This window comes from Ornithodoros turicata, chromosome 5 (genome assembly GCF_037126465.1).
Source record: "Ornithodoros turicata isolate Travis chromosome 5, ASM3712646v1, whole genome shotgun sequence".
Lineage (NCBI taxonomy): Eukaryota > Metazoa > Arthropoda > Arachnida > Ixodida > Argasidae > Ornithodoros > Ornithodoros turicata.
The window spans coordinates 57,679,803-57,751,891 of record NC_088205.1 but is presented as its reverse complement, the minus strand read 5'-3'; the positions used below and the strand labels follow the sequence as shown (position 1 = coordinate 57,751,891).

The 72,089-nt window shown below is 45.6% G+C and overlaps 1 protein-coding gene and 1 long non-coding RNA gene across 2 annotated transcripts; one reads left to right on the top strand and one right to left on the bottom strand.

The window, feature by feature from the left end:
• Nucleotides 1–30,992: 30,992 nt before the first annotated feature.
• Nucleotides 30,993–33,137, bottom strand: LOC135394500 (uncharacterized). The gene is made up of 5 exons (XR_010422920.1): nt 32,892–33,137; nt 32,470–32,742; nt 32,162–32,341; nt 31,921–32,092; nt 30,993–31,827 (listed from the first exon to the last, which is right to left on the bottom strand). It is a non-coding gene; the product is annotated as an uncharacterized LOC135394500 (long non-coding RNA).
• Nucleotides 33,138–39,200: 6,063 nt separating this feature from the next.
• LOC135394498 (domesticated amidase effector 2-like) lies at nt 39,201–44,558 on the top strand. Its single transcript, XM_064625269.1, has 4 exons — nt 39,201–39,419; nt 43,941–44,089; nt 44,151–44,270; nt 44,359–44,558. Exons 1-4 carry the CDS (start codon nt 39,368–39,370, stop codon nt 44,464–44,466), a joined length of 429 nt encoding a protein of 142 aa, XP_064481339.1. The 5' UTR covers nt 39,201–39,367; the 3' UTR covers nt 44,467–44,558.
• Nucleotides 44,559–72,089: the final 27,531 nt, after the last annotated feature.

Below are 72,089 nucleotides of genomic sequence, written 5' to 3'. Positions count from 1 at the left end.
GAAAATGTGTCGATCTGAAATGTCTGTTTATCATTACGAGTGCTTGAAACATAATTTCAAGATTCAGTCATGTGCATTCTTCCGCGTTCAACACTGATCATGACAATCTCGACGTACCGCCATGCACTATGTTCATTTATCACTTGGACGCTGGCACGTTAGATTCATAGTCAACGACCGCGTGGAGGCTTCCGTCTCTTCCTATAACGCCACGTTGCATTGTAGTCTCCGCTCTGCTCCCGCACATCGACGTTTTTCGTCATCTTTCGCATTCAACGAAGAATTCGTCATGCAACGATTCACGTTCTACAGCCTCTCTGCCTTTCACGGCCAGTCACGGCTTTTTGCAGATTGTTTATTGTTTACTGGACTGCGCATGTGCCATCTAGCCATCGTCATGCCACAGTTCACACGCTCTTAACGCGCGCGCCATCCACGCCGGTTATTTTTATGCCACCCTGGAATACTTTTTGCATGTACCTATATAATTAACCCGTCTGTTGAGCGTCGTGGGCTTTCGACACTGTAGATGCCGCAGCCCAGGTTTTATCACAGCAAATACCCTATGAACCGGAATTCGTGGAATAGAAACATGGCAGTCGTCGAAAAAGACAGACAGTGGTGGGAATCCAACCGCGCATCTCTCGATTGCCGGTCGAGTGCGTTATGCAATTACGCTTCGCTGACATCTCTTTTCTGACGGCTTAGCAAGGGCCTCATTTAACTAACGGAATACGCACTCACACTCTTCATATTCCCTCCGACATTTCTTCTCATACGCACACATATACGTACAACACAAGCTTCATAACAGTTACTTTCCACCTGGAATATGTGTCGACCTTAAAGTCAGAAATTGTAAAAGGAGAAAGGGACCTTATGCAGCCAAAAATGATAAAATTACGTCGATAGCAAATTCGATCGAGAGGGCCGCAAAAAAGGGTACTAAAGCGACACAGCAAGCGCATTGGTCAAGCGCAAGAAAAAAAGAAAGAAAGAAGGCATATATGATGCAAGTCACAGTGGCGTCAAATCAACGACAGCGACAGAGCTCAGTGTTAATGCAGTTCCATAGATGTTCCTCCATATGTACATTTTTTCCTGCTTGATGACAATACACGGACAGAGCTGTATATCTGAGCTAGCCTATCGTTAATGCGGGGTCTCTTGCGGCGTTTCCATCGCTGGAGCTTTGGCGCGTCTCTCCCGTGCTTATGCAACGTGACGTGCCCGAAACTCTTCTGAAAATTTACATTTCCTAGGACGGGCCATAATGCTTCCGCACACACACGCTATACCGTCTCCGCTGCTGCTACAGGCCCTGAGCAACCACATAGGTTGCGCCCAGGTGGCGCCTTGCGTTCTGCGCCCTCTGCAGGACGTTTTGTCATCAGCGGTAGGACGCTACGATTAGTAAGTCAGTGTGTGGTGTACGAATGTGTGAGATGGATTGTCCTATCTGAGCGCTTATTACATCAAAGGCATCCAAACTGTCAGAAGTGGGAGTATAGGGAGCAGTATTCTAACACTGTGTGGCAGGGGACGCTATTTTTGGAGGAGGCACAAAAAAAGGAACGTCTCGGGTAGCTTTGATGTATCCTTGACGAAATCCTTGCATGTTGAATACGTCTTTGGTGCTTGAATTTTCTTTTAAACGAAATTATTCATTTGTTATGTTTTAAATGCAGTCGGGTATGTGCAGAATTGTTCAGATATCTGGCAACAATGCGCTTTGACAGCCATGTTGGTTAGGTTAAGTGGGCATACATTCGAAGTCAGAGCCGCATTTAAGGGGGGCATCTTCCCTCTTTACACCATGACCCACGAAGAAATGATTTGAGCGCGTTATCACTGCTCTTGGATAACACGTTGGGAACGTATTGTGCGTCAACGGTGCCCTCCTCTCGATGTGTGCACTAGCCGTAGCTCGTAATTGTATTGCAACTGAGAAGATAAGGATAAGTTCAGGAAAAGCTAGACTCAGCATGCACGGGGTGCTGTGCTTCAAACGAAGGACCACTGTCCATATGCTTCGCGCGTGTTTTCAGACACGCAATGTTCTTTGTTCTATAGTTCTCGCTTGAATGTGAACGTCACGTTGTTGGGTGCACAACTGTAAGACCACCATGCTGCGTTTTGCATGCGCATTGGGTAACATTTATTTTGTACCACAGTGTGTATGTTTTGAATGCTTCACGGCTTGAGCTTCCTTCACTGTTCTCCTTATAGCCAATATGGACGACGTAGCCGTTGATATGTACGGGAGATGGCGCCTTACATTTTGCATATCGGCTATTGTTTCGGGAGTCCTGGGCGCAATTGGTATAGCATGCATTCTTACTGAAAATCCAACCCCTCGTCCCCAAAACATTGTCAGGGGTATTTCGGAAAGACGACTGTGACGCAATATCTGCATTCACAAGGGAGCTGAGTGTCATAGTGTCCTCAGAAGGCTGTTATGGAATTACAACACCTACCACTGCCAAGTGGAAGCAGCCGACTCTTCGCTCTACGGCTATCTCTTATATATGTTTTTTTTTTAATAAGAAAAAAATCAGAAAAGAAAAAGAACAGGCATCGTATTGGGTCATCCAGTGTTGAGTCACGTTTATAAACACAGTTCAACAACATCATACTCAGACGCTTTCAGACATATGTCGGCACAGTTCCCTTAGAAGTCAGCCCAGGACGCACATTCACCCAGGGCATTAGTCGTGAAGTTGCCCACCTCTGTAAGGCTAAGAACAATATCAAAGGCATGTCAAACGCAAGGTAGACTTGTGGAAGAACACGAATGAAAACGCAAAAATTATGCATAAAGCACGTCTCGAAACAGTTGTTGATATTACGGTCAGTGTGCGCTTGTTGGGGAAGTGCACAGGGTTTCGGCAGGATGCCTGTGCTCGTCACACTTCGCTATACAAATAAAAAGAATAATAGTCAACCGCAGCTACGAAAAAGTCTGGTTGGCTATAGTCAGTATTCACAGAAAAGTGGTGTGAACCATGGTGTAACCCCGTCACGAATAGAGAACGAGTTTGATCGGCGTAGCGGCTCGTTTTGTTGCTCACATTTCCACGTTAAACCATAAAATTTTGCCCCCATGCGAGTTTCGGGAGAGGGGTTGCGGCGATGCGACGTACGGGACAGATGGCAGCGTCCGCCATCCATTGTCGACAGAGTCAGAGATTTTCTGTCTATAACCGACGAGGGTCCACTTTTTGCAATGGACGTGTGACAAATTTCGACAAATACCTATTTGTTCCGTAACGTTACGTATCCAGAACAGTGATGCTTACGGCTCGTTAGTGCAATAGACTCATAGTTAAATTGAGTAAGATGGAGGAAGAAGTTGGTGAGATGCATCCACGTCCCTCTTCCCCATCGTGAACGGAACATGGACGAGGAATATACAGGACAAGCTGTCATTACCAACTATACTTTTATTCAACGAAAACAAGCCTTTCCCAAGCCAAGCTTCCCTTATTGCACTCTTCAAGCATGAGCTGGAAATATCGCACAAATATTTCATTCCAATGCAAGGCAATTATAAACCACATGTCGTTTAAAAGGACAGTTTAACTCAACTCCAATAAATTTCGTCGTCTAAATGCCAATGTATTGTGTGTTGAGATCAAAATCCTGCACGAAAATCTGGCTTGTACGCTTTGCAATTGGCGATGCGGTATGCACAACTTTAATCCAGAGCGTATCTCGAGGCGCATTCTTCTGCCGAAGGATTGCAAAGGCCAGCGGTATAATGGCTTTGAAGACGAGACGAGTTATGGGGTAGCGACCCAGTTGGATGATCTCGGGGGGAAAGTTGCCGATACTTCCGTGGCTCTCAATGACCTCGCCTGCGGTGCTTGGCAGGTGTCGACATCAATCAGCGCTGCTGGTTATCCTACGACGGTCGTGCAAAGCGGAACGGCAGGAATGCGATTTCTTACTTTGGCGATGGGCGGCCATACGAGCGGAAGATTATGATAGGAGGAGATGCAAAGCCATAAGAAATGAGAATAATAGGAGTTCCGATTGTGTTTGCATGAAAACGACGATCCCCGAGAACCGGTAATGTAGGTTTCTGGGGAGACGTGAGATTCGCTGGGAGTTCTTTTTTAATTCGTCACAGATTTTTTATAAAGAGGCTATGAGAGCGGCATAGATACAGTTTTGCAGGTGGGTTACACGGCCATGCTGATGTACTGTCGAATAGCGTATGTAGATGCTGGATGAATAATTACCTAAAATTCATTAATTAAAGGGGCACTAAAATGCAAAAACCACTGGCTCTCAAATGAAGGTCCGTGTTTCAATTAGTATAATACGAGCAAAATTAGTCCACACAGCGCTACCGTTTGCAAGAAAAACGCAATGAAATCACACCCGTGTTTGGCGGCAACGAATGGGATCCCCACACTCTTAAAAATGAACTTCACCACATAGCACGCTGCTAGCCAACCATCATCCCTAATGACAACGTTCTCGCCCCTGATTTGTTGAAAACGGGAGGAGGAGCCTATTTTGTGCCGTGCATAATGGGCACAAAATAGGCTCCTCCTCCCGTTTTCAGCAAATCAGGGGCGAGAACGTTGTCATTCGGGATGATGGTTGGCTAGGAGCGTGCTATGTGGTGAAGTTCATTTCTAAGAGTGCAGGAGGCAAAGATTGGCGGCATCCAATGAGACAGCAGGAGAAGCACGCGCGTACCTATCGTGGCCGTGTGGATTTGGAACGGGTCCGATCGTAGTGTTCCGTATATGCGCGGCATAGTGCGCACTGCTGCATTTTTCAATACCGACGCACACCAACGTATAAAATTGGAGAGAACTAAACTGTTAAAACAGAACTTCGCCACATAGCGCGCTCCTAGCCAACCATCATTCCGAATGATATCATTCTGTGCATTGATTTGTTGAAAATGAGAGGAGGCGCCTATCTGGGACAGATTATCTTGTCCCAGATAGGCGCTTCCCCCCTGTTTTGAACAAATCATGACACAGAATGATATCATTCGGTATGATGGTTTGTTGGAGCTTGCTATGTGGTGAAGTGCTGTTTTAACAGTGTAGTACAACCTCTTGAGGACAAGAGAAGTTTCGAGGATGGCCGAATGTAGGGGATTAAACAAAACAAAAATGAAGATGTAGCCGCCAGAAGGAAAAGTGAGAAGCGCCAGCCAGCTACAACAGTTTTCACGAATGTTCCACTGATAACATTTATCTTCACGTCCATCGGACAGCGACGCCAGTCCGCTTCGCGACGCGCACTTTTCACCTAGACTGGTCCATGGCGTGGCACGCGCGTGCACGCGCAGCATGGACTAAAAATACCGAAGCACGAGCTGAAACCACGTTCACTGCTTAGCGCCGAAGCAAGAAAGAGTCCGATATAATTTCGACTGTAGCTCCGTAATGGAATAAAATTTTTGAATTATGACAGTACGAAATTAACATAGCGTGTAACGTAATTTGAAGTGAACTTCTTGTTTCACTTTAATGACCTTTTAACTCTTTAATTACGTGCATTTCGGGCAAAAGTGAGACAGCAGGATGGGAAACAAGCGTCGTTGAAAAAAACCGTTATATTCTTAAAACTCCCGAAACAAGCTCATACGAAGCAATATAGATTGGAATATCGATCGCCGGATTCTAATATGCAAATGAGCCGAAACCGAAACCGTGAGCATCAGAAGCGCAGGGCGAACAGCGCTCATTCCATGTCAGAGGGCCTTGTACGAAGGGTTGAAAAAAATCCGGATATTTTTAAAAATATCCTCTCCAGTCGGCTTTTTTGGATAAATCCCGGATATTTTTGGAGAATATACAGGGTGTCCCAGAAAACGTGCCATTGAATTATAATAAAAAAACTACGCCACCTAGAATAATACGGTCAACAGCATTTGTTCTTATTAGGTTTTTGCCACCTCCTAATGTGGATGTCATGTACTCCAAGTTTAATTATGTAAATATTTGCGAACTGAACTCGAAAATTTGCCAAGTAAAGGTCACTTTTTTACCCCACCAATATGAAGAGCGTGCCGAATTCACTCAAGTTCATAATAGTTCACAGTGATATTCACGCGCTATCCCATCGGAAAAAATAGCCGAATATCATGCTTTTCGGAGCATCGGACCACAGCGCGCGATGACTTTTTGAGCGCTATCGCTCTCAGTGCGACGAAAGGAGGTTCCGAAGCCAGCCCACAGAGTGATAGTAGAAAAAGTAACAGTTCCTAAAATCGGGAGAGGGAAAGCATTATCCCAGCGAAAGTCGGACGTGATAAGCTGTGTCTGTTTTATCTCTTTCTGCGATGTAGGGGAGGGCTGGGTTTCCAACCTCCTTTCGTCGGACTGACAAAGATTGCTCTGAAAAAAAATTCATCGTGCGCTATTCTGTGCGACCTCCGTGGAGCATGACGTTCGGCTATTTTTGCCGATGGGATAGCTCCTGAATATCCCTGTCAATTATCATTAATTTGACTAAATTAGACACGCTCATCACATTGGTGGGGTAAAAAAGTGACCTTTACTAGGCAAATTTCCGACTTAAGCTCGCAAAAATTTACATAATTAAACTTACGTTACATGACATTCACATGAGGAGGTGGCAAAAACCCAGTAAGAACAAATGTCATTGACCGCATGACTCTAGGTGGTGTAGTTTTTTTATGATAATTCAATGACACGTTTTCTGGGACACCCTGCACTCTTAAAAATGAACTTCGCCACATAGCACGCTCCAAGCCAACCATCATCCCGAATGACATCGTTCTCTCACATGATTTGTGGAAAACGGGAGGTGTACGCCTTTTTTGTGACAATTAACATTTCTGCATAAGTGTCACAAAATGGCGTACGCCTCTCGTTTTCAACAAATCAAGGAAGGGAACGATATCACCCGGGATGATGGTTGGCTAGGAGCGTGCTATGTGGTGAAGTTCATTTTTAAGAGTGTGTATACGAGGCTAGAAATGTGACACAGAGTAAAAACAAATGTGCTTTGCTGTTCTTGATTTCGGGTGACCTCTCATAGTTTCTGTTTACGGAACTGCCTGTTTCAGCAACATTGCATCAGTTTCTATTGTTTTCCGAAAAGTGGAGTTCCATGCACGCGTGGTTGAATGGTGTGAATCCTACGCGCCTGGATTAGCTGTCGTGTTTCGGCGCACTTCAGTTACAGTGCCTCCACGAAGCGGAAGAAAGTCTCTCCCTGAATGGGCAGAAGTAGAACAAAGCGGGAAAAAGTTAAATCTGAAAAGTTATAAGCTAAAAATGTAAGTTAAAAGTTACAAAGTTAAAAAAGTTAAAAGCTAATGTTGCGCGTACCTGGGGTTTTGTAAACAGCTAGCCAACACTACAAGATAATAAACCGGGAGTTTTTCGTGTGACGTTGAATTCAGATTCTCTTTAACATCACATCCGGAGAAAGTCTCTAAAAAATCCGGATAAAATTGTGTGGATAAAATCCAAACAATCCTGCTCGTACGTAGTTTGGACAGATGGGGATGATTGGAGTAAGTTCTTAAAACAGAACTTCACCGCAGGGTGGTGGTGGTGGTGGTGGTGATGGAACTGCTTGTCGCGCTCAGGCGGGCAACTTCACGACTATCACGGAGGGAGGGGGGATTGTGCGTCCTGAGCCGACTTCACAGGGAACCTTCACCGCGTGATGTGGTCCAAGCCAACTGACATCGTTCCCTCGTTTGGTTTGTTAAAAGCGGAAGGGCTACGCCTTTTTGTGTCACTTATTAATTTCTGTTACTTGTCACAAAAAGGCGCACGACCCGCGCTGCCCACGAACCATGTGTGATAATATCGTTCTGCGCAATAGGCCATCAGTGTGCTCTGTTTTTTTTTTTTCTTTTTTTACGGCGAGTCGATCCTGCCATTCCTCCCTCTTTTCTTTTTTGCTAGAGTTGTGACGACGCCCACTCGCGTGAGCCCAACAACGGCAGGCCAGTTTCGACATTACCTCCCCCCCCCCCCCCCCCCCGCGAGCTTTTAACAGCGCTTTCGCTAATATATTTGTGGCCAGATAAGCTGACGACGACGAAGGCTTGTTTGTTTGTTTGTAAAGACAAAAGAGTGGAGAAACTGAACTCGACTGCCGACTTGTTTTGCTACTCCTAACATAAATTCTCACCCCCTACCCCCCACAAATACTTCTCATGTGTTCTACTCGCAAGTTCGCTGTTCACTATTCACATGTTCGCTATTCAGAAGGCCACTATTCACTATTATCCATGCGCTCCTGAGGGGCGCTTTTGTTTCGGGTCTGCGTGGCAATCACTGGTGATGGATATTTCAACGCACGTGCTTGTTTTGGGGATTTTCAAAAAATCAGGATGGTTTCAACGCGGGTTGTTTCGGCTCTGCTTTCTCGCTTTTGCCCCAACGCTATGTAATCATAGTCATCTAGCTTCGTCTTCGTTCATAATCATCTGTCTTCGAGATGATGTCCGCCTTGCCGAATTATCTGTGTTGCATCTACGTATGTTGCTCTCATAGAGCTTATATAATACAGGGTGTCTTTTTATTCGTTACAGAAGCCAGGCCAGCAGCATAGATGTCGTTTTTGCAGTTGAGTTCTACGGCCAGGCTGACATCCTCTCGAAGAAAGTATGCAACCACAAGATGACAAATTACCTAAAATTCATTAATGAATTTGCATATCAAAATTCGGGACTGGATATCTTAACGCAGGTGCGTGTTTCAGGATTTTTTAAACGAGGAATGGCCTTCGACTAGGATAACCTCTCATTCTGCTATCCCGCTTTTGCTCGATATCCCCTAATTAAAGACTTAATGAATTTTGTGTAATTAGTCATCTTGTAGTTGCATACTTTCTTCGAGAGGATGTCAGCCTGGGCGTAGAATACAACTCAAAAACGACATCTATGCTACTCTCATAGCTTTTTTATAAGAATTCTGTAACGGATAAAAACACCCTGTATATAATCTGTAAAGAATAAAAAAATCCTGTGTCTCACTAACGCCGTTTTGTCAGCACTGTCGCACGTCTCTCACTACAACGTTTAAGTCTCTCTACCAAGACAGATTCGAAGCGCATTGGTCGATGGACTTATTGCTGTACAAACACGCATGTCACGGTCATCAACACTGCAGGAGGCCAATTCTGAGAGCTTGCAAAGTGTGGGAATAATGTCTGCTCTACATTAACGTCATCCTGCGAAAGTGAAGAACGTGGGCTAGCAACGTTTTTCGAGGAAGCAGGCTGCGTGGGTCCGGCCCACACCGCCGTACACTTGGCCTACGCGGAGCCGTGATGGCAACCTTGATCTATTTGAGGACGGATCCTGTTTTGGGCGGCTTGTGACATCGGATGAAGTGGGTGCTGAACACGAAGGAGTTTGTCGGGAGCGAGTGATGCAGAAGAAACATAGTTAGTTTGTTCATCTTGCAGCTTGGTCGGAGTAATGTTCTGTTTACGACCTGGGTGCCACGGTACTAAAGGGCTGTGCACCTCACGGTTGGTTGAATGAACGCTAGACGTCGCCTTGCCATTCCATTTTTTCTTCAAGGGTATCAGTGTTCAGCTCAACGTAACCTGCTCTTTTATTGATAGCACTGAGTACCACAAATGAGACTCTACAGATGAATCTCGAGGACGTAGAATACCAGACCTGACAATAATAACAATTCGCCGCTTTACGTCGCGAGGCACCTGTGATAATCAGCGATGTCACAGTGGCTGGTCTGGGGATTAACTTCGCAGGACGTTTGAATGTTAGCGATTTGAATGTTTGTAGCTTCAAGTATTAGAAGCAGAACAGGACTACGACTTTCCTTGGATGAAGTTCGGGGGGAAGTTCGAACGGCCGAAACATTCTACCGTTTGAATATCTATTCGGCGAGAGGACATGTTGGGGCAGTCCCTGTCGGAGGCGCATCCCTGACGAGGAAAGCAGGATGGCATGCTCGACCCTTGCTTTGGCAGCGTATCTCCTATAGTTTTCTTTCGCTGATGTGGACTTCTAGCTTCGTATACGAGCTCTTGGACTGATTGTTTTCTCGTGCGATACATCAGCTCGTTCGATATCGAATTAAGTTTTCTGAGAATACACACGAGCTCCGGATTTTAGACCGAGAGACCACAGAGTCCAACGTACACCGTTTGCAGCGTTTGCAGCATATGTCGCCATAGAGATAGCAGAATTATGTATCTTCCATGAACGCGAACTGTAATTACTGATAAAATCCCTGTCAGAAACGTATGTCTCGAATTTACATAGTGACATGACCAGGATTTACTGTACGCTTTGTGGTTGTCGCCTTCTAAAAATCACAGTGCATGTTGACAATCTCTCCACACACCAGAAAATAAAAAAGCTTTAGTTTAGATAGCAAACTAGTCCGCTTAAAAAGTGATGGACCGTTGCGATTTAATGTGTGTCAGTTAATTGTCAGGTTTATCTACATTGCTACAAAACCATAGCGCTTGCTGTTTGTAGTTAATTACAGGTCGCGGGTTGATGATTGAAAATGCGGTTTTCACTCCTGCATTCAGACATAACCTAATAAGAAATACATGTTGAACATAAGCGGAAGCTCATCGTGTGTTTGTCAGAGAATTTTTTTCCCGAAAATGCAGTACAGGAGTGAGCACTGACCTAGACACTGCGCCCCCATTCAGATTAGAAGCAAGAAGGAAAACCGAAGCAGTCTTCTAAAACCGCAAGTGTTCTGATCGTTACTAAGCGCCTCATGGGCGTGCCTATCATCAGCAAGAAAATTGTTTCTTCGCTTTCTTTCTGTCCTTTTATTTTTCGTTCCTTTCACCATTTAGTGTCTTTGCCGTCTCGCGAACCTATTCACAGCTCAAGTTGCATGGATGAGCCAGTCCAGGAGCAGGGCCGTTGCGTGGCAAAAACTGCTCATAGCGGGGAGAAAAGGTTAAAATACGCGATGTGGGCAACAGGCAACGAGCAGAATAGGAAATAACATCGAAATATCACATCGGTTAAATGAGCGAGCTATGCATCCCGCTAGCATGCGCCGAAGCAGGCGGGAGTCACGAGATCCTACATCTTCCGCAAAAACGACGGCAGCGCCCGTCTCTCCAGTGGTGGCGCTCGCGCCCATTGGGAAGCCAGCAATCTCGTGCCGGGAGCCGATGTACTGTACGACGTACTGTTGGACGATGGTCGTACGGTTCTGGACCCACTCGGAGCCATAAGGAACGGAATTATTTTTATGTTTTCATTCGTTCAACAAGTGTCCAAGGACTGCAAAGCGGAAATGTACAAAGATATTTAACTTCAACCAAACAGGACTGGCACCGCTGTGCTTGAATACTAAGCACGTCATATAGCGAAGGACATTGTGCATGCTCCACTGTCTATGCAGATTACCTGGTTGCCTACTTCTACACTTCGTCGTCCATGTGCAGAGTTACTACTGAGATTCTCTTCGCTCGGATTCCCGCGGGAAGCCGCGTTGCGGTGCAGCGAAGCAATGCCTAATCTGGTGTCCGTCACATCAGGGTCGCAGCAGTTCGCGACACTGTAGTAAATATAATCAGAATTATTCACCGTGGTGTTGTTCTACGTTGGGCGTCATGGTTGGCAGCGCCCTTTGCCGTAATTCCGGCGGCACACAAGGAGTACGATGGACTTCAATAAGTGTATTCGTGGACTAAAGTACAGCACGGAAACAATAGAGATCTAAGATAAGAAACTAGAGCAAATGATTCCGACAGGTTTGCGGAGGAGCAATGGGAATCCCAGGGTACGCGACAGGGAGAGGGCGCAACACCGGAGGTCCGCCAGTGTCGTCACCGGAACAAAACGGCTTGAAGCTCTAACTTTGTATACAGTGTACAGTACACTAGATACAGTTGGGTCATGCGCTGCACTGCCTGACCGGGACATGGGAAAAGTATTCCAAGCGCCGCGAGAGATTGCTACATTCTGATCAAACGAACACAAGTGTTTAGAATCTAGCCAAAAATTCTGTCAGGAAACGACCACGCAAATTCGCCATTACATGACTATGATACTCTAAAACCGCATAGCACCGCTTCCGTCCACCACTGCATCGAATAGAGTTATCTCCCGAGCGAGCGAGTTATCTATAGAGCGGGCCCGCGTGCGTTCACGCCTTTTTGTGGCAATATATTGGATATATCGCCACAAAAAGCCGTTGAGGGACACAAAGAGGTGGATGCCTGCTCTTAGTTTGCAGGGCGATAACAGTACTATTTTTTAGATGTGATGTGGGCGGGCATTGCGCTTGTCCCATCCTACAGTAGGCAATAGGTCACCGGTAATTTCGTGCAGAAATGACGTCAGTGTCCTCGCTTCCGTGTCAATCGCCTCACAGGTACCGATAGGCAAGGCGCTTTGTGATCGCCGCGTGTTTCAAATTGGTTTCCCAGTCGATTCTGAAGCAGTATGGGTGACTGTTGCGCTGCTGTTAAGGGCGACTATTCCCTTCTGGACTACAACGCCAGGTATTGGCACAGCGACAGTAATGTTGCGCACTTCTCCTACATATGAATGTATGGAAGAATATGAAACCGACAACATCAAAAAGGAATATTTTGACATTTTGATTTTAACACTTTTTTTTTTAATTTTCAGCTGCAGCTGAAAATCGCTGCTTACGCACGTGACGCCGGCAAGATAAGATAAATCTTGGCAATCTTGTTGCAGCCGTTATACTCAATGTTACATTACGTGCGTGCTTTCCGTCTATAAATTACTTTATGTACACACACAGAAAAACACAATCTATGGGTCAGGTTCTGATCGTCGCGCTTTACCGCTTTCTAAAGAAGATGTTTCTAGAGCCAGGCACATCCACCTCCAGCACTCATAGCGCGCATCGTCTGCTAGCTTAGACACGGAAGTCGACTCTTTTCCCATGATTCTTAGAAAGTACCAGTCACCTATACAAGAAGCCGTACACTTCCCATTTTGAACAAATCTGGAAAAAGAGCACTGTGAAGACAGAATCTTGACACATAGGACGCTGAAGGCGAAACTTGCAGCAAAATTGCAAGTTCTTTCGCTCATAAATCACGAATCACGCGACGGATGAGCACCGTTCCTTTTATGTTGGTATCAACGTTTCATCCCCGCGAGGTGAAATCTTCGCACTGTATAGTGATCCAATTTCTGTTATCTTGAATTTCGTTGTGGTTTACAAATTGCGAGGTATCGGGTGCACTTGTAAGCGAGGTCGTGAAAATGTATCGGAACCAAACCATGAACGCTGGTTTTCGACCGGAAAGAAACTTGAAATTTACAGCGAATTCGAGTGACGAAACCGTGGCAACACGGCCTGTCCCTACGAAATTGCTAGCCCTGCGCACGCGCCTGGTCACGTGACGTTTGCCACCAGTACGTGAGTGCTTGGAAAATAGTGATTTTAGTCGCGTCGGTCACGCAAAGGTCATTGATCGGCCTTCCGGTCCTGTCGTCTGCTAATCCTATGCGTTGTGTATAGGCCTCTGCGTAAAGGTGCTCTGCGCCTATGTGTTGTGTATTTCTCTCTGTCCTTGGCCCTGCGTAGCGCTTTAAAGTTATGATCCCGTACCAATAGGTCCAGCTCTCCGCGTTGCTCACCCACGTTAACTTCTATGTGCGAGCCAATGCGGACCCTTACGGTTTGAATGTCACGACATCGGATGCAGTTGGGCAACCGGCAGCCCGGCTGCATCGACGTCCTGCGCAAAAAGTGCTATAGGTAGCAAATTTCTGGCGTCACGAAAACACGCACGATTGCCATGCCTTGGGCGGGAGAACGCAAAGAAAATCTGGCAAAGAAACCTGCTAGGATATGACCACGCGTATTCACCATTACACTCATTCTAGTTCCTTTATCGCGTGACAAGACCTCTCCGGATTTTTTACGACGCAAACTATATCAGGAAGCGAGAGTTTATGTCAAGTTTGACTGTCAAAAGTTACGTGAACGTTACGTGAAACGTGCCACGTGTTCGTGCTAACGAGAGCCCCGCCCCTCGTTCGCTCGTTAGCGCTGGAAGCGATTAAGCCATCTACAAACAACTGCAAAGACAACTGTATAGGATTTATCTCTCGACGTCTATCACTAAGTGTATTCTCCACAAACGCATTCCTCGCTACGGTTGGAGAGGCATATCCACGCCAAGATTGCACGGAGCGTGTCTTTGCGGAAGGATCACTGGTGCAGTGGGACGCACAAGTCACGGAGTTCGCCAGCCGTGAGTGACCCAGGTCGCGCTGCGGCTTAGCAGGGAGACACCTTTCCGACGACAAAGGGTGCTTGGTACACGATCTCCTTTGCGGTTCACGCAACTCACGGCAAAATGTCCGAGGCACGTTGTAACATATTTTGTTGAAACATACCTCGTTTAATTGCGTTGTTGTACAGCAGGGCTGTGCCGCTGGCCCTTCCTATAATATACACTTTTCATCGAATAAGCCCATAGCCTTCCCCTTATTTTACGAGCGCAGCGAACACGAAGCTAATAGATAGTACGGATATACTATACATCAGCTGCATGGCAGAGTGCACTCTCAGAAAAAAGGGTGGAGAAGTTATACCTTTCAGGAGGTAATATTTGTCGCATATGTTGTGCCTAAAAGGTTGTAAAGTTCCACCTGCTACCTCACTCTCTGCCACGAATGATAGGGTTACCACTTCCAATTCGGTGAGCGACGGGGGCGTACGCCTTTTTGTAGCAATTTGGATATATGATAATTGATTTTACCACCCTTTTACACCCTTTATCAGACGCTATGTTGATCTAGGTGGTAACTATAGAAGTTACCACCTTTTCACGCCCTTTTTTTCTTAGCGTGTGGAAAAAAGCACGCGCTCGTTGGTGGTAGCCAAGATCGTGTTGAAGACTGGGAGGCGGTTTGCTCGAACATTTCCACCTCCTCTGCTGTCTGAGATTCTCGCTGGGTTTTTCGTCAGACCATTTCCAGATGAATGTCAACACAGTTCCCCTTGAAGTCGGCCCAGGGGGCATGCTAACCAGTCTTGGGTAAGTTACTTCTAAAAAGTAACTGAGTTACAGTTACAGTTTATCTGCCAAAAATAGTAACTAAGGTACAGTTATAGTTACTTTCTTGGTCGAGCAACTAGTTACAGTTACAGTTACTGAGAGAAAGTAACTTAGTTACATTACAGTTACTTTTTATAAAAATGTCCATGAGAGGGTGATACAATTGTTGAAAACATACATTTATTTACATTTACTCAAGTGCAATAAAAGTTGTCTTGCACTTAACCAGAAGCAGTATAAGTTAATACGCGGTTATCCCACACGGAAAAATACGACATGTGCATGTGACCTGGCACATCGCGGTGAAAAGGAGAGCACGGTGATACGCACATGTTTCGTAACGTGTAGAGAGTGAGACATACGCAAGAAGGAACTCGCCTCAAGATGCTTTTTCAGGTTTGAAGTTGACGTCCTGCTTGCCGAGTACGTCTTATTCCATAGCTTGCACTTTACAGTTAAATTATTCTCGTCCTTCCATGATAAAAACTCGAAAGTTGCTTCATAGAGCGGCTTCGGAAGCTTATGGTAGCAGTAACCGGAGCAGAATTAGCCATCCTACTGGTCGGAGCGCAAGTGAGCTGACCGGAAAGTTTCTCTTTGTGCATAATCATTCCCTTGTCCATATCCACAGGAGGCAGGATCCCGTGCTAGGGCAGTGACACTGTTACTCACATATGACTCACTCCGACCGTTGAGGGTCACTGACTTCAACAAATTTCTGTTCGCAAAGCTGGAATTCCCTGCTTGGCCAAGAGCCCAAGGCACGGGGCACATACCGGTTACGGATAACAGGAAGCAAGACACTGTTAGGGGGAAGTACGGGAAGGTAGAGTAAAGAAAAAAAAAGGAACGACATTTATTCGAGTAACTAGTTACATTTTGCAGTTACTTTCACAGAAATAGTAACTAGTTACAGTTAAAAGCTACGTCTCTGGAAATGTAACTAGTTACTGTAACTAGTTACCCCAAAAGTAACTAGTTACAGTTACAAGTTAAAAGTAACTTAGTTACTACCCAAGACTGATGCTAACCAGCCCCCGTCTTCCACACCTACCTTACGTTTTCTCTCCGTCTGCCCACGTCTGTATGCCGCTCATAGTCATTGTTGCTTAGCGGTGCTAATATGTACGCAATAAAAAAATGTGTAGATACAAAAATATTGTGCCTAAAAATATAGGTGCCATCCAAATTGTCGCAAAAAGGCGCTGATCTCGCGTTTGCGACAAAAATTAGGAAAGATAAGGGTGTCACTTTGAGTGGTGGGTTCAGACCCTATTACGCGATGAAGTTCTCTTTCTGTTAGCGCGGTGGTGCTAATGAAAGAGCTCGCCGTTGTCGGCCTCACAGAGGTGGCCAACATCACGACTAACGCTCTAAGGGAACTGTGCCGACATATACCGGACACCCGTCTGAGGGAAACCCAGGAAAAACCCCAGACAGCGCAGCCGGCACCGGGATTTGAACCCGGGTACCTCCCATAGTCTCGACGTGACATGGCCGGCCAGCTAACCACTCAGCCACGCGAGCTGGTTTTCTGTCGGCGCCCTATGCTGTGACCGCACATGATTTGCGTGCGGAGCAACGGCGAATCATAGGTTGCCATGGGCCTCGTGCAGAAACACTGGTTTCGCGTGAAAACGCGTTCATTTCTTGCTGAATTCACTGTACTCTTTGGTGCGCACTTCTGAGCATCTGGCTGACTGTAATGGCGGCACGCTTTGCAGTACGCTGCTTCCTGGCATTATCGGCCGAGCGCCGCCTATGTTCTTCATTTTCGGTCAGCGCGTCTGCATCTCCCGCAGCAGCAACTCCGACGCGTCTGCGAACTCTATACTTTCGCGAATGCTCCGCAGCACACCGCCTACTCTGTAACACTATAGTGAACTAGAAGAATACAGTAGAACGAACGCGCTCTCTGCGTGACTATCACGGCGTCTACAGCCAGTGGCGTCGATGCAATCGACGACCATGGAGACGCCAGAGAGTTAGTAACGAGGAAGCGCAGAATAAGAATGTAATTATTTTGCAACTATAATTACATTTGCATTACCATTACAAGTATAGTTCAAATCATAAGTTACGTCAGGCGCTGCGCGGAAAGGCGTGTAATGTATCATCGGAAAATCAAGTGAAACCTCACGTTGTTTGCAAGGTCCGTATTTTTCTGAAAATAGAAAAATCATGTCGCCTGATCGGCAGCGAAGTGCAGTTTAACGTATCGTAAAATCGGTAATAGAGAGTTCTAGTAGATCGTATTCTATCGCCTTTACATACGGAAGGGATAGCGTTGATTGTTCTGCGCACGCCCAGAACAGAAAAGAGAGCTTCGCGCAGTGCGCAGAACCACAAACGCTATCCCTTCCACGCAAAGGCGATAGCCGACGATCTAGTAAAACTCTCTATTGTCGGGATCCGATGTTATGCACACGGTTGATGAGTCTGCCGCTGCGTCTGTGTTGCTCTGGGGTTGGGGCTACCAAGCATCCAACTGGGGGATATAGGGTTATTGATTGTCTTGTTTGTGAGTGTATGCATTGGTAGCCGAGCAGTACACTACCACATTACACGCGACACATTAGATGTGAGATATAAGAGTGAAGTTAAAGTTATTTACAATCACAACAATTTAGCTGTCCATATTTTTTTAAAATCTACTTATCACCAGCTTCTGAGCTGTCCTCCACTGGCTGCGCTACACTGCTGAAAAGGAAGATGAAAACACACACACACACAGAAAGAAGCACCAATGGCCATTGGCATACAGAGTATGACACAGAACTTGCAATACTTTCGGGAATAGTGTATAGACGACCTGCACCCCTACGTCATCGACTACGTTTCACCGCCGCGCAAAGCATGCTGGTTTGCACCTATCAACCTTATCAGGCGTTTCGGCCTATCAGCCGAAGCGTTTTCCCGGTTCTTGCCCACCACAGCAAAATATAACCTCAAACCAGTCTTCTCGTTACGTCACATGTTTGCACACAGAGTATGGTGAGCTAGAATGACTGGTGCGCTTACCGGCCTATCCAATGCATGGGAGCGCTTGGTCGCGGCCTTGGCACTCGACCACGTGCGATTGTTTACATGGATGCGCTGAAGCTCGCTGCGCGCCTTGCGGAAGGATTTTTGTGGGGATCCGAGGTACTCTTCTGTTTGGTATCACATGACGTTTCCGAGAAATGCAGAGGATCGCACCGCGCCGGCCGAGAAACGGAACAGTGTCGATGCGTGGTTTATCAAGAGCATCACGAGCTCAGTGCAAGGTCGTTGCTTGCTGAGGTTATCTCTCACTCTCTTGCAATTGATAATTTGTTGCGCTTCGGGGAACCCTTCGAGTAGGATTGGCAATGCGTTGGGCGTTCGCTCGCAGCGCGTGCACAATCTATAAGCAACTTGTACCCCGCCGAAAAGCAGATAGCCCCCTGAGCCGGAATTGTATCCATAACCTGACCCCAAGCAACTGAGGGTTTTAGTAAGGGGGCCTCCATAAATCACTGATTGTAAAATACGCGTACAGTTGGTTAGACGATGTGCAATGGCTATTCCTTGCAATCTAACCGTGCTTGTTTTCTCTCACTCGAAATCGGCTATGGCATAAGGATCGCGTCCAGGCGCAAGTATGCAAGGATTGTGTATCGAAGGCAAGGGAGGAGTCGTTACAGGACCTCGCAGTATTACCCGAGACAGCACGGTTTCAATAGAGAAAGCAGCAGCAACAAATCGTATATTTTCTCATTTCACACAGTTTTCAGAAACTGTTTCTCGCAGTGATTCACAGGTTAGAGCGCATGAGTCGGATTCGTGCGTAGTGCAAGAATTAAGGGCTTGTGATGCGTATTCTTTCGCGTTTTATTAGGCCGGTAAGTGGCCGGGATAAGTAGGGAAGCGCACCAAGTGTGCGGATAAACAGTTTTCCGCGGTTTAATCACGGGTCAAATAAACCCTCGTCGCTTCCGACACTGACCGGGTGACAAACGTAGGACCGCGCAGTGCTTTACAGACGATTGCCTCATCAAATCATCAAATACCGCGATCATATGTACTACACCGCAATGTAGTTGATGCGATATAAATTACATCTAAGCATGCGACATTATCTTCACTTGTTATCCCTTAACGATAAGTAACCCGACGTTTCGTCGCTTTTCTATTCATCCTGTTCTGAACCCCTTAGCTGGTGTACGTACAAGTGGAAAGAACTTCGGCGATAATGTGCCTGCTGTTCACAGTCACATCATAACTACTGCTTGTTGCTCGCTATTTTCAAGAAATGAGACTCCATGTAAGAACGGATGGAAGAGTGTTTGGGGAACCCACTCATTGTTTTAGCCCGTACTTATATGTGTACATCTCGCGCTTTTTTTATTGTACACACCAGCATATAAGGCCAATAAAATTTTCTTATATATAACTGCTTTATTGAATGCCAGTATTCAATAGCAAGCAATGGAAGAGCGTCGCTAAAGTTGGAAGTAAGAACGACAAGATAAAATCGGCAATAAAATAAACATTATACCGCCCTTGTTTTCCGAATATTCACCAACTGAATGAGTGAAAGTGCGGGTAGTCAGATAACAATGCCGAATTTCTGAAGAAAAAGACTATAAATTATGCAACAGCTTCGTTTGCAGCGGACACAGAAAACTTTTCTTTAAGAACGAAGATGACGAAAATAGCAGCTCCGCTCGGCATGTATCATGATACCTGATAACAGCGCGACGATGTCTTTCTGGAAATGATAAAGATTAGCGAAATTACGGGGGGGGGGTAACCCTGAATGCTGTATCAAAATAGGACGGTATACACCGTCTGCTTAGCATAAAAGGTGGTGGATACAACAGAGCGACCTGCCTATCTGTCTGGCGGCACATGCTGCTCAGGCCGGGGGGGGGGGGGCGTTCTGGACAGACTTCATAGCCAACTGAGCTGACATTTGTCTTAAAGTGTACGAGGAAAGCCCAGCCTCAGACAGCACAGCTTCCTCCGAGATTCGAACCCAGGTCACCTCCCAGTCTCGGTATGCCATGTCAGCATAAAGGGAATAACACATAGTGAACCCCAGCACCAGGAGGGACGCCGCAGATTTACCAGCGTTCAGGGAGTGGCCCGAACTTGACCCCCTTTGGAGTTGCTGGTTCTGCTGAAGCTATCTTCCCAAATTTGGGCGGATTTGTAAGAAAGACATCTGCTCCTGAGCACTAAAGTTATGAAAGTTCTCTCTCTTTTTATCAGTCATGATGTACTTTGTGAACTTGGCTGCTCTGTGGTGGCGTCCATGAAAGCAAAGTACAGGTCGCTGCTCAGCATGGAGCGAACACTAAGGACTGTTGTGCTGAGAATGCGCCCCCGTTTTGAGAGATGCTCACCTCATCCAGTATAGGACGAGTTTATTCTGCTGGAACTGTTTATGTTTTCCCCTTTGGTACGGGTACCAAATTTACAAAGCCGGGAAAGGGGGAGAGCAGTGACATAGTGTATAAACCCTGTTCTGAAATCGTAAGCAAAAACCATTGCTTCTACGACCAAGTTATAAAAGAGACAGTTTTCAGAGACAGTCGTAAAGAAAGACAGTCGTTCCTACAGGATGTGACTTTCTGTCTAAACAGGATCTCACCTTCTACTACCTCTAGTACGATGTTCGCGACAAATACATAGTACACCCCGACTTTTGCTTGTCAAACGACGCGATTACATGTTATGAGGTAAATAAGGAGATGTTCACAGCTTGCATAATTTGATGTCAAGAATTGGCTGAGGTATGTGACTGATTTTCCAAATACTCTGCATCTATGAGTACATGACGCTGTTTTTGGAAATGGAAAAACTTCAGGGCCATGAGTATGAAATGATTTGTGTGACTTTCAGAGCGTGTGTCACGATGGTCCAGTCTGTCGCGCCCAAAACTTTATACATTGTGCACCAGTGTATCATTGCATTATATCACAAGCGCATCATGTTGGATTGTACAACAATGGCATGTAACACATCCTGCAGCCAAAATTTTAGCCAACATGTCTCAAAACGGAGGTATTTTATTACCAAACAGGGGCTGGGCATATACAGACAAGCAGCAAACCAGTATGTACTTTGCTGTGAATGCAAACAACCTCAAGTATACCTTTATGACTATCGAAGTCACTTCCATGTACATTAATTTATACATAACGTATCTGTGTGAAGTACCCAAGGAGACTGGAATGGAATGCCTTTGTGCTACCTCACAAAACATGTGAGAGCTTCACACAGAATTGTACATAACGAAAATACTCTACTCAAGTTACTTTACCTTAAGTGCTTTTGGGAGTAACTTGGTATCTTACAAATACTTTTAAAAGGCAGTATTTATTATCTTGACTTGAATACTTTTTTAGTATATTAATATACATGCTTGCAGCACTGAAAGTCCACTGCATTCCTCCCTTTTATTTATTTATTTTTTTTCTTTGAGTTATATATGGCTAGGCGAACACCCTCTTGAATAAAGTATGTAACTACAAGGTCACTAATTACCTAAAATTCATTTATTAACCTCTTTAATTAGGGGATTTCGCGCAGAAGCGATGTAGCAGAACTAGAGATATTCCTTATCCCCCGAAGAGAATTATCTCCCGATTATCCCAAGAATAATCGAAGGGCATTGAAACACTGCCTTTACCGCAACATGCGAAAACGCGAACTTCTCCGTCCGTCGTAATCATATCTCCGAAGCGTGACGTGTCTGCACGCCCACATTTTTTCTCCCTCCCCCTGTATCTGCCAGATTGCTTCAATTTCGGCCATCGCGGGAACTCCCTGCCGCTCCCAGGTGCTCTTTGCGCATGAGGTCACGTGGCCTTGAGGGCGAAAGAAGCGGCAGCGGGCCGAGCCCTTGGTAGCCACCTATCGGCAGGCCCGTCGTCACGACCCGGTTTCAGTCGCCGTTCAGCGCACCATTCATTCTAGCTCACCATACACAGAGGGTTTGCAAAGTGCGGGTTAACTGGTGAAACATCACGAAAAGTATCCCCGACAACGCTGTAAACACACAGAGGAAACATATAGTTGTGGTTGTCTTTGTATTTCTTTTTACTCTCTCCTCTTCTTTACTATTACTACTACTTTACTCTCTTTACTCTTCTAGTTACATTTCGTCATACTTTCGGTAACCGGAGAACACCACCACTACGATGCATCTGCGCCATCTTTCGACAAAATATAGAAGGAACCCACTGTGGACGGAGGACGGCGCGCAGTTTCAAATGTCAGCCATGGATCCTTTATAGTCAGGGCTGCCGAAGTGACGGCCCGCGTATCCCCCTAGCAAAAAAAAAAAAAAAAAAAAAATCCGGCTTAAGCTTCATGAACGGTTGTGGCATTATCATTGGGCTGTGTACTTGTGCAGCTTATCTTGCGGGAATTAAACGAATAAACAAAAATACAAATTACTCAAAGAAAAATGTTGCCCCTGATCTACGTAACAGTCGATGACATTCTAACTAACAGACGAGCGGGGCCAGTTGGCGCATGACAACAGAGAAGATGACAAAAGTAACACGGACAGATAGGGAAGTGATAATTACAATCAACCTTTAATCATGATAAAAGATTGAAAGTTCGACGTTCCCTGTCTGTCCCTGCGTTGCTTTCGTGATCTTCGCTGATGACTCTTCAAACCTGTCCTTGTATCTGAATTTTACTCGATTGATATTACAAGTACCACCAAACACACACACACACACACACACACACACACAAGTACACTCCTACCAAAATTTATGAGCAAACCCTACATGGCTGATTTGTCATATATGTTCCTTCAATGACATCAGAAATAGACCGGTTCAGTCGCAGGCTTGGTGATTTCCGAGTGAATTCGAGCAAAGATTCTTCGAGTGCGTGAGACTAGAAACTGAGCTTTATGGCTCGCTGTTTTCGGCAGTTGTTGACAACATTCCTGACAACTAACAAATAGAAGTGATTGACCATTGACCGGAAGTGCAACAAACCGACAAGAACAAGTTCGCTGAAGTTGGTGCGGCTTCGTTTTATCCCCACACTCTAAAGAAAGAACTTCGCCGCATAGCACGCTGAAGGCCAACCATTGTGCAGGATGATACCTTTATCACTTTTGATTTGTGAAAAACACGGGGCGTACGCCTTTTCGGGAAACTTAACGTAACTGCATAATTAAGTGTCCTGGAAAGGCGTACGCCTCCCGTTTTCACCAACGCAACAGCAATGAAGGTATCATTCGGTACAATGGCTGGCCTTCAACGTGCAATGCGGTGAAGTTCTGCTTTTAGAGTGATAGGTTGGACGAAAATATCTGAACATACGTATCTTGTAGCGGACAAACCTGTTCACGTTCGGTACAGCACGCGCCTATAATAATAATAATTTGTGGCTTTTTGTCGTGAGGCCACTGTGGTCAACATACGTCTGCCAGCAGACGTCTCCTGCATGGTTTCCTGTGATGAACCTGAATAAGTCAAAGTTCCGCTCACAACTATAACAAACCAACACCACAACGTTGCAATTCCACAATCACTTTCACACGATGTTGACGCAGTAGTTCGAAACAAGAGCTGCCAAATTTCCTCGTGAGTCATGACACAGCAAATAAAAAGGATTGGCGAGCCTGTGACTGAGCAACGGTCGGTAACCCAAATATACAGGGTGGTCCACCAAGCACAATAGAAATTCATAGTAAAAAACGTCGGCCCCGGAGAGGCCTGCGGTCAAGGAATTTTTTTTGCCAATAACTTTTGCCACATATTGGTAAAATTTTTATTTCATTTCAATTGACGGAAAGTTAATTTCTCGAATTGAACCTCGAAATTTCCCAAGGCAACCTAACGTTTTCTTTGCGGAAATGTGTTCCCCGTGGTCATTTTACTCGGTATAGCACATAATCCCACTCGTAATGCAATGGCAATTGCCGAAATAAATTCGCCGTGGAAGTGATCCCTTGGCTCCGCCTCTTAACCTCCGGCGTTGCCACTTCTGATGCGTCAAGTAAAATAAGTGCACATTATATTGAATTTGAACAGCCAACAATAACGGTTCATAAACGTCCCACATTTGTCCCATTATCCCGAGGTGACATCGCAGGGATATATCTGCGACGTCCAAACAGTGCCCATATCCTGGTCTCCTGTATGCCGCGTGGATATCTATGAGATACTCAGACTGCTCCCAGGGATATCCCATTGTCCGAGATGGGATATCCTACAGACGTCGTCAGGATGTCTGTTGTTTGTTGGGTATCTGATGAACGTTCTTTCTTTTCTATTTTTTCTTTGTTTTCTGAAGCACACTTCTGTGCAACTCACGTCAGGAAGGGAAACAAAAACTTGTCTACAAAACAAGTTCCCCAAGAACACGCTGACATCCCTCACTCATCCTGAGGATGTCATTGCGGGACAGGAGTGACATCCTGGGAATATTCCCACATAATCCTCAATTTGTTAGAAAATTGTTAGAATGAGACTCCAGAGATGGTCCTAGGGACAACATCTGGGGACAAGACTGGGATAGTCTCAGGAGCACTATAGAATCATGTAAAATCCTCCAGTAAATCTGCTTTCATTTCTCACTTCTAAAAGTGTCCAGACGTTTACAGTGGAAACGGACTCTCTGTCTTGCAGTTTTCAACCTCGCCCACCAGCTTGTCATTTTCCGTCTCTCATTTTTGATTGTTTTTCGGTGACGAACAATGGGTACCGTGGTATAAAAAGCAAAAAATATTAAAGACCCAGACAGACGACTTTGAAAGAAATATCCAACAGTGGCATAACCTTTCGCAGATAAAACATATACTATATATTGCTTATCTTGCAAACTCCCGCATGTGCGAGAGTCCTCCTAGCATCGCAGTCAAAACCAAGGGTGAGGTACCTAAGTTTAATTCAATTTCATGTATAAGCAACACACCAGTGACGAATTCCTTGGATGACAAGGATACAACCAAGGTAACGACCGTGTTTCCTACTTAGTTGATTTAAAACATCCACCGAAAGTCAAGCACGCGCTGTAATATGCCATCACTTTTCTGTATCTTCCACAGAAATGCTCCGTGCAGCATCCCATCAGGGACGTTACACGGATGTTCATGGTAACAAGATCACCATGAAAGGTCTAGCGAGCTATATTTTATCGCACATTGAACCCAGTGCATGGAGTTTCCGTTGAAATCATTCGATTTGTATATGTACCACTGTATTTTTTTGTATTTTCTCTTTGTAGTATTTTTGTAGTTTATAAATGATCACTGCTGATTTGGTTAAATTTGGTTGTGACAAAGAAACCGAAACACTAATTAAAGGGCGCAGGCATAGAAATGCACATTGCATTATTAAACTATTTTACTTCTCCTATATATGTCCTCCGGCTGGCGGCCGCAAGATGTACGCAAATGACTATAACTGGAAGATCCCATGATGACACTCTCCGGATCTCCTTCGGACATCCCATCACGGACGAGGACGCGATGACACTTTTAGGACGTCCTGAGGATCGCGAGTGTTTTTGGGGTTTGTCCCAAACTTGAATAGCCATTATGCGTAAGAAAGCGCAAGAGGTCGTGCGAATACGTATACCAAGTCAGTTTTGTAACTCTGCATTTGAATCAGCTCATCAAACCACTCGGGAAAGAATGCAGAAGGAATGCGACGTTTCGTCCAGGTTTCCCAAAAACATGCGCACCAGTGACACACGGATGTCGCAACATTACCGTGTTACTTGTAAACTACATTCGTACACGCGCCCTTGTTACACGGTGATTCCCCCTTAACCGTGTTTCTCAATAACCGCCGTTACCCTACCTAAACGCGGTTATCCTAAACTACCGTTCGCTGCTGTTACACGGCGTGTATCATCACAGTTTGGTGTGGTCACGTAGTTTCAATCCCGCGGATTAATATTTACTAAATTGAGCACTTAGAAATAAAATTACAAATTACAGCTACATATAAAATTATTGAATAATATATTCCTAACTTTTCCTGTATCGACCTTCTTTTTAAACTACATAGCCAAATATCCGACATGCTCGCCGCCAATTTCTCGGTTTGGCAGCCTTTGCCTAGCTCCGTTTGCTCTAACCGCCGTTAGCGGCGTAACTGCAGTTAGGTCGGCCGTGTCACCGTGGCGAACGGCGGTTATCAGTAACCGCAGTTTGTCTAACCACGGTTAAGAATGACCGTGTAACAAGGGTAAGAAGACGTTAGCTGTAAGAGAGCTGCAGCACAGATGTCGTGTGCTTGCATACCTCTCACATTCCAGCAGCGCAGGACACTCGCTGCTTGCTATTTCGGCCTTGCAAGTTGCAACCGGTAAACGCGAAATGCGGTTGATCAAACACGCCGGAACTTCGCAAATAATACGCAACAACAATAGTCTTCTCTTTGGACAACCCGGTTACGCCTGCCAGAAGTATATGAGCAGCGTTTAATACTCGTTCGCCTTCAACGCATCGAGAATTAACATTGCAGTTCAGAAATCTCAAAATCGAAACTAAGCGACAACCTGGATACGTCCGCCATGTTGGAGTGTAGATGCGCCACCAACAGGTCATGAAAAACGCGAACAGTCGAAGTGTCGGCAGGTGACCAGCATGTGCTCCGCGTTCTCCAGGGTTCCGCACGTTGTACTTTTCGGCGAGCCAACGACAAAGGGCCGGGTTGCCTCAAAGGGGTTATGAATCGAATTCCGAATATTACACGAAATCATGGTTGAAATGTATTTGTGAATGTTATTTAAAACCAGCTGCCAGCGTTTTTTTTTTTCTTTTTCATTTTTGTGATTCATTGTGTGTCTTTTTCATTTCAAATTAGTGAAAGTTATGCTTTAGCCCCGCCTGCTTGATTTTCGCGAAGTAGCGCGCGCGACATGTGCGTCTTGAGGAGGAAGTGTTCCCGCCTTCATTTGTTTTTCCTTCCTTGTGATAAAACTGTTATTTTGTTTTCTTTGTGATAAGACGGTAGTCACCAGCATCAAGGTCAAGAGCGGGCGAAAGAAAGGTAAAACAAGAGGCGGGGACACTTCCTCTTCTACCCGCACATGTCGCGAGCGCTTCTTTGCGAATATCAAGCAGGCGAGGGGGGGAGGGGGGTAAAGTTGGGTAGACGAGCAGCAGGCGGGGCTAAAGCGTAATTTTCGCTAATTTTTTTCGACTATTTCCGCTGCGATACTGTGCACAGTTTTTGTTGGGTCTGTGGGTATCCGTTCAGGACTTCATATTTCTGTAAAAAAATGTAAGGTTCGCTTGGCAATTTTCAAAGTTCAATTGAAAAAAAATAAATTTCCCTCAATTAAAAATTGTATGAAGCCTTCCTCAATGGTGGCAAAAGTTTCTAGAAGGAAATTGCCGAAATTCCCATAATCCACCGGCGAGTACGGCGGTTAGAATTTTTTATCACTTTAGATGAAACACCCTGTATAACTAGCCCGCATTCTTCCCTAAAAATAATCTATCGATACAAGTAGCTCGGAATAACAAATGACCTGTCTTGGAGCACGCACATTTAACTGCTTTGTAACTCAAGCTAATAAATTACTAGACTTCATCAGACACAAACCTGCACCTCGCTTCCTGAGAAACAAAGTCATACCTCAACTGGAATATGCACCCATATAATCTAGAATCCGTCTCAGTCTCATCAGGTTGATAAGATCGAGGCGGTGCAAGACAGGGCTGCGCGGTTTATTTCGCGAGATAAAGGCACTTCATCCGGCATCTCAGCCATCAAAGCTGTCAGGTATGAACGGGAAGATGACGTTGACCCGCTGGTCGCTGAATGCGGTGGCCCTGCTGGCGTCAGACGAGTCGAACCGAAACGTTTATCGGTTCGGTTCGGGTTTAGGTTCAACGATAAGGGTTCAGTTCGGGTTCAGCTCCGGAAGGCAACTATAATTGTTCGAATCGTTTTTTTTTTCATTCAAACGGTTCACGAACCGGTTCAGGGGCCACGGGTGGGAATGAAGCACAACAGACACGTTCAAAGGGTTAAAGCACACTTCCGTCTGTGTGGTACAGTGCTGCGGTACAGTGGACAGGAACACGTCAACGGTCGCTCAACATTTTGAAAGATTTTGCGCGATATGGGGGGGGGGAAGACAAGATTAGTAGTGGTTACGACAGCAGCACAACCATGAATTACAGGTTTAGGTTGACTGCCCCAGCACGTAGCTCATGTCGCGGTGGTTAACTTACCCACCGGGTTGTTCGCAGAACCTCGACAGGAATATGACACTCAACTAAGCCTGCTACCTTGGCCTAAGTCATTTAAGTCATTGATATTGACATTAGTATATTGGTTACCAGCCAGGAGACGCGAATACATGTTAATCAGCAAACGACGCCTCATGGTAGTTTTATTGGAATGGTGAGATTCTGAGCTCGCGGTTTTTATGTATCACTGACCGCCGCTGTGCTATACCATGTCGCCGTTAGAGTGAAATATCTGTGAAACAGAGCACGGGCAAGAGCAAGTGCACACAGAGAGTTCGACTCATTTTCGACCAATTCACGATCTTTCAATACTGTCAGTATGGTTCTTTTTACCTTTTCTTATTTCAAATGCACAAAGAAAACCAGGTTGGTATGTTGGCAGTTTATACTGCAGCGTCGTACACACGGACGCATGCTGTATTTGAGCTAAGATATGGTTTGCTTTCGCAATGCACCGCACAAAAAAGAACAGAAGAAGAAAGGACAAAAAACAAACGAAGAAGCGAAAATTTGAAAGACTGAAAGTCGCACAACTGACCCTGCAGCCGACGACGCATCCACAGGTTGGTCCGCCAGATCAGACATGTTATCAGACAACAAAAACAATCTATTGTATATCAAGTTATCTCTGATAAAGCTTTATATGCTTTTGAAAGGGATATAGCAAATACAAAGTGGGATCGTGTATTTTCGTATGACGACCCCGACAAAGCGTATGACTGTTTCTTTCACACCTTTTCGAAAATATATCAATTTCATTTTCCTATGAAGACACGCAAGTTATCATGTAAGAGTCGACGGCCTTGGATGACGAGAGAATTATTGAGACTGGTGCAAAAGAGAAACAAAATGTATAGAAAATTCATAAATTCTAGAAGTATAGAAGATCTAGCGACTTATAAGTGCGATCGAAATCAAGTATCGAACATTCTAAAGCGAGCAAGGAAGGCATATTACAACAACTTGTTCAGTGTTGATATCCAACGAAACTCAAAATTAGTTTGGAAAAACTTAAATGATGTTCTAAACAGGAAAATAAGGGGTCCCACAATTCAATCCATTAACATCGACGATAAAATCATAAGCGGTCATGATCTAGCAGAGCATTTTAATAAATACCTTGTAAATGTCTGTCGCACAAACTTTACGCCAGACATTGGAATGTTGGACAAAAATATGCCAGGAAGTGTACGGGGCACAATATTTTTAGCACCTGTAAGTGAAAATGAAGTATTTTCCGCAATGTTTAACGTTAAGAATACAAGGAGTCTAGATATATACGACATGCAGATTCTTCCTATAAAACGAGTCCTTCGTTTTATATTGCGCCCCTTAACATATATATTGAATCAGTGTTTTTTAGCTGGCTCTTTTCCAAAGAGCCTTCAAGTAGCCAAGGTAACAGTTTTGTATAAAGAGGGAGATATAAACCAAGTCTCAAACTACCGCCCGATATCAATTCTACCAGTATTTTCGAAGGGATTTGAGAAAATAATGCACGATCGCTTATTATCCTTTTTAAATGCGCATTCCATTCTCACCAATTCACAGTTTGGTTTTCGGAAACAGCGTTCAGTAGAAAGCGCTTTACTTAGGCAAAAACATGTAATACTAAATAATTTTGAGAATAGGCAGCTTACATCGGGGCTCTTTATTGATCTCTCAAAGGCCTTCGACTCTATAAATTATGATGTACTTAAATACAAATTACAGTGTTATGGTATAAGAGGTACAGCGCTATCGTTATTCGCTTCTTATCTCGGATATCGATATCAACACGTTGCGCTTAATGGCAAAATATCTAGCGCCATGAAATTGGAAACTGGAGTTCCACAAGGAAGTATATTGGGACCCTTGCTTTTTAATGTCTATATTAACGATATTGTCAACTGTGCCTCGGATGCAGATTTTGTTATCTATGCGGATGACACTACTATCTTACTTACTGGCACTGATGGCGATGCTCTTATAAATGAAGCAAATGCAGTTCTGAGGAAGATAACTATGTGGACGGAACTGAACTGTTTAAAAATCAATGCCAAGAGAACAAAGGTTGTATTGTTTAAGCCTAGAAATAAGAAAGTTGCCCTATCCAGCAGTGTCCAACTAGGAAATGATGTTATTGAGGTATGCAGTGTGGTAAAGAGTCTAGGCGTGTATTTCACTGAATCGATGTCGTGGACATATCATGTTGAACAAACCAGGTTGAAAATATCAAAAACTATTGGAGCACTGTATAGAAGTAAACATATATTTAATCCAGGTATAGTTCGAACAATATACAACTCACTTATACATTCTCAACTAAATTATTGTCACTTGGTTTGGGGAACTGGTAGTAATCTAAATAGTTTATTGCGTGCACAGAAAAAGATACTTCGCATCATGGAAAACCTTCCTTATTGTCATACTACCAGGGGACTGTTTAAGAAGCATAGGATTATCAATATCTCTATGCTATATGACTATAAGCTCTCTACTACATATCGAATAGCCGTTAAAGAAAATAATAAGACGTTCTTGTCACTATTCAAACTTTTACCTTCAGCGCCTCACTATCCGCTCCGGCCTGGTCCTAGCTGGGTTACGCCTCGTGTACGTACAAATTATGGCATACAGACTTTAGATGTTACACTATCCCGACTGTTAAATTGCACCGAAAATAAGATTGATATTGTTTATGGTACGAAAAAAGATGTTCTGGAATATTTCATAAGTGATTGAACATGTGCGCACGGTGTGGTGATTTGTGCTATGAAAAGGGCGTTACCGTCCTTTTGTGTTTGTAAATACTATTCATCGATGAAATTCTTTACATTGTTAATGTGTACGCCTTTGCTGCTGTACTGTTGTAGGAGACGAGCCTCGTCAAGCTTCAAGTGAAGCTTTTTGCTCGCTCCTTTTCACATCTTTGTGAATAAAGGAATATTACAATTACATTTAGAAGATACAACAAAAAAGTATTTAAAATACGTTACTAAATACGTAGTTAGAAATGTATCTAAAATAGAGTAAAGAGTGTTAGAAATGAAAGCATTTAGAGTAGAGTAGTAAATACTATGAAATGCATTTAAGATACTTATAAGATACTTAAAAAATAAACGGCCACAGAAGCGTCAAAATATGCCTGCAAATCAGGCATATGCTTTATTTGCACGCAGGAGCAGCTGCATTTCGAAGTGCTCATCGGACAACCGTCCTCTCATCCTTTGAAAAACATTTCCTGCAACAATGAACAATCGCTTCACAGATGCACTCGACGGCACACCAGCATTGTACTTCAAGAAAAGTTCACAGATATTTGGGTATCTGAGAACGGCAGTGACGTCTGTGAGCTCATCGTCCAGGTATCTGTTCAGCTCCTGTCCTCTGTTTTTTTCGACCATTGAGCCGAAGTCGCTGCCTGTGAAGGAAAAGAAATCCTCGCTATCTCCGGAGACGGAAGCTTCCTTTGACGGCGCGACGTCTGTGCGCGAAGCCTGCGCAAGCTCTCGCTTTAGGCTTCCTGAGCCTCAGCTACCCAGTGCAGCTTGAACCGTGGAACGAGGATAGCGCTCATTACCAAGAACTTATCCTCCATAGCGTTTCCAAACCTGGATAAACAATAATAAAGACTGTCAGGAGACCACACAATTGTTCGGTAATGTTACCGTAACGAAATAAACGCCAAACCCTTCTGTGCTCACCGCTTCTGTATCCCACTTAAATGGCCGTCCTCAAGGCTTCGCAGTAGAAGAGTGTTGGGAGCAACATCAGCTTCCTTCTCAGGGCAGCCAACGTAGGAAGCAAGTACCCAAGGTACATAGTATTGTTTCCTGCCTGTAGTATATCCAGGGCAGTCGCGAGAGGCTTCAAAACCTGGAACACAGCTTATATCTTGACGGGTGGACGCAAGACGCCTTCACAACTCTAATTTAACCTTCTTACCTGACACTGCTCGCTTATAAATTCAGATTCGGTGGGGCGGCGGAATTCCGGTAGTTTCAGCCGCTGGAAAACTTCCCCCAGAGCGTCAGCCTTTTCCGTGAGAAGCTCATTGATGCACTGGGGGGGGGCATCGCCTCCTGGTGCGAGTTCCATCGGGTGGCGACAGGAAGAACTAGATATCTAAAATGAAACATTAAAAATGTGCATACACCGGGTTGGCAAACATCTCTTTCTTTGGTTCTAGACATCAATCCGTCGCACGCTGTCAGGACATGCTAAGTCCGTTTGGATAACGTTGAAGTGCTTACCTGCCACATAGATCGTGAATAACATCTGCCACTAAGGTGGACTGACTCTGTTTAGTCCACAGGCTATGACATTTGGCCGCAACGGATTTGGAGAGAAAATGGTAAGATGGAGCTTCGTCCTCTTCCTTGATGTCAACTGTTGCCACCAAATTAAGGGTGTGAGCGGCGCACCTCTGATGCGATGGGAGGCGGAGCGGCTGCCCCTGATCTAAAATTGACGTCAGGTCGTGATGTTGCCCTTCAGACTCCTCTTCATCGTCTGTCCCAAATACCCTAGGAAAAGTTAACAAAACGGATGATTGATTGTTTGATTTTTTAAGAGAAACATAAGTGAGTATGTTACACTCAGCAAAGAAAGGTAGTCTCGTCTGCCGCATGCGAAACGCTCTCTTGTTAACAGACTGCAGCAATAGCGCGCTTACCGAAAGGCTTTTAGGAAGTTCAACCCGTTGTCAGTGATCACTTTGACGACTTTGTTCTGAACCCTATATTCTGTGAACGTAGTTTCGAGCTCCGACATTCGAGCAATGACATCGTATGTTACCCTCCCTTTGATCCGCTTACAGCATAATGCAGCAGATTTGCGCTCCAGAGTCGCTGGGTCAAGCCACAACACTGTAACGCCGAAAAACGCCCTGAAACAAAACGACCACAGCGCGTTACCGAAGATGCGTACTGTAGCAAAGCATCAAATGGAAGGTGGAACACTATGCAAGACATACCTGTTGAAGCTTTTCCAGCTACATTCGCAATTGGTAGTCGCATTGAACATCGATATAATAACACGAAAGTTTGAGGGCGAAGGTAAACTAACATTCAGTGCGGACACCGCTACAAGATGGTCCTTCGTTTTGCCTATTTGCGTATCCTTTTTTTTTATTGTTGTTTTTACATGTAGGACGTCGTACCTGTTTCAGCCTGAAGCGGCTTGAACTCGTAGAACAACTGAATCTCGCTCTTCTTGCTCTTTGCGTAAGGCGTAGTAATGCTTTCGGTCATGGACTTGCCGCGTCTAGTCATGTGGAAGCTGCTCTTCTCGATTGTTATCACTACTTCGGGAACTCGTCGTCGCAGAGCGAACGTTTGAAGTTCAGTTAGAATTCATTTGGTGTACCTGAAATCGTCTTTCTTCGCTACGTGATTTTGCACTGACTGACACTTGGTCGAGCTGTTGATCCAGCCGTTTCCAGCACTAAAAGCAGTATTAGTGTCTCACATAGGAGGCTTATCTTGTGTGCTATACAATCGTCTGAGACAGCCCTTGAATGACAAGAAGTTCATGGCCAAGGTGCTTTTTCTGTGCAATCGTGCGGACGTGTGGGATTCCCGACTGTGTTCCGGTGGGCTTAGCTTCTGCTGCACATGCATTTCTCCCAAACAGAAACACTCGTAAAAATGATCCTGCGTTCTTGATGTTTTTGTTTCTGTTTTGTTTGTTTGTTTTTGCCTGCAGAAGAGTCCGGTGTGGTACTGAAGTTCGTTGTCATAAACCTGTCAGAAAACCGGGAAAAAAGCATAGTGATCGGTGCCGACAGAGAAGCTGCACTGTCCGACTTGATACCTGAAGAGAAGCAATACTCTGGACTTGTGTTTCAGGGCAAGCGAGATTGGCTTCTAACAGCAGTATATACTTGTAGAGAACGTAGTCCTCTACACGGGTCCCTGTCATGACGTCTACACACCGCTCCAGGATGGCACCAGTAGAACCACCATCGTTGTTGTCCTCTTTGCAGCGAATTAGGGCTCTGTACGGTCTGCTCCACACATGACGACACCTGCTACAAAACCGCATTTTTCCTGCTACAAGAGCTGTTACGAACAATAATTTGTCAGTTCCACCACTGACATGCATATCCCTGTGCAGTGATCTAAATATTTCATGGGAATTGAATTTGGCTTATTGTCTTGTATTTCTTCCGCCTTCATCTAATCTACGTGCATCTTACGTTGCAACTCCTCTTTTTATGTAAAACGCTACTCGAATGTTCTGTAAAGTAAATAGATGAAAATGAGTATGGAATATACTGTGGAAATGTTTTACTTCTCGTCCACCACCACCATCATCATTCACCATCTTCCCCCCTTAAGCAATGGGATAGGGTGTCGCCTCAACGGCGAAACATCCCACTACATCATCACTGCTCAATACTCAATGCAATACAATGCAATACACCGCTCAATACAAGCGGTGCAACGGATGTATCGCTTTATGTTCGTCATTCCTCATGTTACGTTCCACAGCTTCTGTTCTTAATTAACGTCAATGTTGATTAACAAAGCCCATGTCTCCTAATTTCAGCATATCAGGAGGGCACTTGGTGGGCTACGATCCGTTTCATCGTCTCTCCACAACGACGCTCCTGTATTTTTGGGGGTACGGAACACCGCGAGACCATTATTTCCGCCACACCACCAAGGACCATTTCTTCCTAGACCATTTTTTTCCGGAACCCATACAACGTACTTACTCCCCCACTCCCCTGCGCGCATAAACACATGTCTGTATTGACCGCACCATTTCCGAGCTCGAATCTGCTGTAGGGCTCTCGCCTGTGCACACGTCGCCGGGTCCCGACAGAGTCACCTACAAAACAGTGCGGTATCTCCCGCTCTGTGCCCGCCAGCTCCTTCTGGGCCACTTCAACGAAACTTGGCAGGCCAGCTCCATCCCGCCGCAATGGAATGCAATGGAAGTCCGCGATGATCGTGCCTATCCTTAAACCTAGCAAGTCCCCTCACAATATCGACTCTTTTCGGCCAATCGCACTTACAATCTGCGCAGGGAAGGTCATGGAGCGGATGGTCCAATCTCGCCTGAACTGGTTTTTCGAAGCCTCGAACTTCTTCCCTGAAGTCATGGCCGGCTTTCGTCAAAGCAGGTCGGCATAGACAACGTCATCGACATTGACTCTAGTGTACAACAAGCGCGATCGGAAGGGAAGCTCATAGCAGCGGTCTTCCTCGACGTAAAAAATATAATATGACAGCGTGGTGCACAGCACTGTCATTGCGACGCTCCAAGAGGCTGGTATTGGTGGCCGCCCACTCGCATGAATACGGGACTTCCCCGTTGATCGCACCTTGTTTGTGCGCACCTCTGAAGGGGACACCGCACACTACAGAGTTCTGCGAGGTGTCCCGCAAGGGAGTGTGCTGAGCCCACTGCTGTTCAACGTCATCATGGCAGCTTTACCTGCCCAATTAAGTGAACATATCAACATCACAATATACGCCGACGACCCCTGCATCTGGGCCTCCTCCACCCGTCGGGATGTAATCCAGCGTCGCTTGCAAGGTGCTCTGGACACTATCGTATCTTACCTCTCCGACCGTGGTCTTTCTATCTCACCCAGCAAGACTGTTGCCATGGCATTCATCCGCCGATCCTTCCGCAAATTCCCCCTCCGCGTTGACGGCCAACAGCTCGCCTTCGTACGTCATCACAAATACCTGGGTATAACCATTGACAGGGAGCTGACTTGGTCCAAGCACGTCAAGGCCCTGTCTACCGCGGCGACTACCATCGTGAACGTCCTCCGCCGCATCTCTGGTCCGTCCTGGGGCCCATCATACGCTGACCTTCGCCAGGTGCATACCTCACTCGTCCTAGGGCTCCTGCGTTACAGCTTACCGGTATTGCACGGTCTAAGTTCAACAACAGAGCGCGAACTTTTGAACATCCAGGCGCGGAGCCTTCGAGTGTGCCTTTGTGTCCCCAAAACGACCGACACCTTCCTGGTCTTGGCTGAGGCGAAGGAGACGCCAGCCCACGACCTACGCGACATGGAGACCCTGCGCTCTTGTGCGCGGTACCGCACACGACATGCTGCCCACTACGTACGGGACATTCACCTACTGTATGAAAACTCAGCTTTCGGGGCTACTGTTTGCAGACTGGCACAGTCTCTTCCGGCCCCTCCGTCGCGCTTGCTATACGCCCCACCTTTGTGGACCCTCGTGCTGCCTACGACGGAGCTGCATATTCCCGACATGTCCCGCAAAAACGACACTCCTGTCCTCGCTGCGCGTCAGTTTGCTCTTGACCATTTGAACTTTTCCACGGTCAGCGTAAAGCAATTTTCACGGATGGCTCGGTTGTGTACGGCGCGTCGTCTGCAGCTTTCTACATGCCTCACAGCGACACTGCGCAGGCTTTCAAGCTGCCGCATGAAACTTCATCCACTGAAGCGGAACTGACAGCCATCTATGGAGCGCTCAACGCCATATCCGGTTCACAGGCCGACTCGTGGTCCATCTTCAGGGACAGCAAGTCAGCATTGGAGACCTTGGCGTCGTACCGGTGCAGTGCTATTTGCGATCTCCGCAGGCTTGTAATCGCCAGATCAGGGTGTCGAACCGAAACGTTTTTCGTTCCGGTTTTCGATCCGGTTCTATCACAAACGGTCGGGTACCGGTTCTGCTCCGGAGCAAAAAAATAACGGTTCATACCGGTTTTAACCGGTTCCGCTTCTGGTGGACATATTCATTCCCAGAAAAAAAATCAATGCTGCAAAATGTAAAACCGTTTATATGAATACATCGTATTTAATATTAATAAGCAGCTGTGGAATTGGTAGCTCCTGGTTCCTGTAGGTGACTGTCCGTTCAAATAGGCTTTCTCTTTTCTTGAAGCGCATGATACAGACGGACTTGTTTGTCGTGATGTCATACGTAAAGTACTTTCTTGCTGGATTGGTGCGATCGGGTCCCATCCGAATGCCTGTTGCTGCTTGCTCTCCAGCAAGCACTACCGCACGACTACGACGCAAATCGAGGAATGCCTTCACTCAGAAACGCGCTCGACGGCTCCGTTTTCTTTTCTTCGTATCCTGTCCACATAGGAGGCGTCACTTCGCACGCGCATGCCTCGCGGATACGTACATGTGTTCAACTTCGCTGCTGTCAAACAAGAGACACTTTAGGCGAGATTACCGATAGAGAAGCCGTTTCGCAGCACCCTTGGGTGGCACATTGGTAGAGAGTCACAAACGGTCACATGTACATCTAAGTCTATGTGCGCGAACGATAAAACGTTACGAAGGGAGCCTAAGGGTCATAGTATACCGACATACATTGCAGCGTAACCGTAACGCTCGTGAAGTATCCATGACATGACTTCAGAACACACGACGACAGTTTCATTCGCCTACGCGTAGTCCAAACCGGCGAAGGTTTTGCTTGGCCCGAAAACCGTTAAATAAATTTTTCGGTTTCCCTCCTGAGCGAAAAAAAAAAACGTATACGGTTTCGATTCCGTTCCGGTTCGCACCAAAATAGCGTTTTTTTTCGGTTTTCGGTTCCGGTCTTCGATTCGCTCCGACACCCTGCGCCAGATAAAACGAGCTCCTGGCTTCCAGCCACAGCGTACCGCTCCAGTGGGTACCCAGTCACATCGGGCTGCCCGGAAATACCCGTGCCGACATTGCTGCGAAACGTGCCCATACCACGGCTGCCTTGAGTCTCAGCATCCCGCTTTCGATGTAAGCCTGCCTGCTCCAAATACGTCGCTTGTGCTCCCGCTGTGTCCAAGATTTCATAGAACGTGCCATCTCGCCCAATACATTTCTGCACTCCATCGACCCAAAAATGCAATACGTCCCTCCCCCAAACATCACGAGGAGGGAGGCGTCTGTTATCCACCGTCTGCGGTTAAGCGTGGCTCGAACTCCAACACGGCTCTTCCAAATCAGCACGCTTGACACCCATACATGTGCAGCCTGCTCTACCGAGGGCAACACTTCCCACCTGCTCCTCCATTGTTGCCTGTTTGCCGCTCCTCGTGCCACATTCATGGAGCGGCTAGCTGCCCTAGGGCCACGGAGTACCTAGGGCTGAGGGAGGTCTCGCTGGCAACGCTACTGGGCCGTCTGCAACGCCCCATTCAGTGGCGCGTCGGAAGGGAACTTGTACGCTTCCTTACTGACACAGGGCTCGCGCTGGGTTTGTGACTGCGCCTCTTTTCTTTCGCTCTTTTCGTTTTTTCTTTCCTTTTCTTCTTTTTATTTTTCCTTTAAGGAAAAATTTTCTTTCCTTTCTTTCCTTATTAAGGAGCCAGGCTAACCTTTCCCTTCTTTCTTTTTTTTTTTGCTTTTGCAATAAACCTATATCCCCCCCCACACACACACTTCATGTTATATCTAAATGGAACTACGTTCCCGTTCATGTTGTCTCAGAACCAGGACTAACCACATCTATATCCCAGCGCAATTATCTATTTCATGCTTTCAGCCTTTATCTAGCCAACGTGCATACGTTGCAACTTCCCCTTATATGTAAAACCGTCATCGAAGGTTTTCAAAGGAAGTAAATGTAACGAAATGAAAATGAAATATACTGTGGAAATGTTTTACTTTTCGTCCACTATATATTGCGAATCTCAAAGATACTGCTTTCCGCGGTATTTGATGGGCACTTGAGCTTTTCCATGGGCCGCCAATTTCTTTCAAGTTTTTCCCAAGTATTTCAGCATGCACACGCTTAGAGATTTGCTATGACAATCAATTGCATTGCTCCTGCTTTGAACACCACACTGAAGCTAACAGGTTTCTAGAAATAGCTTCTCCACGAATGGTAATCTGATATGCACGTGTCGACTTTCCATCATAGCAACAGCGCAAGCGTACCGATAAAACTGAAAGCACATCGAAAACGTTCTTCGCTTATTGTCTTTTCGGCATGTGATGTCGCGGCAACCATTCTGAGAATTTTTTTCTGTACTTTCCAGAGCTGAGCGTGCTATCATCGCGCGTGATAAGCCCGGAAACTCCCCACTAAATCAAGCAGCAAACAGATAACGATACGCGCTTTCCACGTGACCACGCCCACTCCTTTTGTTAATGCGGGTATATGTACGAGCTCTTGCATGAGTGAGTAATCACTAGGCATTCATCGCGGAAAGATGAGGTTTGCAGTGATATCCACAGCTGCGTTGCTGCTGGCTCTAGTGACGGGTAAGTTCACATTTTTCAACATAGGTCCGTCACATTCCGCATCGGCAAGGTCGTTCCTATATTCGTTATGAGGAACGTCGTATTTGCTCTGCCAGTGTACTTGCTCCTCGTTTTGTTGAGGGAAGCTTGATAGCAGAGGATTATTATTAGCGTATTTATATATATATCCGTATATTATTATTACCGAGGATTATTACCGTATAGTTCGTGCAAATTGAGATAGGGTAAGCTGAATAAGGATGATACGTTGGTTTATATGCTATGGTCGATATACCTCTTTGGATGTTTTCTTCAAGTGTCGCCTTGTGGCCAACAGGACGTGCAGAATGTTTGCAGCGTACATCCGGGACTCACAGTACGGTAGAATCACAATGAGATAATCCGTTTCGTTGCATCTCTAATTGGTTATTGGTAGAGATTGCTAGTTTGCGACCGCTTCAGAACCACTTGGTTACAAAATCTGAACCTTACATCACCCCTGTGTTCGCTGCTTCCCAATTTCTCTCTCTCGCCTGTTGCTCGTAGAGCAAAATCGTTTATCAGTCTTCCAAACAAGGGAGTATTATTTCAAGGTTGAGGCGCACGTACGTACTGTGTTTGTAGATGAAGTGATGTACCTCTGCATGAGTCCTGACCGGAGGTGGCGGAATGTCCCAGCGTGCATACGTTCGCGGCCTCACGCTACACTGTTAATACAGAGGGGGGGGGGGGGGTCGAAGTAGCTTGCCATTGTTCGCCGCACTCAAAAAGAGAGAAAGAGGGGGAGAGGAGAGTTGACGATTTCAAGGTGAGGCATAGGCGGGATGTCCTATACAGATGGGACGGAGGCACACTGTAGATGAGAGGTGCGCACGAGTGGTGTTAAAACAGAACTTCACCACATAGCAGCTCCTAGCCAACCGTAATCCCGAATGATATCATAAATGTGCCCTTATTTGAAAATGGGAGGAGGTGCCTATCTGGGACACATTGCCCAAGGTTGCAGGTTCATTGAGGTTGTGGCAGTGGGCACGTGGCAGCAGTAATGTAGTGGGTGTCGTGCCATGCGTCGTGCTACTGCACCAACGTCGATGTCGCAGACGTCATACGACATCCGGGCGATGGGGGCACCGTGAGACATGGGGGGGGGGGGTGACGTGGGGATTGGAGCGGCCTGCCTGCGTGAGACATGGCAGCGAGCGTCCCCTACATTGAGAGCGAGCCGAACTGATGCAGGTGCGACGTTAGGGCGGAAAGCCAGCGAAATACCGAGCGGAGCGCCTTGTTCGTTGAAGTGTCGCAGGTGATGCCGGAGGGTTCGGTCGAAAAGTACGTGGAGGCCTGGCGAAGAGTGCGGGACTATACGGCGCACCGCGAGTGGTACGGGGCGTTGAAACCGAAGGGTGCCAGGAAGGAAGAAGCCAGTGCGGTCTCCCGCACTCTTGTTTAGGCCTCCACGTATTTCGCGATGGCACTCCCTATTACAAGCCCCAACGGAAAAGGCTAGTTAATAGGTTCAGCGCACCGGCAAGCAACACACGCAACAACATTATACACGTTTCGACTTGACTTTCGACTATCGACTTTCGACTTGACGTGCTTGCCGGTGCGCTGAACTTATTAAACATGTCTACACCCGGCCTATGGACTATATTCGGAAAAGGCTGGTTTAGAGTCCAACGTAGTCTTCCCCCTTCGCCGCCGGCGTTCCGCGCCGACAGCAAGCGTTCGCTACGCTTCCTCATCCTACCGGGATTATAGTCTGGCGTGGTTGGGCGCAGCGCATCTAGAGATTCTACCGGAGATTTTCACATTTCGGAGTGGGAAAGCAGTCATATCTGGCAACTGTACCCGCGTGCTGGAACCCGGCTCCGTGTTCCAGACAATCCGTGTTCCCAGCGTGTGTTTGTACTACTGTATTACGGTTGGTACTTCCCAAACACTTGCTGCTACAACTGGTGACCCGAACGTGGAGCCCTAACGTTCCATCCGCCATTATGTCTACTGGCGATGCTCCCCCCAACTGGACAAGCCTTAGCGACAACCTCAGCGACACCGGTATCCTCCATCGCCGTCAAACTTCCTCCGTATTGGTATCGCAACCCCGCGACGTGGTTTATTCAAGCGGAGGCACAGTTTCACCTCGCCGGCATCTCGGTCGAACGTACGAAGTTTTACCACGTCATCGCGGCCCTTTCACCATCAGCGGCAGAAGAAGTGTTTGATATCCGATACCCCGTACCAAAGCCTGAAAGCGGCGCTCGTGAAGCGTACATCGCCGTCCGACCGCGCTCGCCTGCAACAGCTGTTGTCAGCTGAAGAACTGGGCGACCGGCGCCCAACCCAACTACTGCGCCGGATGAAACAGTTCCACGGCGAAGGAAGCAATGCCACCATCGACAGTTTCCGCCTTGCTGCTACAAACTCACCGGCGGCGACTCGCGATGCGCGTCGGTGCACTGCGCGTCGTTACGCCTCGCTCCGTCGGTCGCCATACCAGCCTAAAGACGTGCTCGTTGAGCGCTCAGGCGGGCCTTAGCACCACCACTTGCTTCCTGAAGAGGTGTGAGAATCTTGATGCATGCTGGTGGAGGTCGTTGTAAAATTCGGGATCGTAAAAGGAATAATTATCCACCGAACTGAGGTGTTTGTAATTCGGATCACGGGATGTAGAGGAGGTCGAGTTCCTACATATGAGTCCTGACCAGCAGTGATAGAATGTCCCAGAGAGCCCAGCCTGTGTAGGCTCACGTTAGGACGGTGCGGATAGCACTGAAGCTTCTGGTGGGTTCTGCCCATAGCGTGGTGACTCCATCGTCGTCCATGGGCCGCCACATCACCTGTGGATCGACACCGGTCTACGAATTCACCTTATTGTTGCCTTGTGAGTGGACAGGCACATGGAGTGGAGGCCTTGTGAATGGACAGTCACTTGGTCACGTGGTTTCTCCAGGATTTATCCTTTCGCGTGTGCAGAAACAAACTGTCATGGCGTATTGCTGATGAAATGTCGACCTTTAATACGGTCCGTTGCTGAGCCCATGGTGGCAGGTTCGAACGTGACCGAGGACACCAGTAACTGGTGTCGTTGTACAGGTTGCTTAAGCCATCCTCGACGAGGATTAAAGGAGTACAGAGGGTCACCCAAAAAAATTTAGATTAAGACGTCTAATGAAACCGTGTTTACAGTTACTACCGAGTAGCGCGAAAGCTTTCGATGTGTGCAATTTGTTTCCCAGAAAAGAAAAGAAACAGCTCACATAAACATGGCTCCGCGCGTTCACCTTAAGAGACCTTGTCTGTGTTTGTCGTTTTTTGTCCCCTAGTCTCGGGTTTTTAAGTTATGGATTAACTCTCCACTCCGGGTATAACAAGGAGAAAGTGTGATGCCACGTCACCGATGACATTACAGGGAGAACTCGTTCTGGTTCGCCGGTCATGGGGGTCAAGTGGCTTGTCCCTTTGCCGCAGTAAACCAGTTTTGCAGGTTGTCCGCGAGAATTGGGGATAGAAGGAGCGGCAGGATCATGACCGAGCCGTGAGCAATGCTTTTTCAGAATCCCGAACAGTCGAGTAGCAGACGACAGCGGAGTAGCAGACAACATTTCTCTGGACAAATTAGCGAGCGTGATCCTTGTAGTGTCAGCGCGAGTTCCCAGGCAGATCACAGGCTGGTACTGCTCTCCACCGCCGTTGCGCACGGTCTCTTTTTGTGGAGTACTTTAAATTCAATTTCGGCGATAATTATGACTCTGTGGTGTGAATTACTTCGCATGGTGCATCTTACTGACTTACTTAACAGTTTTATAGGAAGAAAACAGGGTGTTCAAGATTACTTTTGGGCTACTTTAAAGGTTCTGCAGTGACGTCACGTTTGGCTTCGTGACGTTGGAAAACATATTGCCGCATGTCAGAGTAGGAAGGCATGTCGTGAGTTGTTGCGTTATGCGTGCAATTACGAGGGGAGATTGTAAAAACGCATGTCTTTGCCTCACTCGTCCTGCAGTAAGACGGTTGTGGCGCAGCCCCGTGCTTTACCATGTCACCTGACCCCAGGCCGCTCAAAGGCTGCACGTGCCGTTTATGATCATAATTGTTTGGTGATTTTATTAAACCATGAACTCCGATGTGTAGTACGCTAGCTGATTCTGGGGATTTTCTAACTTCTGTGGTTCATTGCCTGTCGCAAACATTCGAAGTGACGTTATGGTATTGGCTAGTGACGTCTCTGTGACGCTGACATTTCTTCCACATGATGTTTTCAATGTTTCTTGATGTGTCCCTTGTGTCCCTCACGGTGCCTTCTATGTAAACGAAAGGGACGGAGAATGAAGGGAAATTAAATACGCAGCTCTGTACTTTCCTACCGATTAATTCCTCTCGTCTTCTATCTAGTTCTATCTTTTCGCCTTCGTTCTAGTTTTAGTCCTAGTTTATTGAGATAGTTATATGGGAGCCAGTCCATGTGACTGAACTTCCGCCTCGATGCCAATACACATTATTCTATCTTAACTAGTGTTTTCATTGTTTCGTCTTCATCAGTGTCCCAAGCCATTGGATGCCAAGACCCAACACCGTTCGTAGGCAACTGGGTCATCGGCGTTGACAACAAGGAATGTGTTGCGCTCGTCAAGGAGAAGTGCGGAAACCTTAGGCAGTTTCCTACGGGCAAGTGGGTCAGAGGACGAAAGGTGTGCTGCCACCTGATGCTCATTTGCCGATGTACAACATTCCGTGGTTGCCTTTCCGTAGGTACGTGATAACTGCAACAGCATCCCTCGTTGGACGGCCATCGCTACCTTCCTGAACCCAGGAAACAAGTACCGTGGCCATGCAGCCATTTTTGAATCATGCGCTTCTGACGGGCTCTGGGTAAGTGACACGTTCCCCTGTTGTACTCCCTTGCAGTTAGTTGTAGTTAAGCAAATATAAAGTGTGTTGTATCGCTTGACTTGCGCAGGTGTATGACCAATGGAACGCCCAGCCGGTCGCCCGTCGCAAAATCCGCTTCGGGAACACAAGTAAACCCAACTACAACGGCGACAACTTCTACACTATTGAGCTCTAACAGTGTCGTCTAGAAACTACGTCAGTGAGAAATGACCGGTCCACTTTGTATCTTATGCTTGATGTGTTGGTTGGTAAAGGATGTGATCTGTGTTTCGCTTTCCATTCGCCTGGCATTCTGACATAAGTGTTTGTAAGGCAAATTAAAAAGTCGACCCTCGATACAAGCAAAACTTTTATTTGATCTCTGTCACGCGTTACCTACAGGTATGCGTCCTTTGTGTGAGGTGTGAGTCCTTTATGACAATGCGATTCTGTTTCTATTTATGCTACATGAGGCACCGCACTGATAATACACCTGCCAACCACCCCCAATTTAAATTTTAGCTTTTGGTTCATTGTTCTGCGAGAGACTGTCAGATATATACAGGGTGTTACTTTTTATCTGCAAAAGATTTTACTTAAAGACAAAGCTATGCTATGAGAGCAGCATAGATGACGCCTTGTTATTATACGTAAGGTTCCGGGTTTTCGGCATGAGCCGAAAAATGGCGACAAATATCCGACGGGTGTTTCACGAAAATCCCCCGGCTGAATAATTCGTGAACAGATGGCGCCATCGAAGAAATTTCTCCAGAGCCATTTATAGGGAGAGTTTGACCATTAGGAGGAGCCTAACTTGAAGCGCGTCATGCGACGTCACGGCTAAGCCACCTCCCTCGCCTGCCCTATTGTTGTCGCGTTGTCAGCCAGTCGCCGACGCCATATTGATGCTGATCGTTGTTTACCATGCAAGGAGGGAAGACACGTGCGTACATTGTCCTTCGAAAGCCCTTGGTCCTTGAACTCTTCCAGTTTGGCATCCTGCCCCTTATCACAGCCGGCTGTGAGTCATAAACCGGTTATTCCTGTAGATTGCATTCATTACGACACAAAGCTGACGGACAGCATCAATATGGCGCGCATCAGATGCCTGATAAACGGATTCTGCTTGGATTCAGGCTTTTTGGGTGGCGCAACGACGACTCTGACGTCAAAATAGGCTCCACCCATGAGGAGGCAAAAGATCAGAGAATGGCCAAACTCTCCCTATAAATGGCTCTGAATGGCTTGGTAAAGATCCTTGGGACATCGGCCATGAACTGAGTAGTGAGCGACTCATTTGCATACGCTCACTAAGTAAATAAACATCCAAACTTCTAACTTTTACTTCGCACGCTTACGTAACCACCGTTTTACGCATCGGGACCTTCAGCGAAATATATTGCAAGAAAAGAACCGTGTCAACATTTAGTGATTTTTCCGATGTTCTGTAGATGTTCAGAGAGTTGTAGGAATGTAAGGATTCTCGTAAAGTATAGGTCCCACTCGGTGATATTTTTTTCCTGATATCGCCTTTCCAGGCCCAACTTGAATTGGAATGAGTTCAGATTGGTGCAAAGTTGAGCGTGGTACGAATTGAGTATGCTATGAGTTCCCTTGGCGTTCCGGGCACGTTCGTTGTCCCGGTATGAGATGTCTTCATAAGAATTGAGTTTGGTATGTCCTGTCTTGGTATGGGCTGCGGGGAAAGTAAATCCGCTGGCCTCGGTGGCTTAGTCGGTAGCGTGTCTGCCTGCTGATCTCTAGTATACAAGTTGCTCACATACGCTGTCTTGTCACGTAAATGCGGTGTGACTTGTATCAAGATTTCGGCGCACGTTAAAGAACTCTCAGGTGGGCAAAATTAGTTTACAGACCCGACCACTGTGGCGTAGTTCATGATCACCCAAGCAGACAGTGGTCAATGGCCATTGTGACGAGCAGGGTGCTTGGCCAACAAAGTAATTGTTTTAGATATGACAACATTTGGCCACCCAAATCTTGGTGAAAGTTTGGCATCTGTGTATGGTATACGCTGGCATGTGCTATACAGTTATGTATACGATGGTATACATTGTACTCGACCAATCGAACACGTACCAATCCATGACTTATCTGATGGGGATAGAATACCCGGTCGGCAAGATGCACTTGCAGTTCAGCTGCCTACGGAACTTCCTGCCTCCCCTGACATGCACATGGCGCCAACGTATCTTTCATCTCGTGTGTTGTCAGTGACGACGCACGAGCTCGCGTCGCATAGCGGTATATATAGTTAGAGTGGTCAACTTCCACCGTGGTGGCGGGGGTTTGAATTCCCCTGCTGTACTGTTTGAGGACATCCCTGAATTTACTGGCAGACTTTCCGCGAAGCACGTCTGCACAGTTTCCCATGAAATATGTCGAGGACGCATACTAGCCCCTCTGCCTCTACACTCTTAAAAAAGGGTGTATTTTAACTCCTTTTTTTGCCACATATATAACACCCTTTTAGAGAGTACAATTACGCTCAAAAGGGTGTCTCCTCACTCCCTCAAGGGGGTAGCATAACACCTTTCTCCCTACTGGAGAGTAATGTTACTCCCCGGCAGGGAGAAGGTGTTATGCTACTCCCTTGAGGGAGTGAGTAGACACCCTTTTGAGCGTAATTGTACTCTCCAAAAGGGTGTTATATATGTGGCAAGGAAAGTAGTTAAAGTACACCCTTTTTTTTAAGAGTGTAGCTGTCTTGTGCACAGGTTTGTACGCTGGTCATAGTCACAGATGCTTCGCGGCGCGCACACGAACATATCAAAGCAGCAGACCAGCAACAAAAAGAAGTCCTAAATAAATATTTTATTCGTCATAAAGGACCTTTTGTAATCTTTGTTACCTGTTGCGTGAAAGTGAAAGGAAAAATGGGCGTCTGTGCAGTGAGTGGCAAGCAAAAGGTGTATGCTGTTTGGCCAAAGGAACGATCCCTTCACAACCACCACCAAAGGAACGAACCCCATGCCGGAAATGTGCTCTGTGGTCAAGCTTGGGTAGGCATTGTCAGGTTTGCTTGCCAAATTTGGGCCAACGATGGACCGCATTTGATATGCTGCTTGGACACCATGTTCTAGCGGTATACTTAAAGCCCCGATTTATTATTAGAGCCCCCTTAGACTCCCTGATTATTAGAGTCCCTTGGAGGGAAGAGAGCGACACGCATGCGCTTCGCTTGATCATCATCTCGTACGGATTATCCTTACTGGGTGGGGATCCCCCTGTCCACTTTGTGATGACGATCCGGTCCCTTTCAATCGTTGTCCTTCGGGGACTCGCGAACGAAGCTGCAACATGGCGGACAGGAGCGGGTTTTCATCTACTACCCTTCCGTATTGATTCTTCGCAAACTTGCAGTTCTCGACAACCTCGCGTAGTAATATGCATTCATCGTCATTAAAGCTACAGGTCAAAAACTCGCCCTAGTCACTATTGCTAATCACTGGAAATAGATTCACAGCTCCGGCGGCTTAGACGACACTTCCCAAGCAGCACAATGTACTGTAAGTCGAGTGCAATAGGAGTGGATGGTATGTGTCTTATCAATGTTTTTTAGTTCCGCGAGTCTGTTCAAGGCCTTCCACCTACCGGTCCACCCCTATTGCACTCGACTTTCAGTACATTGTGCTGCTTTGTGTACTATGCGGTACGCAACACAGTGCAGGTACCTGTAGAGACTGCAGCTGGGGTTCTTTAGCGTGCGATCGAAACCACAGACGAGGAGGCTCAAAGGCCCACATACTGCTGCTGTCCCCAACCGGGGTCGAACCCGCGCTCTTGAGCTCACCAAGCTAGCACGCTACCATTTGAGCTACCGGAGGGCGAGGGCGATTGGAAGGGGCATCTCGTCTCGAAATAATTTTGGCCGACATTGAACCGCCTTTATTATGCCAAACTCTCAATAGCACTCCCGCAACACGTCGCACAACGTTCTCGGCCCAACGTCGTTCACCAACCACCACTGTAAGCGACATTAGACTGACGTTTTTCCAAGGTGCAGTGGCCAACTAAGTCGTTTGCCGACCAAAAACCGACCACTGGCTGATGGTCGGCAGTCGGCAATTTCCACCTTTGGGAAATATTAGAAAAGTAAGTATGTGTTAGAAAAGCTCAAACATTCTATTTCGTAAAAGGCACATAACCTAGATACCTATAATAATTTTACTGGTCCAATGTACTATGTGAAAGTACTTACTTTGTTATTGTTCTGCGAAAGTTATAATGCGCTTCGGACAAGTGCCTGCGTCATTCTTCTATTTTTTTTTTTTTAACATGACGCCACATATATCGTAGCTTCGCGTTGCAAGAACTAGAAAATTATCTGGAATTAGAGCAGCGCATACGGTTAATCTGTCAGTAATTGTGTGGTTCAGTGGCAAGGGGCCGATCGGAGCTTCGCCAGAAAGCGCTTTCGGCAGCCAGAGATGTATATCTGGCGCCATCCTTCGTCAGGACGAAAAGTTCGTGCTGCTGACGAAGGACGGCGCACAGCTCACAGGTCAGTCGATCGATTTCTTTGCATTTGTCGCGACCAAGTGAGGGGTTAGTACGCATGATGATGAGATGGTTTAATGTTACCAATGCAAAAAGAAAATGATATTCATAGAGCACACAGAGTTCGAGGCCTCATAGCAACAGCAACAACAACTACATGAATGGCGATGAGATGACGTGTTTCATAGCAACACTGCAACCTCACAACAGGCACATCAATCGCAAGCGTTTTTCCAACGCAACATATGCATATGCAAACTTTCGAAATGTATAAGCATCTACTTGAATTCAAAACATTCCTCATCAATCGAGTCGATCAGAACAACCGAGACCTGGTAGAAAAAAAATGAGCAGCGGGCTAACCGACTATACTGTGACAAGCGCAGTTGAAATTGTTGTGTAGCGTAGAAGACGAAGGTGCCAACGAAAAGGCACGTGTTTTTTTTATTTTTATTTTATTGAGCTCGTGAATAAAGTTGCTTTCTGACTGGATGACGACACGGGTCACTTGCGGTCCAACATATTTGGCGCAGTTGACAGAAATGAAGCAGCTGATTAGCAAGATCAGTTAGTTTACAAAAAGGGTACGAGAAGCTCCAACCAATACGATGAATAATCGAGAGATATGGTCACAAAAAAGCAAAGTGGGCAAGACATCCAACTATATGTAGTTGAATTCAAAATCAACTAGTTGTAGGACATAAAAATTAAATGCACGCACGATGATGTAGACCGCACTTTGGGACAGGTTATGTAGCTCCTGCAGGTCAACTCCGCCCACATTTTTTTAAGACGTCCGTGATTGGCTGGGGCGCGTGCATAACGCTTCCGACTCACAACATAGTATGGCGAGCACTTGCAGAAGCACCGCACCAACCACCAGTGCGCCAGTATGCTTCAAACTGTAGCTTATACACTGATCATGTTGCGAAAACATCCGTCGGGTGTGATGTACTTGGAGCACATATGCATGCTTCCAAAGTAAATATATGTAAAAGTAAAGTAAAGAGGAAGTAACCGGGTGGCTCACATCCTGTTTCAGCGTACTAACGCAAGATCGAAAACGGAGACCTCGAAGCAACAAAACAAACAATGACGGAGTGATTCACGCAATCAGGAAAGAGGCATGTCAGACTGACGAACGACCATCCTCCCCACAAAGTTCGTGCTCCCAGGCTCTAACAAGAATTGAATCATTCGCAGCAGAGCCCCATGCAACATGAAGCCGCCTCAGGCCACGACAATCGAGGAATCTCAACACACGCAAGGCGGGGGACTCTAAAAACAGGGTCGGGAGATCACTTCTATTGCAAACCAGAATGCAGGTGTCTGTTATCCCAATGCCAGACGCAAAAGGGAAAGATATCTTCAGTAACTTTCGGCAACTCTCAGCCAGAGTGGCGCACGCACGTTATCTATAACTTTGTACTTTTACTTTTTCACTCATTACTTTTTTGGCCCCGCAGAGGGTACGGGCTTTGGTTGGTGGTTGGTGAGTGGCGCCACCATGGACCCCAGCTCCCAGTCCCAAGGTGTTATCCGTATCGTGCTAAGGGGATGAGAGGCGAAGGGTAGAAGTCTTGAACAGTGACAGTCGGGGTATTGGTCAAGTCCCGGCCGATGAGTTTTCCTTAAACCGATATATGGGTAAATATTCTTCGTCTACGATCGGGGGCAGTACGTAAGAGTCCCCGGGGACCCTATTCCGAGCCGCTGTCGAGCGTCAGCGACGGTCTCGATAGAGGATATCGGCATAAGGCGATAACGAGCACCGGGAGCGACGCCTGCCACTTTTGGTATTGCCATATCGCTTTTAACGACAGTGCGCTTGGTTTGTTGACTGTCGTCAGAGGTGGTGGTGGGTGGTGAAAGGGCTCGCCGTTGTTGGCCTCTCGGAGGTGGGCAACGTCACGACTGGGCGTCAGAGGTTAAGACGTCTGGGAACGAGACGTCGCACTCTGAGCCAATAGTGTAGCAGGGGGAGAATCACGCGGAATGCCTTATTTTGGAAGCAGACGACGACGACGACGACGACGACGCGTTGACGACGGAGAGGTCTCGCGCTTCTCGCTCAACGCGCGAATAATATGAAATTGTGTTGCTGTTCGTGATAGAGCACCGCAGTTTAGTCACGGACATTTTGCTGACGACCTACACGCAATTAGAATCAGTGGGCAGAATCAGTCGCGATATTAAATTCCCAGAGAAGGAGCTGTCAGGACAGTTAACAAGTGGAGAAATGTAAGCTTTAGGCAGACCTTTGTGTATTGTTTGATATGTATGATAGTGGAGAATTGTCTCTGTGGCAAAGTGGTTTCAACAAAGACGTTTCATCTGATACAAACCCATTGTCTAAACACCGGCGCCAACCGTGATTGTGTTTAGCCACGCGAAGTTTAGCCTTGCAGTCGTCTTGACAGCTCTCGTTCAGGGTTAACGAGCAGGGTTCAGGAGCAATGTAAGCTTTAGGCAGACCTTTGTATTGTGCTGATAATCTGGACATGTACGATAGTGAGGAATTGCCTCCGCGGTGAAGTGGTTTCAATGAAGACGTTTCATTTGATACAAACGCGTTGTCCCCGCCGTTTATAAACACCGGCGCCAACCGTGGTGGTGTTGACAGAAGCCACACCAAGTAACTTGCAGCCGTCTTGAGAGCTCTCGTTCAGGGTTAACGACAGTATGACACACCGTAACGGCAGGGTGGAGGCTGTCGTTCCCGTGAGCGACACCGTCGTCTACGGGCGACGCGTTTGGAGCGCAAGCAATATCAAATTCTAATCGCTAGCATTACGTTGCGTCACATACCTCGTGTCCTCGCTCCCGAGCGACACATTCGCGCTACCGACATAGATCGCAATAGGGGCCCCGGACCGAAGTTTCAATGCTAATGAACAAGCCAGTCACTGCGAAATACACAGTTCTCACGTCCATGTCTTTTGACAAAGAAAAAGCTGTACCCATCGGAAAGATGTCACCATTCGTTACTGAAAGAGCGGTGACATCTCTGTCCGAAAACATTGCAGGCAAATAAGAGGATATGATCAGGCCACCTTCTTATAAGGTGTTAATCTGAGGATGATTGCAAGAAACTTCTCAATTCCCATGAAATTTTGAATACACGCATTTCCGCATCACTTCACAAGACGTAAACACCTGTCGTGGAGTGGTTGCGGTTCCTGAACTACATGATGTACCAGTGGAGGAGATCCTTGCGAACTTGAAAGACAAGCAGGTGCCTGATGTACGCAAACTGAAAATCAGGAAAAACAACAAATAGCAACCAGGAACATTGTGCTTACCTTTGACAGGCCAACACTTCCTGAAAAATTCAAGCTCGAATACCTATCAGCCGAAGTGCGTTCCTATATTCCAAATCCTCTCCGATGCTTCCATTGTAACAGGTTTGGGTATGCTCTCTATGCATAAAGGCTGGATCGCGCATAGTAGAGGGGCTCGTGGGAGAGAGGTGCGGCAACCGGCCGCCATGTTGGAGGGCCCACTGGCGCCGGCTGCTCCCATAAGAAGCAATGGGAAGCGATTTGATTTGGAGTATTTATTGCGCTTTAAACGCTCCTCATTGCTGATTAGCACGCATCTTTCTTAGGAATTAGTGTGCTGATGTATTCCAAACGTGCTTCAGCCGTGTTCCTGTAGTTTTTAATGGTAATTGCCTTCTTTTGCTTCTCCGCTGCCTGTATTCCGAATAGGGGGTCGTAACTATCGTGCACAGGGCGCATACGCATGAAGGTGAATTTGATGAATGTCAACCTATAAAATTAATTATTTTTACTCAGAAAGGTTTCACAGTGTTTGTTATTATAAAGTACTTCCGTTTTCATATCTTTTGTCTGTTTTCGTTTGTTGTTCGGTTTTCGTGTGGTGTTCCGCGGTTCTCGTTCGTCATTATGTGGTTTGGTATTGTACGGTTCTCGTTTGACTTTTTCCATTATCGTATTATGTTTTACGAGTGTCTCTGTGTGTGTGCTGCAATACCTCGATCTTTATTCTGAAGGGGCTCGTTATTTTATTCACCACATCACCACCAGCAATGAGGTGGAGTATAGACCCTGGCAATGAAACTCCCCATTCCTCATCTTAAAATAACGTTATTGTCACGAGTGCTTTGCAGTTGTTCAGCTGTCAGCGTATTTCATTACAGAAATTCGAAGCGCGTGCACGAAGAGCATGCACATGCATGACTTATCACACACGCTGTAGGAGCAACTTGCACATACGAGGTTAACACAATAGTTTATTTACTTCCACCGTACCTCACAGATTAAAAGAACAGTGGAACAAATTGGCGTATTGGCGTAGGTTCTGCATCCGGTTCTTCGGTACAGCTGAGCGACTGTGAGGGGAACCTGCAAGCACATTATTTATAGAAAATACATGGTCTTGAGATTTGTAGGAGCAGCCACACATACTTTCTTAGTACGCAATGGCACCAGCGAAGTAGCGATGCAAACAAGTCGGAGTTGTCAGATGCACGCGATACGAATAAACAGATTTTTCTTCAAAATAAAAAGCTTACCTGTGAAAAATTACGCCCCTTTCTCTGTCCGCGTGAAGTGTACTCAAAGCTGCAACAAACTGGCATGACATGCCCATTAACTTAAAGGGAATTTTTAAAAAATACGGGCAGCACCGCTTGAACTAAATGCAGATGACAGGATGCGATGGGCCCACCAATATGGCGGCCAGTGACCACGCTATGGAGCACCCTATGCGCGATCCAGCCTATACTATAGAGATCAGTGATGTGGCCAGTCTGGCTACGGGACCAAAGAGTGTAAAGGGTGAGACTGTTGCGTCAACTGTTCCTCTGACCACCTGTCTTACTCTAGATACTGTGCAAAGTGGAAGCATGAAAAAGAAGTCTTGTGTGGTAAAGTTGCACAAAACATAAGCTACCCAGAACCAGAAAAAAGGTATCTTCTATGTTTGTTTTTAAGGTCATTTTTAACATCATTGAAACAAAAAATAAAACTTGTCACACTGTGCACGCAAACGGAATCAATAGTAATCACAGACTAAAACACAAGTGGATATCAAGGAGGTAGAGATACACCTCCAACCCCCCAAACTCCTGTGGCGTCACTGTCATCAACGCCACTTTTGTCTTCAGAGTCCACAGAGATGACCTACATGGAGAGCAAAGATGAGACGAGCCTTGAGCGCTCCTTTGTAGGCACGAGCTCCCTGTACAAAAAAAAAAAAAAAAAAGACAGCAGCTAGTCTATCGGGCAGTGGGTCACTCCTCAATATATCAAACAAGGAGCTTCCGGCTGCGCGGAAGAAGCCTCCAAGGCAGCCAGTCACACCACCTAAAAGATAAATGCAAGTTCTTCTTCCCTGTCGGCTCAACCCAGCTGTACACACTTTTCCTTTTCTCCGTACTGCTGTCGAGATTATAAGCCAGGTAATCCTGCAATGGAACTGATACTTTCAAATTTGGATGACGTCAACGATCTTTTTGACAACTACAGTGCTGCATGTTTTTGTCTTCAGGAAACTTACCTAGGCACACACACGCGAAATCCTGTTCGCAGACACAACGATTTCTGTAAATATCAAGCTGATACAATACGCACATCTGCTGGTCTAGCCGTTATTACACGAGGCCCTGTTACAGTTAAAGAACTTTACTTAGTTACTGATTTGGAGGCTGCGGCTGTGCAGATGTGTCTTGATACGATTGTCTCCATCTGCTCACCATACCTTCTACCGTCTACCAGCAGTATAACTGTGACGCAAAAAGAAATTGAAGATGTCTTATCCAACTTCCATTGCCTTGCCTTATCCTGAGTGATTCTAATGCTCATCACCATCTTTAGGGCAGTGTCAAAGTCGACTCTCCGGGGAAACTGCTCGAAAAAATTCTATTATCATCGTCATTTTGTCGTTTAAACACAGGTTTACTAACTTATGTACACACTTCCACACAATCATTTTCCGCATTAGATCTATCGTTTTGCAGTCCGTCTCTCTTCCAGGATTTGGGATGGACTGTAGAGAAGAATCCTTATGGGAGAGACCATTTTCCTATGATTATGAAATATTTGCCCACAGTTAGCAGTTTAATAACTCGATCCTCGAGGTGTAAGCGACAGAGTGCAGATTGCAATAGATTTACAGAAGAATGCGATCTCTCCTTTGTTAATTTTGATGGATTGATGACAGGGGCGGATTTAGGGGGGTGGGTCCGGACTTCCTGACCCCCCCCCCTCAATTCCAGACTTGAACATATGGTTCAATGGACCAATCCCAGCATGCACCTGGCACTTGTCCATAGCGGACCCCCCCCCCCCCCCTCGAAAAATCTTAGATCCGCCCCTGATTGATGATCGGACAGGCCAACAACTGTATCACAAACATTGTCGTGGAGGCAGCATCTCAATCCATCCCAAAAACCTCTGGTCGGTGGTGGTGGTGGTGGTGGTGAAAGGGCTTGCCTCTGGTCGTCTATCAAGGCGCCCAAAGCGTGGACGAATGAGTGCCAAGGAACTCGTAAACTGCAAAGCCGTGCATGGGGCACTTTTCGGCGATACTATACAGATACTACGTACTACGGTGACACAGAAAACCCTATGTAGCTTTGTATCCCCCCCCCCCCATCTCCTAGCACCCCAACCAAAATGGTTTCAGAAAGGCAAAGAAAAATCAAAGGGCAACATAGTTATTCTGTTCGTCTTTTTCAAGTTAATGGCCAGTTATGTGATAACCTCGAACAGCAAGCCAGTCAATGTCCTTGGGCAGCATTTCCAAAACATTTCTGACTTGTCTCATTATAGTAAAGAGTTCCTTAAGATCTAAGCGGCTGCTGAAAAGCAGACGACTCGAATAAATGGTGGGGACGGCCATGTGTATAATCAGGCGTATTCCATGATAGAGCTTCAGAGGTCCCTCTCTTCAGGAAGGTCCAGACCTGGTCCAGACCGAGTGACATATTCCACGCTTCAACACTGGTCTGAAACATCAACAGAATGTTTGCTTCGTTTCTTCAACCAAATTTGGGCTGATAGCACCATCCGCATAGAATACTACTACTATTGTTCCACTGTTAAAACCTTGGAAAGATCCATCAAATCCAACTAGCTATCGACCTCTAGCTCTCACGAGCTGCATCGGCAAAACGTTTGAGCGTATGGTCAATGGTCGGCTCGTCCATTTCCTAGTGGAAAACAAATGTCTTTCTGAACTTCAATGTGATTTTCGTGCCGGACTTTCCATAACCGACCACCTCATTCGAGTAGAAACAATGATCCGTGAAGCCTTCGTCCGAAGGCGACACTGCCTGCCAGTGTTTTTTGATCTCGAAAAGGCGTACGATACGCTAGGCGGTACGGTATCCTACAAGACCTGTACTCTTTTGGGATCAGGGGGTGCTCTTAAAGATGCTGTCGCACAGAACCTGGATAACAGATCGTGACACGTTGCATAGAGTTTACATTTCGACAGTGAGGTCTAAATTGGACTATGGGTGTGTTGTGTATGAATCCGCCCGCGAATCTGTTCTCAAGGGTTTGAACCCAGTACACCACCTGGGATTGCGTTTAATAACCGGTGTCTTTTGCACATCACCGGTTGAGAGCATTTACGTCAAATCCAACGAGTGGCCGTCGAAGAGACGTAGGTTCTACCCTTCAGCGTCGTATGCACTTCGAGTTACTCTCAGAACCTCAGCTACTCAGAACATCGAGCGCTGCAATGTGTGACGGAAACACGTTTTAAACAGTTCTTTCTCAGCAAACCCACAGTTATACCTCCTTTCAATATGCGTGTGCTACAGGAAATCGAAGTGTATGAGTTTCCTGAGTATCACACCTCACTCTTGCAAGCATATGTGGGAGCTCCACTATGGGACGCACCTTAAGAATGCAATTAGTCCTTAGCTATGTATAACAAGTATGGCACTCCGACGTGTGTTCTCCAACAAGAATTTAGTTATCTCACAGAAAGCTTTGGAAATCAAACGGCTTTTTGTACCGATGGGTAAAAGAACAACACAATGGTGTCATGTGCAATGGTTACAGAATTTAGCACGAAGTCGCAGCGGCTTCCAAACTCTGTATCAATTTTTACTGCCGAGCTGTATGCAATTATCATGACGCTTAGCTTCGTCTTAGACCGTCAGAAGCAGGGTGTCGAACCGAAACGTTTTTCGTTCCGGTTTTCGTTCCGGTTCTATCATAAACGGTCCGGTACCGGTTCTGATCCGGAGCAAAAAAATAACAGTTCATACCGGTTTTAACCGGTTCCACTTCTGGTGGGCATATTCTCAGAAAAAAAATCAATGTTGCAAAATGCAAACCCGTTTATTCCGCATACAGGATATTTAATATTAATAGGCAGCTGTGAAATTGGTAGCGCCTGCTTCCTGTAGGTGACTGTCTGTTCAAATAGGCTTTCTCCTTTCTTGAAGCGCATGATACAGACGGGATTGTTTGTTGTGATGTCATACGTAAAGTACTTTCTGGCGTCCCATCCGAGTGTCTGCTGCTGCTTTCTAGCCAGCAAGCACCACCGCACGGGTACGACGCAAATCGAGGAACACCTTCATTCACCTTCGCTCCACGGCTCTGTTTTCGTTTTTTCGTGTCCTGTCCACAAAAGAGGCGCCACTTCTCCCGCGCTTGCCCTCGCGGATACGTAAATGTATTCAACTTCGCTGCTCTCAAACAAGGGACGCGTTGCGCGACATTACCGATAGACAAGCCGTTACGCAGCCCCTGGTCGCTGTTTATTTGAGGAGAGTTTGTGCGGATGAAATTAAAACGAACACTACGGCACATTTGTGGAGAGTCGCAGCCAGCCACATGTACCTCGAAGTCCATGTGTGCGAACGATAAAACGTTACACAGGGAGCCTAAGGGTCATAGTATACCGACATACATTCCACCGTAACTGTAACCCTCGTAAAGTATCCATAACATGACTTCAGAACACACGACGTCAGTTTCATTCGCCTATTCGTAATCCAAACCGGCGAAGTTTTTTTCTGGGACGGAAAACCGTAAAAAAAAATTTCGTTTCCCTCCTGAGCGAAAAAAACGTATACGGTTTCGATTCCGTTCCGGTTCGCACCAAAATAGCGTTTTTTTTTCGGTTTTCGGTTCGCTCCAACACCCTGGTCAGAAGAAGTCTTCAATCATCTACAGTGATTCGCTAAGTTATCTCCGAGCCATCTGTAAAATATGCAAACAGAAAAATCGTCTTGTATCAAGCGCCCAATGTCTAGCAAACATAGCAACGAAAAAACGTCTTTGTTTAGGTTTCTGCCTCCCCACTTCATCATCAGAATAGTTGTTGTTGTTGTTGCTGTGTGCCCAGCCACGTTGAGATACTCATTAATGCACCCACAGACGCAGCCGGCTGCAGCTGCACTTTCTTGTGAGGTGAGCCTTTTGCAGAGTTCCTCTCATGACCTTCGGTCCATCCTGAGGAGGAAAATAAATGTAAAGTGGCAACGAGAGTACAACAAACAACAGAAAACGAGAAAACAACACGCTTTGGTTTCTTAAAAAACGCAATTTTGGGAACCATACATCGTTTACATGCAGTGGTTTTTAGTCGTTTATGCATTGGATGCACGCACCTCACACACGGTTTTTTACTGCGCCGGGAGGCACCCGAATGCTAATCGCGTGTCCTGTACATGAACCTCATCGTCACTACACCCAGCCTTGTTGTTGGGTGATGAGCCCCTTCTTCCCTTCATGAGAATTTAATAATAAAGTAATAATAAGAAATAAAGTAATAATATTTTAGAGATGTTGGCTGTTTAAATGCTATATAGTTTCATCCAGCTCTGCTCATATATAATGTTTTATGTCTGAATCTTTGTGAAATGCAAATTTTAGTCTAACCTTTTGGCTTTTACCTAGTCACTAACCACCATTGTCTTGGCGCACTATGGCCTCATTTGCTTTTGCGGCATAAAAACTCCCATCATCTTCATCATCATCGTTACTTTTTTGGCAACAAAGTAACGACGTAGTTGCTTTCCAAAAACTGTAACTACTAACGTATTTTCGTTACAAAGGTGGTAACCCATTACTTCACGTTACTCGTTACTTTTTTCCCACCGTTCCCCTGTCGCATCAGTATGAACGACGTTCTGAAATGGCTCTCCCTACCTACACTTCACACGTGGTACTCCGACCTGGATGGTGAGTCAGCAGGTTCCCGGTATACACGTCACTGACCGATATATTGTGAGATATCCCTGTTGAAAAACACCATAGAGCCATCTGTATGAGCAATCACATGGAGCTCATATATGTGTTTATTGTATGAGCAATCATAGGTTCTGTGAGCATGTATGAGCTATATGAACATGTATGAGCTATATGAGCATGTATGAGCTATATGAGTATGTATGAGCTATATGAGCACTCTCATACAGCCTTTGAACCATATGTGCATTCTCATACTGCGTATCCATGTACATGAATGCACATGAACCGTCTGAGCAAACGTGCAACATGCGTGATTAAGCTAAAATGACAACACGTGATTACAAAATACCAGTTTATTCAGGTACTGGCGCGACGTAGGTCCCTCAGAAAGCTTGCCAAAGCTTTTTCATGAGCTTTTTCCGTTTCTGTACAGGCACCTTTCATGTCGATGGTTTACCTTCTTCTGCATATTTGACGAAGGCATCTGTTGAAACAGAAAGAACAAAATTAGAACTGCGCTAAATTTCTGCACCTAGAAGTATTCCAGTTCCCACAACTTATACAACCGTAGCGGTTCACGCTGAAATAAACATGATTAGGGCCCGTTTCTCATTCCAACGCATAGATCACAACTCCAAAGTATTAAGTTAGATTTAGTCAGTCACAATGACGCACGACGTCATCTTGCTGATTAAAATTGAACGTAACCTTACTCTAATGCTGGTGACGTCCAGTCTGAAACACCTGAGTATGCTTGCAAATCTGAGCTTGCAAAACTGAGTGCATGTACTTGCTCGCAGGCCACTACAGCAACGGTTAGTGATACAGAGTGTTTGTGGCTTGCTTGACTTTGGGGCATCCAAACACACACTTTTTGGAGCATGCTAACGTGCGATTTCGGTGCGTCCTGCAGCACGTAGCCACAAACTTTTGGTACAAGAATTTAGTGCGTGACTTTTTTTAAACACTCTATACACACATGTAAAGGCTATCAGCGAACGCTTTCCACAAAGAGTCACAAAAAGCAAGAACATGGTATTTGCAGACAGCTAACCCGACAGACATAACGAATGATAACGGAAAAATGGGGCTGCAACGTACCTGTAATGCGCACACGCCTCCCACGGCTTTCGTAGGTTGATTCCAAGGTACACACACAAAACACCTTCAGTGATCACTGAAACGGCACAAAGACACTGTCACAGCATGGAGACGGCGACGAAAATATGAGTCCCACGCAGAGCGGAGCGAAATACGCCCAGACGACTCCGAGAAGCAGGTTAGAATAAGCAAGTAAGCGCCCAAGCATTCGCAAGGACTTGGATGAGAATCCAGGAGCCAAATAAAATAACGGCGCTGTGCTGTACAATCTTATATTTAATTGCTGGATTTCATGGATATAAACATTCTTGCCTCTTATATTCCAACTATTCATGGAGATTTGTTTAAAAATCATACCGACAACAGAATGTGTCCCAGCAGGTGGTTCTGCCGGCAGCGGTACAACGACGGAAGCAGACGACAATTCCCGACGTGCCTTACGCTCCCTAGGTGGCGCTCATCAAATTTGCACCAACAATCCACTACTTTTGCAGATAGCGAGAGGTATCCATTTCAATCCCATCCAATGCACTTGCCACCCAAAATGGCGCTGCCCATGTTGGCTAAGGGGACAAATAGTGAGGATAGGCTGATTGATAGCGCCCCATATTTTAAGACTTGATTGGTCGGAAAGCTGAAAAAATGGGTGGAGCTTCAGGTATAGGCATGACCCATTAATGGCCAGACTCCCTTTTAATATACGGCTCTGCAGCAGGGGTAACGATCGTCTCTGGCGCATCGTAGCCGTAAGTTCGCGCGTGGGCTGAGCTGACCGTTTTGGGCACAACAAACCAAATAACGTTGTTCAGCGTATTTGAATTTTGTTTTAGTTTGCACGTGCACGGGTGTGCAGCTATATACAGGTCTCTGAGCAGTATAATCGGCTGCGGACGCAGGAGAACTTTCAGCGAGCAATGGCCTTCACATACCAACGTCCAAGTGTGACTAACCACGAATTTGCAGCGACGCTTAAGGCGTTAACGATTCGATACGTGACTTCGTACTTAAAAACGCTGCATTTCGGTAGTTGTCGCCTCGCCACGTTTTACTGTACGTGTTTTGATCGCGTTTGAGTGGCTGAAAAAATGAAGTGGCTGAAATGAATGAATTCCATCCTGCGCTACAGCAATGCACCCAATAATCATTTATTGCATATTTACTATTTTAGGTATAGTAGAACTGTACAATGTTGCTATTGCAAGGTGGTTCCCACACCATGGAGGTTTTAATGAACTACATTTTATGATTCGCGAAAAGTGATCACAATCAGTGGCGCTGGCTATGAGGACTTTATATCACAGAACATCAATGGCCATGAATGACTGGGGTTTACATCATCAGCTATGATAATCAGCAAAAACAATGTTCCAGGGCACTTCTCTTTGTCTCCTCTCAATTTATTCTCTTTCTTTTTCCTTACAAACAATGTTCCAGGGCAACTCATGGAATGACTAAATGCCTTACGGCCTTGGATCGCCAGACTTATTTGCAGTGTTCATCGGCAATGGTGAATCTTTTCTGCCACCTGCAGCAGGGCGTGATCTGGGAGTAGCCAGGTTAAGCTTCTTGTTCTTTTCACGAGAAAACTCGTGCAGCCGACATCTCACAAAAAAATGAAGCACTTCAGCAGTTTTCTGGATGTAGTGCGCACTACATCCAACGCAGGCGCCTGGTAGCCTGTCGTCAAGAAGGGCTGTTCGATGATTTCAGAGTATATGGAGCTAGTCTCTCTTGCTGTGCATTTTACCACGTTGTCCTCAGCAAGCATGATGAGCTTCACTAAGCACAGGGAAGGCAGACTGAGGAAACCAGAGGATTTCACGGCTATGAGGCCATGCGGGTCGGCATTTTCCTGTGATGCCCGCAGTGTCTCCAAACAGTCAAAGTAGGTTTCTCCGCGGAATTTGTGTGTGATGTATCCTTCAAGGTACTCGAGGATGCACTCTTTTGTTCCTCTGGGACACACAGCTGTGTAATCTTCTGGCACAACAGCTGGGTTCAGCAGCACACCATCACGCTCCTTTTCTAGCTGAGCAACCTACAATAATAATAGTTGAATATGAATCTTGAAATGGCATGAAGAACATGATGCGTCAATGAAGGTTTCCCTACATAGCTTGGTGGCGCAGACTTTCGGCCAAAGAGGGTCTGGAGCTTTAACAATAGTTGAGGTTCTTTCCCTTCAATGTTGCTTCTCTGTGGGGGCTTCATAATGTTGTTAACTGACAGCATTCGACAGATGTACAGGAACTGTACAACAGTGGGACGGCCACCATCTCCAGTTGCGTGCTGCACGGTTCCGAAGAGCTTCTGAGAATGAAAAAAAAAAAAAAAAACAGGCTCAAAATTGTCATGGTCCATTTTGCAGTCGTTACCTGTTAAGAGGGCAATGTACGAGTACAAAGCATACCTCAGGTGGACCTTGGCCGAGCTTCCCTGTGAGGACGTAGCGGCAGCTACTTGCCCTCAAATGCTCAACCCGGGAAACGTGTGGAGAGTGACTCTTGAGGGGGGGATATACGTTTATTTCGGAAAAGTCAGTCTGACCGAAGGTCGGCTTGCTTGCAAGGCAGTACATGTTGCCTTGTTTAGGAAGCAGACTCGCTGTTGTGGTCCAAGCGTGCATATATAGTCGTCCCATTCGTCTAGTCACTGGGTGCAGTCCTTGATGACCCGAAAGACAGGGCGCTTAAACGACAATGAAAGCAAAAGGAAGCATGTGTTCACTGCCTTGCTTCTGTGTAGAGACGTTAGAAGGAAATAATGCACATACATTTAGCTGCGCAGGCCCAGCACTTGCAACATCAGCCGATCTCTGAAGATTGAGGCAATCGAAGAGCTGGTTCATCCTTCTCGTGAAAGTCACTGTTGCCTGTGACTCGTGGAGCCTGATACATTCTTGCCTGCCACTGTAGAATTCCATTCCATTCCTTTTTTCGCTTTCTTTTTTTCTTTTTTCTCTTTTGGGAACAGCAAGTCGGCCTTGGCCTGTGTGACCTTTCCCCCTTTCTTAATCTTTAACAAACATATCCCCCCCCCCGTTGCAGTAGCGATGGAGATGGAGCGGTGGAGTGAAGAGCTGTGGGGAATGAAAAAAAAATATGGTGGGCATTTAAGCACATGAACATAAATACTAAGCAAGTGAATACCTGCACAGCAAGCTTCACATTCGTCTTTTGGAACGCATTGGGGAATATGTGTGCTTTTGTAAGCTTTGATGCTACCCATAGTCCACCTTGCTGGCTTTGTGGTGCTCGAGTATTGCGGACACCCGTCAAAAATCCGTGGCACGTCCCCAGGACGCAGCAGTGGCCTGTCGCGAGGCATTGCGACCTTCTCTTTGATTGCGGTGCCATCCGGAGCTTCCCGTGACACCAGGAATTCGACTGCCCTGACGATGTCGGATGGGTCAAAGGGCTTTTCGCACCCACGTATCCACTTTGACTTAAAGCTGAAACGCGAGTCATCTTTCCAAGGTATCGAATGCTTCCACATCTCTCGATTGATGGCATCGGTCGGCAACGCGAAAAACGATAACTTTTCGCCAGAATTATCATATCCCGAGCGACAAGCCGGCACACAACACGTCCGCGGCATGCAGAGATTAGCCGAAATCTATTCACAGTCCAATGGTGCACGTGGATTTCAGGAAGACGCGTCTACACTGGTCAAAACGCAGGCAGAAGAAGAGGTGTTTACCCGTATCAGCTGGCGTTTTCTCCCCAAGTAGCGACGCGCGCCCCGCGCGTGGTGGTGGTTCGCCCTGAGGAAACCTGACCCATTGTTCTCCGGCGGAGTTTCGTGACCAGAGAGAGTATCAACGGACCGTGCCACTACACTGGCTGACCTGTTGAAGATCGTTGGTGATCTGGACCGAAACATCCATGAAGCATATCCTCGACAAAGAAACAACACCAACACTGCAGTCTCAGTTCCCAGCCTTGAGCAAGATGTTTCTACCTTAGTCTTACAGCCTTCCATGATTGCCCCAAAGCCCCCAAAAGGCCACTACAGGTCACAGGCTGTGCGTCCCCACCATCGCGACAGCACCATTTACATTGGCAACCACCCTCGGCTCTTGGTTTAACTAGATGGCCATCGCCAATCTCTTGAGTACTTCCAGATTTTTCTTCCCGATATGTTGTGGAAAGTAAATGGCAAAGTGCATGTTGCACGTTTATTCACCTGCATGCGTGTTGCATTTACCTACTCATGAGCTTCTTTTCATTCCATGTTCAACACTAGCCCAGTAAACATGTCTTTATCACCAGTCTGCAAAGTCAGAGCCTTGCTAGCATTTCTTACAGGCACATTTCAATTGCCAAGAATGTCCTTCTAGTTATGCACCGACGACATTTCAGGGCGCTATGAATGAAATTTTCTCACAGCTCCTGCCTCGACATCCAAAGTGTACTGTGCGAACTCGATGACATCCTGCTTTTTGCCACAACGTTCTCCGAATTCATTGAACTTTTAGACGGGTTCCTGGTCTACTACAGACACGGAGACTACAGGCCATTCAAGGGTTTGCTTAGAAAAGTGCCGATTCATAATGGAATCAACCAAGTTCCTCGGATTTCTTTTGTCTCATGCGGGGAAACAACCTAACCCACAGAAAGTAGAAGCCCTACTCAAGATACCTAAGCCCAGTACGACAAAGAAACTGTGGTCTTAGCTACAAGCCTGAAACTTTTATCGACGGTGTTTCCGAGATTTCTCAAAGATTGCTGCTCCTTACAAGCCCTAGTTCGAACTAGAATCTTCACAATGAGCCCTGAATGTGAATCTTCATTCCAGACCATCCGTACAGCATTGATGACTCCACCATTGCTTGGACACTTCCAGCAAACGGCCCCTACTAATGTGGCAACTGACGCTTGTGCTCTTGCTATCCGGGCAGTCCTGTCTCAAGCTCAGTGGAATAGAGATGTGGTCATGGAGTATGCAAGTGGTGCATCAACGGCGGAGGAAAAGAAACAACACAGTAATGTGTGGAAGGCCACTGGGCCATCACACTGAAGTTCCGTCACTATCACATAGGTCGCGAATTTCGCCTGCTGACGGATAAGTGGACGTCAGCGTGTCTCACCACCACCAATAAGCCATCTCGTCGATTTAACACCATACTACTCGACTTGACTGAATTCGACTTCAGTGTCAAGAATCGTCCAGGTCGTCATAACGCTGTCCCCGACATGCTCTCTCGTCTTTCCTACGCCATCGTATCCCCAACCTGTCACCAATGCAGCACAAGGACGACCGATGCTGTGACATTCGTCGCAGCTTACTGTTGATGCAAGCGTCCAAGAAGAACTTTTCATAATTAATGGTGCTCGCTACCGTCGTTCAACGTCTGGCCACAATGTTATTGTGACACCTAGAAAGATCCGTCAGGCAGTCCTAGAGCTCGTACATGATGGGAGTGGCCGTATGGACTCTGCTCGCACATTGGCCAAAGTTCGTCAACATTACTGGTAGCCCCAGTTAACTCATTCAGTCTCTCAATACGTCGCAGCATGCCAAACTTGCCAACAGAGCAACCGCCCTATACTACCAAATCAGTTGGCAAGATGTGTCTCATGCCCGTAAGTGATCTCCGCTGTTCAGAATCATTGCGTTCGACCACATCACCACGCCTTCAATGACGAACTACAGGTACATACTAAATGTCATAGACTTTGCCACCCGCTATGCTATACAGGGTGACTTTTTCTTCGATACAGATTTTTCATTAAAAAAACTCTAAGGACTATAGACATCCTGTTTTCACTTCTATCGTCTCTAGCACGGCGACGTTCTTGGCCATCTGTTGCTCAACCGTCGAGTGACTTATTACCTAAAAATCGTTAATTAACTTTTTAATTAGCAAAGCTACGAAGTCATCCCAGTGAGAACATCTGTTCCTTTCGGTCACCTGATATCGTAGCCGTTTTCAGAACAAAAATCTGTTTGGTAGATCGTCCGCAAAAAATTCGTGGAGGAACACTATATTCTTCTTTATTTTGTTCATTGCGCACCTTTGGGGACGCGTCTTTCCTTCACCACGAATGTGAGAGGGTGAAAGAGCACACTGTCGCCTCATGCTTCGAAGATGAGCTTTAACTTGCGGAAACAAAACAAAAGCACACGTACCAGGTGACGCTATGGGAATTGCCCTTATCTTGGGTTGCATTTTCTGTTTTCTTTTAATCTTTTTCCAGGACGCGAAAGGCGACCAGTGTGCTCTTTCCCCCTCTCACATTGGGGATGAAGGAAAGACGGGTCTCCGAAGATGCGCAATGAAAAAATAAAGAAAAAAATGGTGAAAATGAGTACCCTCACGATTTTTTTGCGGACGATCTACCGAACGGATTTTTATTCTGAAAACGGCTACGATATTAGGTGATCGAAAGAAACAAATGTTCTCATTTGGACAACTTCGCAGCCGTTATAATTAAAAAGTTAATTGACAATTTTTAGGTAATTAGTCATTCGACGGTTGAGCAACAGATGACCAAGAACGTCCGCCGGCCCAGAGATGAGAGAAGTGAAAACACGATGTCTATAGCCCGTATAGCTTTTTTTATAAAAAATCTGTATCGATGAAAAAAAGACACCATGTACAGTGCCTGCGGCAGTAATTTCAACATCAACCAAGGAAGACGTGAGTCATCTACAGACAGTCTTCTACAGCTATGGCTGTCTAGACCACTGTCTTTCACCCCATGCAGCAAGGTTTGAATGTCTCCAGTACCAGCAGGAAGGGAGTTGCCTCAGGACAGAAGCCGCCGATATTTCGAACAGAGACTGTTCTTCTTCTGGGTACCGTCCTCATCACTGGCATGGTATTTAAAGGGTTAGGTGTGACGTGTTTAAAGGTTCATGCGAATTGTAGGTCAACAGCCCGGAGGGAAGAAAGGGTCGGTACGGGCCCTTTCTTCTACATCTCTACCGGTACGCTGGATTTCTACCCATCCAGTATCAGCAGTTCTGAGTAGAATATTTATTTCACTTGTCTACTAAATATTCAAAATATCACAAAGCCTGATTGCTGAAAAAGTTCTTACACCTACATGGCGTGCAAGCGCTCTACTCTGTCGCGTACCGTGCTGCCAGCAACGGCTTAATTGAGCACAGTAACGGTACACTTATAGCATCACTACGGAGAGTATGCGAAGCTCAACCAGATCAGTGACCAAAGAAACTCGCTGAAGTTGCATTGACACATCATGCAACGCAAGCTCCCAGTTTTTGCCTTTTGATCTTCTATTTGGCTACGTTCCCAAGCTTCCCAGGCAAAAGCATCGACCGCAGAACCAAAAAACGTTGCATGACCGTATCTTTCGCATGGTTGAAACATAGGGCAGATGCATCCCACAACACTGAAAACGCTCAGGCAACCAGGGAGCGACGTTATGACACAACATATTGTAACCACATTTTGAGGTTGGTCAACTGGTCTGTGTACGGCGTCGAGAACCACTTCTTCATGGAGCAGAGAAGTTAGCAGCCAAATTCAGGGGCTCATATCCGATCACGGAAGAAAAATACTCCTGTAACCATTGTCGTACAGAACGTCGTCGTCGTCGTCGTCGTCGTGTGTCGTACGTCCTCAACGAGAACGCGTTTCAACAAGACGTTTCTGCAACACGCTGTGCGACGTTTCCCGACGCTAAGGTCGACGTTCCCGAAACCGAACACGATTCTGTGCACGACGCGTTAACGTGGTACCGCACGCGAGCGTGTTGCTTTCGTCGACGTGGATGACCCTTTCTTCGAGTTTTAAGTAAATTTCATCCGAAAAATATTCGTAATTATCAATCTCTACAGCATAGAGAATCCACATTATGTTGTAGTGTATATAGAAAATACCAAACTCTTCGATTAAATTCTCTGCCATCGCAAAAGAGTTCTTAAAACCTTCGTGTGTCAAGTCACCGAGCTAAAGCTTGCGTATTGTGAAATTACACTTTCTACAAACAAGTTCGTAAATTGCAACACCAGTTCAAATTTTAATTAAACAATTACTGATGTGTGGTAGTCTCCACTTTACAAGACTTCTCCTGGCAGTGTTTCGATCAATTTTTAGCATTTAATGCACAATCAAATAAGTTTTATAGGATGTCTGACTATATGTACAACCTTTAAATCTGTATCTCTGAAAAAATCTCAAACTTGTAAGAAAGTGTGTACAGTTTTGACTTTGAAAGTTGAAACACGAAAATGATCTTTGGTGTGGAGTTTGCGTTTTACCTCATTATCAGCTAAAAACCTGTGTCCGTGAGCTATGACTCTTTGGATATGATGATAAGTTTTTCGATATGTCTTCGGGAAACCTCAGGTACATTTTGTGAATTGAATAAATGATCTACGTTTATGTGTCACCTGTGCTTCTTATAATGATTAAGTTTGCAAAAGGAATATTTGCTTATTATAATTAAATTTACATATCTTCCATTGTGCTTATACGTGGTGCTCATCCTCATCGTATATTGGCAAACATTTTTGACGATAACTGTGTGGTTCGCTTCTCCCAAAATTTGATTGCCAATTTGAATTTATTTCGTAACCGTGTGTTACGAGGATTGTCTGATTAGAATTGTAGACTCTGCCTGCACGTCATGCTTGTAAAATCTCCCATTTGCATCGCAGCATTTGATAATATATTGTCAACATATATTGCCAAAAGATGTTATGGACATTCTTTCAATTATACATTTGTCGTTGCTCAAGAATAAGAGAACAAGAGAGGTAGTCCAGCTGGTTGAGAAGTATACATACTGAATTCGCGAAATATGATAAGTTTTCGCAAAAGATTAGTGATCCTCTTTTGTAAACAAAGATTGATGTATCATGCCTCTAAATTTCAACGACCGGTTCTTCTCCGTCAATTCTATCCTTCGGATGTTGAAGTTGTACAGAGTGTAGTCGGCTAAAACCTGTTTAATGGTCAGCTCTGATTCTATATGAGAATTCTTGCACATAGTGTGGAATATTCGTTTCGTTAGCAATCATTGTTCTCAATCTAACCATGTTTAACACAATCGCAATCAATCAGTTCTCGTTGCGATGCATAGAATGCGAATTGAATTATTAATTATTAATTAATTATTAAGTGAATTTTTATTACACTTGTTTATTTTGATAAATTACAATTGTCCTAATCCAAACTCTAAAGTTTTCGTTAGTTGTCTTGATTGATGAACTGAGAATGCATCATATAGTGACGTCTTATTATGGGTCGCCTGAATCCAGCGTTGATTATTGCAATCGACACGTTGTCGCCGTATTTGTATCGCTTCAATAACTTACACTTAGTTGCCACGAACATGCACAGCCTCTTATCAATGTTTCCTTTCTTTGTATGAAGGCTCTTGAATGGCATACAAGAGAGTATTAGATGAAAATCGTCCGCTGGTCCACCGCAGTTGACATTTTCGTTGAGTTTCAATAAGTGATAACCGATGATACATCAGACATTGTACAACAATATTGAACTTCTGCTCATTCGACATCGTTGTAAGAACTGGTAGAAGAAAATAATTATGGTAGCCGTGGCAGTGGAACATATCACGTGATAAGATTTTTTATGTACTTTCCATGTCAGTAGTTTTTGATGTAATTTCAACAAATCCATAATGAATCGTGCGATATAGGCCGCTTGTATATGATAATTTGATCTCACTGCTTTCTTGATGAATGCAATGCCCTTTGCAATGATTACGATTACATCTGGTAGTCGAGTACTTCAATTCTTCGTTAGCCGACATTAAAAACTCCACCATCAATCCCAGTGCTCCTTCCGTTGTTGACGTGCAGATATTTTTATAACTATTGTAGATTTGGCATACAAATTATTGCACCTTCAATTCTGTAATTTCTACCATATCTCCGAATACGACCATGTCTAGGACGTATTGAAATGCAGTGATAATGGAATCATATCGAGGTTCTTCTTTTTCGAACCGGTTTTTTCACATCTTCCCATGACTTATGGTAGCGAGTGCAAAATCTGTCCATCTCTTCAATGTAGAGCAATTGTCTGTTCTTTTTTCAGGTGTGCGTCTACACTTAATTAAAAGCATATCTGCGCTCATTTTATTGTTTAAAATTTGTCATGCTATCGGGTTTAGAATGTTATTAATATCCCGCCCGTGTCGCCATGAGAATTGTGAAAATTTATTTACAAAAATTATGTGATGTGTAAGAAAAAACGTGTGCTTTCAATGGCTGTGTACAAGACCGCGCGAGAATCCTCCCCTCCCTACCTTGACGTTGGTGTGTGTGGGAGTTTATGGTCGTCGGCCTCCATCTCTCACTTTATTTTTTGAATCCACTAGTTGATCCTGTTTGTTCATTGAAAAAGACAAGTTTCTGTACAGATTCTGTGCTGTATTCACGCTGCTTGCTTAGAAATGATTTGTTTGAATTAATTATTGTTTTGACTTTGTTTCAGGTGTTCACTCGATTGATATTCTGTGAGTTGGGAATTATGTATGCATGATGTATTTGTTGTGTCTGTTGACTTCCCTTCTAGGAAACTTTTAAGTATTTCTCGCTAGAAAATGACTGCCTGAAATTTATTGTCTTGTATTTGTTTCAGTTGTTCACTCTGTTGACATTAATAAAAATAATCTCTGAGTTGGGAACGACTCATATTTCTGAGTTGCATTTCAGATGCATTGTTTCCGTGTGGTTCATCTGAGAATTAGTCGTCTGTCTTTCTTGTTCCGTGTCTCTCGGTCCCCTACCATGAGCTCATCTATGTCGAACTTTCTGTTGCAAGATGTTACAAAAATTTGAAGTACATTAAATTTGCAATGTTTCTCATTTCGCTCATGTTAGCATAATATTTCTCGCTTGCTTTGAAAATGCTTGTCTAAAAGGGGTTTGCTCTGATATTGATGTCTCTTCTTAGTTTTTGCTGGCTATTGACTGTTTTGGTAGAATTCTTGCGTTCTTCAGAATTGAATACTGCTAGCATCTATTTGCGATAAAAGTTGAATAAAAAAGAATATCCTCTGTACAAACTTAGCTGGCATTGAGAAAATACCTCTTTGGGGAAAAAAGGAATGTAATGTGTAAGAGAGTGAGTCCCCCACCCCTTGGAGTAACAAAGCATCTGTAGTTTCTTTACTTTGGCTGTATCGAGTGAGAGGGAGAGAGAATGTCTCCACGCTTTGGGGGAAAGGAGGGAAAAGTGAGAGTCTTGGTTGTTTCTCATTGTGGCATGTCTATTTTCTGTGTTTTGGATTCATAAAACAAAGTAAGGTTTGTAGTGTCTGTTAGAATGAAAATTGTATAGTGTTCGATTAGATTACGTTATGAGGATGATTTTATGATAGTTCAAATGATATATTATTTTTTCTTTGTTGTTTACGTGCTGGATAATGCGCCGCTTAGCGTGTTCCTCTATTCTTCAGCGTTAAGTCTGTGCTAGTCACAGTTGGATGTTATTAAATTTGTAATGTTTCTCGTTTTGATAGATTGTTTCGCTATTATTTTCCTGCATGTATCCGTTGTTTACGTGTTGGCGGAATCGCCGGCTTTGCTCTCTATTTCTACTGGTTGTTGATTGTTCTGTGTTGTTTCTGATTCGAATAATTTAATGAGGAACTAAATAATTAAAAGTTGTGCCATGTTGGAACAAAACATACGCAACTTAGCTTCCCTATTGTGCTCGAAATTTCTCACAGCACTTAATAAGACAGTCCCCGCTATATGATAATATCGAAATTGATAGTGTAGCAATGATGGCGCTCATGTATAGGAATCTTAGACTTTTTATAATAAAGCTTGTAAGTTTGATTGCTATCATACTCATTAAGAATATCTTCTTTGATTAAAAGTCGCGTTCTGTGATATAGATTTTAATTCCTCTTGTGTTTGTATCGTCCCTCTATGTACCCATGATCTTACAGGGTATCTATTATATACAGCTAATTCACCTATCGGAACTCGTAATTTAATTGAAAATAAAACTCCACTATTGATAGTGTCGCAATGGTGGTGCTCACGTATAGGAATCTTAGACTTT

Bases quoted from the DNA above. Each gene is read 5' to 3' on its own strand.
- LOC135394498 (XM_064625269.1), top strand. From the start codon at position 39,368: ATGAGGTTTGCAGTGATATCCACAGCTGCGTTGCTGCTGGCTCTAGTG. The intron at 39,420-43,940 runs GTAAGTTCACAT...CGTCTTCATCAG, and splicing joins GCTGCTGGCTCTAGTGACGG to TGTCCCAAGCCATTGGATGC. The intron at 44,271-44,358 runs GTAAGTGACACG...TGACTTGCGCAG, and splicing joins GCGCTTCTGACGGGCTCTGG to GTGTATGACCAATGGAACGC.